We start from the raw sequence: 72,089 nt of genomic DNA, 5'->3' as shown, positions 1-72,089 counted from the left end.
GTAAATACTGAAATGTGAATATGAAAATGTGAATATTGCAATGAGACTACTGTAATGTGAACGTTGAAATGAGAATACTGGAAATGTGAAAAATTGCAATGTGAATACTATAATGTGAATGAGAAATGTGAATGATGATATGTAGAAATGAGAACCCTAATGGATGGTTATTGATATTGAGCATGGTACCAATGCTAGCAAATGAAAAGTACAACCACACGATCTCATGGAGAGTGTGGTGTGGCAGTCATATGAGCCAGTGAGAAGGGTAGTTTTGCCCCCTAGAGTCTGGACCAAGGTTAGGCGGGCGATATGTACTACAGACAGGTATATGGATTGTTTATTTTGATCTAACAGGGTAGGCCAACCACGATTTAGATCCAGCCTTTGGTCTGCACAACCTTGACCATGGAGGGAAGCATGACGTGGAGAATATCCTCAAGACAACCATGAATTACAGACACGGATGTATTGGTTACCGAGGACACTCATGTGCTGGATGAAGAAATGGTAATGAAAGAGAAAAGAAAGAGTTTGAGTTTAATAACATAAAAACATAAGGCAAAGTAAAACTCTCCACCTAAGAGCTTACTGAGTAAGTTGAGTGCCCTGATAAATAACAATTGTAGCCTCACCCGAGTTAATCAGGCAATATTACACACAATATCAGAGCAGAAGAAAGCTACATGTTTGGGTGTGTAATCTCCCCTATCCTCGTAAACTTTTGCTGATAAATATGGGTTGCATGTGAATGAGTTTAAAAATGGAATTAAAGCTTATAAAAGCTTGTGTTTTATATCTATATGATTATGAGTATAAATGGTATATTTTTCTCATATGGTATTATTACTGAAATGCGAATACTATGAAATAACGAAACTCTTATTTCCACACACTGTAAATAACTTATTTCATCTTACTGAGATGTGTCTCACCCAAATATTTAAATATTTCAGGGAATCGTGATAGGCGAGTAGATAGAGCTCTGAGATAGGAGGGAGCTGGTAGCCTGATAGACAAGGTGAGTGTTTTGATCTAGGGATGTGTGATTCCCCTAGTGTTTTCGATTGATTTTTGGGGATGTGTTAGATATGTATATATATGTTTATGGATGTTTAGTACTCTGGTTATTTGTATTCTAGATGGTATGTATATATGGTCTTCCGTTATTAGGTATGTATTTATATGATGGACTGATTACTTGGTACCCACTTCGGGTTGGGTTATGTGTAAATGGTATTAGAGTTTCTGATGTGGCCGATGTGATGTTTGAGTATCTATTTGTTTATTATTTATTGGAGATGAAAAAAAATGGTATGAAAATCGGGGCGTCACAGGTTGCAATGATCCTATTGGTGCTGGCATGTCAAACACTGCTCTACATACTCAGCTATTTCTTTCTTCATGTTGCTCCACCACAATGACTTCTGAAGATCCCTATACATTTTAGTGCTTCCCAGGTGCACTGTATAAAGGAACCGATACACTTCCTCCAAAATAATCCTCTTTATCTCAGGGTTGGTAGGTACGCATAGTCTAGTGCGGAATCTTAAGGCTCCATCATCTGAAATACCAAATTCTACCCCCTATCCATTCTGCACTTGATCTATAAGCTTTACTAACTCTGCATCACTCCTGTGAGTAGCTTTAATTCTTTCCTGTAGGGTCGGCTGAATCATCCCTGCTAACATTGTTGCTCCCACTGATTTTCAGCTCAGAGCATCAGCTATCACATTAGCTTTTCCCGGGTGGTAACTGATGGTGCATTCATAATCTTTTATCAGCTCTAGCCTTATTCTCTGCCTCATGTTTAATTATTTTTGTGTGAAGAAATATTTCAAACTCTTATTGCCAGTGAAAATCTCACACCTACCCCCATAAAGAAAGTGTCTCCAAATCTTTAGTGCATAGACCACCGCTACTAACTCCAAATCAGGATAATTATTCTCATATTCTTTCAGCTATCAAGAGGCATATGCTACAACTCTCCCCTGCTACATCAGAACACATCCGAGCCCTTTGTGTGACGCATCACTATAAATCATGAAATCCTTTTCTCCTAAAGGAATCGTCAAAACCAGTGCAGTGATGAGTCATTGCTTCAATTCTTGAAAACTCCATTCATATTCATCGGGTCACTCAAATTTCACACCTTTCCTGGTGAATCTCGTCAAAGGACCCGACAATCTAAAGAAGCGCTTAATAAATCTACAGTAGTACCCAGCCAATCCTAGGAAACTCCTAATCTCCTACAAATTTTCAGTTGTGCCCAATCCACTGCCGCCTCAATTTTGCTTGAATCAACTAAAATGCCACCCCTTGATACCACGTGTCCAAGAAAAGTAACTTGCTCCAACTAGAATTCGCATTTCCTAAGCTTTGCATACAAATTCTTTTCCCTTAGCACCTGAAGCACTATCCTCAAATGTTCCTCGTGCTCTTCAGGGCTTTTTGAATATACTAAGAGGTAATCTATAAAAACTACTACAAATCGATCTAGATACTGATGAAAGACTCTGGTCATCAGGTCCTTAAACACAACAGGAGCATTCGTCAAACCAAATGGCATAACTAGAAACTCATAGTGGCCATACCTGGTTTTGAATGTTGTCTTTGAAACATCCTCTGCTCTGACCTTTACCTAATGGTATCCAGACCGTAGATCTATCTTCGAGAAAATCTATGTCCTCTATAACTAGTCAAATAAACCATCAATGTGGGGAAGCAGGTACTTATTATTGATAGTCACTTTATTAATTTCTTTGTAGTCGATGCGCGTTCTCAACGATCCATCCTTATTCCTCAAAAACAACACCAGCACTCCCAAGGGTGACACGCTGGGTCGAATAAACCCCTTATCCAACAACTCCTGCAACTGTTCCTTCAACTCCTTTAGTTCTGCCGATGCCATTCTATACGACATTTTAGAAATCGGCGCTATTCTCGGAACCAGATTAATAACAAATTCTACCTCATGATTAGGAGGTAGTCTCGGTAAATTCTCAACGAATACATTAGGAAAATCCCTCACTACTGAGATATCCTCTAATCTCAACTCCCCTTCTAATACTCCCTTTACCTAAGCCAAATATCCCTAGAAACCCTCTAACAACAACCTTCTCGCCTAAATAGCGGATAACAACAGTGGTGGGGTGCACACACATGACCCCACAAATCTGTACTCCTGTCCTCCTAGAGGTTTGAATACTACCTCTCTCTGTTAATAGTCTATACTGGCGTAGTTAGCAGCTAGCCAGTCCATTACCAGAATTACCTCAAACCCATGCATATCTAAAATTACCAAGTCATCTAGTAAAAACTTCCCCTGAATACAAATTGGACAGTTCCTAAGTACCTTTCTACACAACACTACAGCCCTAGTCGGCGTAGAAACTAACAAACTAATATCTAATGATTGAGTTTCTATCCCATAAAATTTAACAAATTCTCGTTTGATAAAAGAATGTGTCATCCCTAAATCAAACAAGGCAATAACTTTATATGACAATATTAAAATAGTACCTGTCATAACATGTGATACCTCGTGGTAGAAAGACTTAAAAATGTTACTACCCATATCAACAAGGTGCACATTTCTTTTCGGGTCCTTCCCATAATAAATCTACGGTTAAGCATGCTTGACTTGGAGTAATCTTGTGATGAGTGACCTTTTGGGAGTTTTCTCAAGAAGTGTGTGAGTGAGGACAAAACATATTGAAAAGGACACATGTTGGTTTGTGGGGCCAGTCATTAGTCTGATAAGGTCTGTCCCCTTTTTTCTGGTCCAAGTGGATGATGAGAGACGCAGTTCTCCTTGGTAGACTCAGGTTGAGATGTTACAAAATGGTATTAGAGCAATTACCCAACCGAAAGTGTGATGAGATCCACATCGCTTGGGTTTGGAAATGTGGGTTTGCAACGAGGACATTGCATTTTATAAGGTGGGGAGAATGTGATACCCCATGGAAGAAAGATTTAAAAATATTAGATGTTACTACGCATATCAACAAGGTGCACCTTTCTTTTCAGGAGTCTTTCTTCTAGGAAGTTTTGTAAGGAAGTGCGTGAGTGAGGACAAAATACACTGAAAATGACACATGTTGGTCTGTGGGGTCAGTCATTAGTTCGATAAGACACGCCCCCCATTGTCTGGTCTAGGTGGAGGAGGAAAGACACAATGCTCCCTAGCAGACCCAGGTTGGGGCATTACACGACATCTCCTACTGCCTCAGCATCTCCTGGTGTCAAAGCGTAGAGCCGTACTGGGGCGGTATTCCTTTGTTGGCCACCTCGGGGTTCTTGGTGACCTCCTCTATACGGTCTAGGAGTAGGCGTAATCGTTGGTGGTGCTTAGCATTCTCTTGCTATATGGCCAGGTTGATAGCACCGATAGCATATCACCTTCCTGACCCAACACTCTCTTGGGTGTCTCCAATAGCATCTAAAACAAAGAGGGGGCATCGGTCTGCCCTGTACTACTCGGTCTCCCATCCCTTTTCTCCAACCACCTCTACTATCCTACCTCCTCCATGACCCCTAGCTGGAGCCTGCCTAAAAATTTGAAGGCACAAGTCTCTTCCTTTGACTCTGTGCCACAATGCCTCTCTGTAAGCCACCCTTAATCACTGTGGCTCTATCAACTATCTCTGAAAAATTCTGGGCTCAGAAGCCTACAACCTGCTCATATAGTCCCTAACTTAGACCCTCTTCAAACTTCCTCGCCTTCTTTTCCTCACTTGGCACTAAGTAGGGAGCAAAGCAAGACAAATCAATAAATCTTGCGGCATACTGTTGTACCATCATATATTCCTCTGTCAAATGCAAAAACTCTGCCGCTTTCGCATTTCTACTAGTAGCGAGGAAGTACATCTCAAAAAAGTCTCCCGGAAGCAGCTCCACGTCATCGCTATAAGATTAGGTCTCTGCTCCTCTAACAGTTTCGTCGACCTCCACCAACGTTTAGCTTCCCTAGTCAACTTAAACGTCGCAAATGGCACCTTCTACTCATCTGTACATGGGAGAACTGCTAGCTTCTCCTCGATCTTCTAGATCCAATCCTCGGTTATAACTGGATCTGCCCCTCTAAAGAAAGATGGGGGATTCATTTGCATGAACTGCTATATCGTGCAGCTCTGCTCCCCTGAACCTCTAGCCATCTCTGCTATCACTTGCTAGGTGACGCTACATCAAGGTCTACCCCGCCTATACTGGAAGACCTGCCTCATCACCTCTAGCATGTGCACTACTACTCCCAGGCTCCATCCTGAAAATGATACAAAACAGTCTTAGCATTCTAACATCATAACACTACTAATACACTCAACAAACTAAAACCCATAAAATAATCTTCTATAACTATTCATTTTAACATCCTCAATCCCAATTTAAGATTCAGTCCTACCACTCAGAAACAAGAACCGATGATAATTTACTATGGTTTTCCTAAAGTCGTCACCCCAAGAAAATCACAAAAATAGCCACGGAATTCATGCCTCCAGGTCGCAAGATAGAATCCTAAATTTCAATCTTATCCTCCACAATGATTGACTCATATCCCAGTCTACCCATCCTCTACACTCATCAAAATCTACTCCTATACTCTGGTATTGTATTTTGCTATTTACTAAAGTCTGCAGAACCTAACAACTTAGGCTCTGATACCAAACTGTGATGCCCCAATTTTCATATCATTTATTTTTAAACAATAATCAATAAGGCAATCATCTGCCACGTCACAAACTTTGATACCATATCAACATAACTTGACCCGAAATATGGTACCGGGTAATCAAACTATCTCATACAAACATACCTAACAACAGAAGTCAAAATTTACATACCATCTAGAATTCACATACCAGAGAACTATCCATCCATACATACACATATCTATACACATCTACAAAATCAACAACATACCCTAGGGAATTACACAAACACATCCCCAACACAAAACACTTACCCTAACTATCAGGGTACCAGCTCCCCTCTATCTCAGAATTCTATCTCCTAGTCTATCATGGTTTCTTGAAATATTTAAATATTTGGGTGAAACACCTCTCAATAAGACGGAATAAATTATTTACAGTATATGACACATGAGTTTAGTTATATCATAATACACTCATTTTAATAATTATATCTTTTAAGAAAATATACAAATATGCACACATAATCATATAGTTATAAAACATAATTTTATAAGTTTTGATACCATTTCTCATACTCATACATATACAACCAATATTTATCAGCAAAAGTACCCGAGGATAGGGGAGATTAAACGCCTATACATGTAACGCCCCTCTGCTATGATATTGTTTGTAACCTTACCCGATTAATTCGAGTGTGACTACAACTGATACTTATCAGGGCACTCACCTTACTCAGTAAGCCCTCGGGCGGAGAGTTTTACTTCGCCTTAATTATTTTTTCCAGTAAATTTACACTCTTTCATTTCTCATTTTCATTTCACAATCTACCTCATAAGTGTCCACCAATAACAAATACACATTCTATCTGTAACTCATGGGTGCCCTGAGGATATTCACATCGTCATGCTTCCCCTCATGATCGAGTTGTACGGCCTGAAGGCTGGACCTTACCGTGGTTGGCCTACCCGGTTAGATCAAAACAAGGAATCTATCTATCTGTAGTATGATTGGCCTGCCCACTCCTGATCCAGACGCCATGTGACAACACTACCCTTCTTACTGGCTCAATCAACTGTCACGCCACACTCTCCACGAGACCGTGTGGTTGCACTATCACCTCACTAGCAATGATACCGTACTCTCTATCCAACTCCAGTTCATTAGGGTCCTTATTTCACATTTCAGTATTCACATTTTAATATTCACATTTCAGTATTCTCCTTTCAGTATGTTGGTTCATCTCATCACATCAGTAATATTCTCATCATTTTCTGTTTCATTCTCATCATATTAGTACATATTCCATCTCATAATAGTACAAATCTACATTGGTATATCACAATTCATGCTTGCTAACAACCCTAAATCCACGCCCCATGGCGTTCGAAACTCAAAACCCTAAAATCATATTTTCCCAATTCAATTAACTCAACCTTAGAATTATAATTATTTTAACATTTTCTACCTCAGAATTACAATTATTTTAACATTTTCTAAGTCCACACACTCCCATATAATTCCATCATCCTTACCCTAACATTTGTGTGGTGCTTAAGAAATCCAAATTAAAAATCTGCTTCAATTAAACTGACGAGGATCGAAGCTAAGACCCTGTGGTAGTGTCCAATTGTCGATTTAGTTAAAGATTTAAGAAAAAATTGAGAAGAGAGTGAGAGTTTATCTTACCCTAAGAGTGGTGCCTACGACGCTCCTACGACAAATCCACTCTAGTTAAAATGTTGGTGGCCGAGATAGGAACCCAGTAATATTTTCAGTTTTTCGATCAGCCGAACATTCATTGAGGAAATAAGGAGAAAGAGAGGGAAGGCAAGGAGAGAGAGAGTAGAGATAAAGCGTTGGCGGAGAGAGCTTCTTTGCTCTTAGTTTTTCTTCTAGAAGGATCTTTGATCCTTCACGTAAAGAGAGAGAGAGAGAGAGAGAGAGAGAGAGATATATATATATATATAATATTATAATATAATTAATTAATAATTATTATCATTTAAAAATAATTTATTAATTAATTATTATTATTATTTTTTACATTTCTGTGCATATCATTTTCTGAGACGTACATATGTGATAGGATAACTCCTTGCAATAAAGAAGGGAACCATTAATTTATTAATGTGTATAAATTCTCTCATTAAACTCGTGGTATATTTCCATTGTTTGATATATATATAGGGGCCATTTTCTAATTTTCAAACTTTACTTTTACACTAGATTGTATGGGTGGATCTTATATTATATGTGTTATATGCCATTGGTACTTTGAATACATTAACTTTTTGACAAATAATACCATAGTACTAATATAAGTTAAAATACACTGGATCATTTTTTATGAGATCACTCATTTAATTTAATGTACAAGTCAAAATCTTAAGCATGCAAAATACATGTTCTATGTACAAAATTATACCTAGGAGTCGAATATCATAATGCTTGACTCTAAGATTTAGTTCAACCCTATGTGACTTTTGGAAAGAAATTTATGAAATGAACATATGAAGTTGAATGAGATTATTATAAATTTTAGTTTTTATTAGATAATTTGATTCTATAGATGTCCTTAATAATTTTTTAATATTACAAAATTGCCACTCACCTTTCTCCCCCTCTTGAACCAATATTTTTTTCTAACTCAAATCAAAAGCTCAGGGCCCAAATTTGTAATGATATTGTTTTAAAAGAATAATTTTTTAATAAATAATTTCATAACTATTTTAAATCATATTAATCATATTTATTAATTCATAAAATTTATTTAATAATATTAAATTTAATTTTTGATATCCCCACTCAAGAAGAAAAGAAAAACAATACCCCTAATTCATGAACGAAGCCAGTAGATTCATCATCTTCGCCGCCTTCTCACTCTCCGGCTTGAACAGATGGAACACATGGTCCTCCCCCTCCTCTTCCGCCACCTCCACCGTCCCTCTCCACCCGCTCCTCCCCACTACCTCCGCGTAATACCTCCCAACCTCTCTTAAAAAATCCTTCTCCGCCACGCACACCAACACCTTCTCTCCCCCCATCCTCCCAACATCCCCGTCCGTCGCCGGATTTATCCGCGGGTCGTCGCTCCCGCTCGTCCCCGGACACACGAACCGCCACAGCTCCCCCGCCTTAGCTCTCCTCCCGTCCTCATCCCCCGCCGCCTCCATCCCCAAAAAATACGGATGAACCAAAACAATCCCACGGATCCGAATTCCGTCGGGTCTCTCGCAGCCGACCTGAACCGCCATCCGGTGGGCGATGTTGCCCCCGGCGCTGTCTCCGGCGAGGAACACGCGCCCGAAGTCAGCGTAGTCGTTGAGCCAGGGCTCCGGCCCGGACCGATTGGCGTGCGAGGCGACCCACTGGAGGGATGCCCAGGAGTCGTCGTAGGCGCAGGGGAGCGGGTGTTCCGGGACCAGTCTGTAGTCGACGGAGACGACGACGGCTTTGGATTTGGCGGCGAGGGCGTTGAGGTAGTTGTGGTAGAGCGGGGAGGCGGCGGATTCGATGCAGAAGCCGCCGCCGTGGAAGTAGATCAGGAGAGGGAGTTTGTGAGGAATGGGGTTGTGGGGGAGGTAGAGCCTGGCGGACAAGGGGATCTGGGGAGAAACGACGACGTCTTTGGATTGGACGTTGGTTTTGAAGTCGAGAGGGGAGGGAGGGACCGTGTCGGTTCCCTGGAGGCGTTCGAGGCGGCCGTCTTTGTATACTCGGACAACGAGAGGGAATTCGAGGACAACGTCGGAGCTTGCTGGTGAAGCCATTTGCAGGGAAGATAGACGGCAGCAGGAGGACGAAGAAGGAGATGTGTTCTGCTCTGCTCTGCTATGGCGTTACAGCTTTACTTATGTGTGATTCAGGGGAGGGAATGGAGGTATATATAGAGAAATTGTATGCCTCCAATAGATTCATACGTTCATTAATATTGAACACGTCACAAAATATTTGAATATGTGCTACAATGTGGGCCCGGGGGGGGGGGTGGGTGGGGTGGCGTGGCGTTGGAGGGGGTGCTGGCGTGGAGTCGGTCCATTGCATCAGAAATAGAATTTAGAAAGCAGCTGTGAAGGAGGAAAGTAGTCTTCAATTCACAGATGTTCGTCGACACAGAGGAGCCATGATTGACTCTCTGCCTGTTCAAATGCAGTCTGAGAGAGGGAGAGTGAGAGGGAGAGGGAGAGGGAGAGAGATGCGTCATTCAATATCACTGTTCCCAATTAAAGAAGCATACATACGATAACATGGAGAGTTTTTTCCGGATTTATCTTCTTTTTTTTTTTAAATATATTAAATAATTTTTTTTTTGAAAAAATATTTTTCAAAATAATTCTAACATAATTTCGTTACTTGGTACATCAAGATTTAAACGAACTTTGAACGCGTGACAAATCTCGCTGGTTCATCTAACGAGATTTGTTTTAGAATGTTTAAATGATTAATTGATTTTGTATTATCTTTTCAAAAAATAATTATGAATCAATAAATGCATAGGAGTTTGCAAGTGAGACATTTTAGGAATGTCATTTAATTTTTTTTTTAATTGGAGTTTACAAATATAAATGTATATGCATATGTAATTTTTTTTGTTCACCTTATTTATTTATTTATAATAATAATTAATTAAATAATTTGAGTAAAGAATCATTTATTAATTTACATTTTCACATAGAATAAATTATATTTTTGTAAATTTTGTTTTTAAAAAAAATATTTTTTAACTTACTCAATAAAACTTAATTTAATTAAGAAAAAGATGTTTATGATGCTTGAAAATTTTAATTAACTTTCTACATTTATTTATTGTATGCGTAAAATAACAAATTTATCCGAAGGATTTGTTGGTAGCTAGAGTTCCTATGTCATAAAAAAAAAAAAAAAACAAGAATGATCTAACGTTTGGTTGTAAAAAACTAATTAAGGGTAAAATTTTTATTTAATATATAAAAAATAAAATGTGAATAGTCAATAATATTATTTTAGAGTGACAATAATATTTCTCTAAAAATTTTGAACCATTATAACTTTCACAACTTTTATTATATTTCTATATTGTTCCGCCTTTTTCCAAAAACTATACATTTGTTCCAATAATTAAGATTTGGTGACGAACACTCTTCTTCTACTCAGTCAATAAGTAAGAAAAAAATGATTCAATATTTTGAGATTTTGTCAAAATTTTGAGATTTCATTTGTATTTGAGAACACGATTGAGTTTGTGTGGATTTAAATTAAATTTAATATAATTTTGTATTGTATTGTATTTAAATTCATATATGATTATTTAAAGTGCCAAAAATATAAAATAATGGTGAGACAAAATTGTTCGAGGTCGTGAGTCGAGGAATTTCATACTCATTATTCACAGATGTAAATAATAAAATATAAATATATTTAATTATTCTTAAACTTTCACAATAATATTTAATTATTTTGACAACTTATTGTTAGAAATTTTTATATCTATAATAATTTTTTTTTGGATTAAATCATTCATCTTGTACACATTTTTTAATTAAAATCAAAATAAAATGATCATATGAATTTAAATATAATTAAAATAAAAATATGCATAATTTTTTTTAAATAAAAATAATAAAAGCCAATTTCAAAATATTTTTCACTATTTTTCAATTATCGTGTATAATAAGATTGTTATTCTAAAGGAAATTTTGAAAATATAACAATTAAGTAAAATTATTAAAATAGTATTAGTTTTCTTAGTTTGTATTTTACAATTTTATTATTTTCATCATATTATTTTATTTAAATATGAAAATGAACATTTTTAATTTGTTTTAACTTTACAAATATTAACATAATTTTGCAGAAATGTTGAACAATATAGAAATATAATAAAAATTGTGAAAGTTATAATGATTCAAAATTTTTAGAGAAATATTATTGTCACTCTAAAATAATATTATTGACCATTCACATTTAATTTTTTTATATATTAAATAATAATTTTACCCTTAATTAATTTTTTACAACCAAACGTTAGATCATTCTTTTCCTTTTTTATTTTTTTAAATTAAAATGATAAATTTGTTATTTTATGTAGGGGTGAGCAAACGGTTGGTTTGACCAAATTCGGGTAATTAACCGAATTAACCAAAAAATTCGGTTAAATAATACCATTAACTGAACCGACCGAATTGGAGGAGGAAACCGAACTGAACCCAATGGGTAATTCGGTTAAGTGAATGGGTAATTCGGTTAACTGATTTTAACCGAAATTATTTAAAATTGATTATTATAAAAAAATTAAAAAAACCAAATCCTTATTTATTAATTTTATTAATAAAAATAATATTTTACCATAGAACAAAGAACCCAAAACAAGAAAAATGACGACAACATATAATAATAATAATAATAATAATAATAATAATAATGACGAATATAAGCAAACTTAATTAAACTCCTTAATGCACTTACAAAACCAAATTTGTTGAATAATCTGAAGGTCGTAACTATTTACACTAAAACTAAATTACTCATCCTAAATGCAAAATCAACTTCAAAGACAAAACATATTTTCCATTCTTAACTTTCTAATAATTTCTACCAGAAATTAAAAATGAAGCAGCAAAAATGTCGATAAATGCGAACCCAAAAAATGCAGATAAATATAATAATAAAAGTGGAAGAAGAAGAAGAAGAAGAAGAAGAAGACGAGGAGGAGGAGGAGAAGAGGAAGAGTTATTGGGGTCCAGTTTTGCACGGTGAGGTGGTGGATGAGACGCTGAGGGTTAAGAGGCTGGACTCTAGAGAGCCGAGTTGCAGAAGACTCGAAGAGGCCAGAGGGGATTTGCCGACTCCGAGAGGTGGTCCGATGGAGAGCTGCGGGCCTGCGGCCTACGGGGCAGATCGGCAGAGCGTAGAGAAAGTGAGAAACCTAGCCCTAACTCTAATCCCCAATCCCCACTGTGAACGAAGCCTTTTTCCCCCCAGGCCCCAAGCCCGACTGCCATTCACTGCCCGACCCTATTATAAATTATATTAAAAATGTAATTAATTAGTAATTTGGTTAATCGGTTAACTAATATTTTTTTTACCATTAACCGAACCGAAACCGATTAATCGAAAGTTTGTAGAATTCTAACCGAACCGACCGGACCGGGTTTTTTACCATAATCGAACCGGCCAATTTCGGCCGGTTAATCCGGTTAATTCAGTTTTCCCCGAATTATGCTCACCCCTAATTTTATGCAAACAATAAATAAATGTAGAAAATTAATTAAAGTTTTCAAGCGTCATAAATGTCTTTTTCTTAATTAAATTAAGTTTTATTAAGTAAGTTAAAAATTATTTTTTTTAAAAGACAAAATTTACAAAATGTAATTTATTTTATGTGAAAATTTAAATTAATAAATGATTATTCCCTCCAATTATTTAATTAATTATTATTATAATAAATAAATAAATAAGGAGAACAAAAAAAATTCCATTTGCACATACGTTTACATTTGTAAACTCCAATTAAAAAAAAAATTTAAATGACATTCCTAAAATGTCTTATATGCAAACCCTTATGCATTTATTGATTCATAATCATTTTTTGAAAAGGTAATGTAAAATCATTTAATCATTTAATCATTTCAAAGCAAATCTCGCTGGATGAACCAACGAGATTTGTCACACGTCCAAAGTTGCCTTATTCATGCACAATAAATCTTGTTGGACCAAGTAGCCAAGTAACGAGATTACGTCAGGGTTATTCTGGGAAATATTTTTATAAAAAAAGTATTATTTAATATATTTCCCAAACAATATATTTTCCCAAATAGATAACTTTCTTTTATAATTTTTAAATGTGCACTTTTTTTTTTTGGTAAAATAGGACGGCATCTCTTTTTTTTTATTAGAAACAGGACTGGCTCAACATTTAGACAACTGAGGTGCTTGCATAGGGGGCCAAAAATTTTGGGGCCCCCAATTTTTTTTAATATAATAATGTTAATATTATTTAAGGAATTCTGTTTGGTGAAATTAATTTTAAATAAAAATAAAAATAAAATAAAATATTAAGGACTCCTAATAAATCATTGTATTTGGTCAAATTAATTTTAAATAAAAATAAAAATTAAACAAAATATTAAGGATCCCTAATTAAATTATTCGCCTAGGACCTCATATTGTGAAGAGCTACTCCTTATTAGAAAACTTCCCACTTATGATGAAAGAATTTTTTTTAATTACCAGCTTGAAATTTAAAATTTATAAATAACTTAAAGCCATATAAATAAAAATAAAATGTGTAAGTTTGTATGCAAAAATGCCTAGTGTCACGGGTATATGTTGATACGGGTCTACGTGACAAACTCTCACTTGGTACAAAGTGAGTCCCCCCACAATGCCATCTCTAGTGAACTCTTTTTTTTTTTTTTTTTTTGATATCGCTAGGTGTCCTCAGCCGGCATCTACCAGATTACCCTGGGATGCAACACAGCCAAGACTAATCCCGCGCCCCGTGATTCTGGCCCCACATCACCACGAGGGAGTAAATTCAGGAGCCCAAGGGAAGGCTCGAACCCGGGAGGCGCAAAGGCTGACCTCGTGAGAGGCACTCCCAGTGGACACCCTTGCCACCTGAACCATGCCCTGGGGGCATCTCTAGTGAACTCTTGCTAAGTCATCTTCATGTCATTGTGAGCTTGTGATACATAACATAATTCCTATGTGTGAAACTCAATTATGTGGGTACTATATTATTTTTGTCGACCTCATTTTAATTGTAAAGGTAATGAGATATGGAACATCAAAATATAATTTTTTTTTATTGAAAGATAATATTACATTAATTTCAGTAAGGCAAAGAGTTGGGCGCGATTTTTTTTTATTCTTTTGAGGAGTACAAAATTAATTATAAAATGTTATGTTAATATTATGATCCATTAAAATTAAGTGAATTTGCTCGGGCTAAATAATGTCTAATTTATGTGGGTTTTCTTTTTGTACAAAAAATATTTCGAAGAATGATCTCTTCGCGTAATGTGAAAAATGTGTCAGTACTACTCACGTCAAACGACTCAAACTATATCTCTTACTTGTATAAGTTTAAATAGTAACGTGACATTTTATATTCGGAAGTTTTATTTTTCCGTAAATAATGTGATATCCTCCAATTATTGGTTCCAAATTATATATGGAGAAACTGTATCTCATAAGTTCTTTTTTCTTTTTTTCCCACACATTATATAAAAGACTAGATTTCTAATTTCGCTTAAATTCAACAACTACGTATAACTAAAATATCACTTGAGATGTGTTCCTTGAGATATTAATTAATTTTTTAAGATAATAAATAACAATTATATTTTTATATTTTACTTTTAAAAATAATTATGCTTAATGGATACTTTGTGAAAATTAATTTTGATTATGAATAATTATGTATGGGCATGTATATTATATATTATCGTACTAATTAAATAAGGGAAATAACTACAAACATTTATAATAATTTTTTAAAATATTCTTCAATTTTATAGATTCTTTTTTAAAATAAAATTTTTATTTAACAATAGTATATCATGATTTTAAAATTTGGACTAAAATGGCTGGTCCAACCAAATTAGGCTAGAATAATGCGAGTGATCTCATAAAATATTAATAGCACAATTTGAAGCTAACCCGGCTAAACTTGGCTGACTTGGTTTAACTTGGTCAAATTCGGTAAGCTGAACTCGTTAACCTCTATGCTCAGTAAAAAATAAGTATGTTGGAATTAGTATGATTCCAAGAGGGGGGTGAATTGAGTTTTAAAAATATTTAGGTTAATTTAAACATTTACACTAATTCACCACAGTTCAAATCTCATTCAGTATAATAGCGTGTATAAAAAATGATGAAACTATATATTCAGACATACACGTGCGACATATCTCATTTAACTCAAATGTGTGCATGCAAATAATTATAACAAAAAATAAACAAGCATACACATATGAAAATTAAAGTGCAGAAAGTGAATGAGATAAAGAGAGAGAGAGAGACACGATAATTGTAATCGAGGTTCACCCAAACCAGCTTACGTTCTCGCTTTGGGCATACCCCCCAAGGATTACACTATCCCTGTTCACTTAAATGGGTGGAGCAGAAACCGTTTACATCATCCACATACGAGATGAGGAAAACCCTAGTTTAATTACAAGAATGAGTCCAACTTGTCCTACTAAGACTCCCCAGTTCAATTTTCATACTGAACACAATCAGTCTCACTTACGAGGCCAAGACTCCCTAGTTCAATTCCGAGCTGAACCCAATCAATACAATAAAAACATTTTCGTACATATTAATATGCTTCTAAATACAAGCATGGATATACACGTTTAAGTTCTAACAAATGCATTCTCTAATGATATGAAATATGCTCAATAGAGAAAGAGTATTTTTCAAAATAATATTTCAACCTTTGAAAATAATTTGTACGATGAACACTCAAAAGTTTTGACCCTAACAAAAATATTCTCCCTTAAACGTTTTTCTAGAAATCATATGGAGAGAACCAAGATTTACTCTCAAGAATGATTTTAAAACAATGAAAGAACTAATGAGAGTAAAATACTTTTGATAAAGTAAATGCCTTGAATAAAAACTCTCTTTAAAAAATGATTTTTCAAGTGAATGAATGAATGAAAGAGATTCTGAGAGAGTATAAAAAATTTGCCCCAAAGAAAGAATTTTGCAATAAAAAATAAGTTTGGGGGAACTTTGATAAAAATTAGCCCAAAAGATTATAGAGAAAATTTGACTAATTAAAGTTGCTAATTAAAGCAAATGAGGGAGTATATATAGAGTTGGATGAAAATATGACCATTGGGGACACAGAGGTCATTTTAGAAAAAGATTAATGATGTTTAGTATAAAAATAACCTCGTTTACTACGGTAACAAATTTGCCAACCCGAGAGGTTCGGTCGACTATATTAAAGGTTTAGTTGACCATATTACTAAGTTTGGTCGATGAAGGATAATTTGAATTGCAAGTTTGGTCGACCATATCAGGGTGATTCTAAACCCCTTCGTGGGTTCGGTCGACCAAGACAAGGTCGGTTAATCGTTTTTATAGATTCGGTCGACCAAGGCAAGGTTCGGTTGACCATTCATGAGGTTCGGTCGACCAAGGCTATTTTGAAATATGAGTTCGGTCGACCAAGTAGTTGGGGGTCAGACACGTATCAATTTGGACGACACGTTCATTTCAGAACGGTCAATCGAGTGAAGTCAATATGTTGACTTCTTGACCGATCGGTCGACCATGGCATTTATATTGCCACAAGTTCGATCAACTGTGGCTTAGTTAACATTAGATTATAGCCAACAGAGGGTTCGGTTGACTAAGCCGAATATTACTAGGATGGTTTGGTCGATCGGGGCTATTCAAAAACCTAATTTTTGACTCTAAGTTTTATCCCTTTTTGTATAAGTGTGACATTTTAGTTTTAAGGGATATTTCATTAAGTGGAAGGGGTCCTAAGGTCGATCTATGGTCATCTGATCATATTATCCACATCATTCAAATGCATGCACTATTACAGACAAAATGTAGTGACCCGAAGAATAATGACATTTTAATAATAAGAGGGAGAGAAAATAGATATAGAAAAATTGCCAAGCTTCGTCGACGAACACAGGGTCTCGTCGATGAAGGTTTTCAGAATTTCGTCAATGAACACAGGGTTTCGTCGACGAGAAAATACTGAGAGGGGTTTTAAGGCAGCCTGAATTTCGTCGACGAGGCGTCGACGAATACAGGGCCTCGTCGACGAAATTTGTGAAGGACTCGTCGACGAAGAATGGGCTCGTCGACAAAATCTCCTGTTTTATATATATACGAAATCCAGGAATTATTTCATTTTAAGAAGTCTCTCTCTCTCTCTCTCTCTCTCTCTCTCTCTCTCTCTTTTTCTCTCTCTCTCTCTCCCTTCTCTTTTCATTTCCGGCCCCACCAGTCGCCGGATCGACAATCCGAAACTACCATGACGCTCCTGGTGGAATTCTCTACAAGTTTGCTGGAGCGGATCGTCGAGAAAATGAAATTGGATTTCATCCCAAATTCAAGGTAAGGTCTTTTATTGAGTTTTTGACAGTTATAGGAAATGATGTAGACTAAGAAATACTAATGTTTTGTTCTGGAACATGGTGTTTTCAGAATATTGAGTTAGGAATCCTGCGGGTATAGAGCCATATTTTTTATAGGGGCTTTTCAAAGTTGAGGTAAGAAAAATATGCTATGCTAAGAGTTTTTGTAATAATATTAGAGATTTTATAAATGCATAACTACACCATTTTACTATACAGAATTTTCAGAATATGACTTTGAAATAGTATTTGTTTTAGAATATGAGTTTAAATGCTTGTGACCTAAGTAGATTTTTATGAGATGAAGAAATTCATATAGTTATTATAATATATCATACTATACTGAATTGAGGGACGGCGGTACGTAACGCCTCAATCTCAGTGAGAGATTATACAGATTATACAGATAAGGACATACATGTACAGAGAAATTTACATGCATATACTATTTTTATACGAGTAGTTTCATGATCAGATATTTCTATATATACATATACATGTATGCATATTTATTCAGATCAGTATGTGTATCACATTTTTATACAGAATGTTGTATATACAGAGATTACAGCATTTACAGTACAGAAAGAAAGAGTTACGGAAACATGATGAAAACAGTAAAAAAGTATATACGTATATATATATATAGTATCATATCCCTGAGGAAAGATACACAGACAGATACAGTTTACAGAGCACGGTACCGTTGCTAGATACAGACAGAGTGCAACCACATATCTCAGATAGTATGTGGGTACCGTCAGCCGTGCTCGGAGAGTATGTAGCTCCCCAGTACCCTGGGTTAAGGGGGCCGGTTTGACGAGGTAGTAGCCAGTCCCGATCTTAGGAGAGGATGCAGCTTGGCCGGGTTGAGGTAGTGTAGAGTATGATGACTTATCTGGAAGGCCGACCAGATAGAGTCCCGCCTACAGGCCGCACAACCCTGTCATTAGGGGTCAAATCATGACGTACAGAGTCCTATGGATAAAAGCACAGTTATATATATATATATATATTTACAGTTTTACAGTATATGATGAGTATAGTATGATATTACCAGTATGAAAAGTAGAAAAACAGACGATACAATATGTTTTAAATTGTGAAAGAAAGATATGTTTTACAGATGATTTATTTCATTTCAGTTCAGTTATTATTTTTAAAAGTATTCTTAACTTAGTTACCACACACTAGTGATAGCATATTTCCACTTACTGAGCGTCGACTCACCCCATTACTCTAACATTTTTCAGGTAAGCCAGTGAGGCGAGCATATCAAGCTCGTGAATAAGGTGTAGCTCAGGTCACCCTAGTTATAGGGTGAGTTTTTGTCAGAATGGTGTATGTTTTTGGATAGATAACACTGGATGGATATTTTTGTATGGTCTGTATATTTTGGATTCTGGTATTGTACAGTTTATGTATAAATGGTTTTATGATTTGTGTTTCCACTGCGTAGGAATGTTATTGTATAAAAAAAAAAATAAGGATTTTGAGGTCGTTACACAAAATGATAAAAGTAAATGCATATACAATTAAAAAATATATATCTTCTTTTCCTCTATGCTTTTCTGTATTCATGGAATGCACCAGTAGTTTGTGCTCTTTAAGTGCTTCTATCTTCAATTTCCCTTTATCTTATGTGCGTGTCAAAATAAAAACTTGTACAAGCACTCAACGCACAGATAAGACACTGGTGCTTTTTTAGCATCAAAATAGGAACCAGATTCAAAAAGTCAACAATCTCCCCCTTTTTTATGATAACAAATACGTAAAAGTAAAATAGGTACAGCCTAAGAAGGCTCCCCCTAAGAATATGCATAATGTAAAAATAAACATAATAGCTTAAACATATTTATAAAAGAAGACATAACAAATGTTCATGCATTTAATTTTAGCATTAAAGCACAGACTTAGATATTTGTCCCTATAAAAAAAAAAAACTTCCTCGTTTTTGGTCATTAACATTTTTCTCATAAAATTCTCCCCCTTTTGGAATCAGCAAAAATGGTAAAGTTAAGTAGAAAATATTTTAAGTATTTAAAACAGACTTAGCAAAGAGAACTCCCACTTTTTGAAAAATAATTTTTATTTTTATTAGAAAAACTCTCTCACTTTTTGGTATAGGATTTGGGCATAAAAAATTTTGAATTGTTTTAAAAATTAGCAATTAAGCACACAAAACAATTTAACTGGTCATTTAAAATATTAAAATGACATGTTAACAAGATTAGACCAGAATTATATACAAATCATTTCAATTTAATCACTATGCAAGTCCCCGCAAAGATTTGAATTTAAAAACATGCGGCACATGAAAAAGTAGGTTTGAGTATAAAAACTATTTAACTAGTTCATATGCATTTCATGAAAAATTTATGAACCAGTTATGCAACACCCTTTCAAAAATTTATAAACAATAAATCTTCACGACATAAGATTTTAATGCAAGAAAAGTATAGTCATGAAGGCATTTAAGCGCACTAGCAAGAAATAAGGTATGTATCATTTAAAATCATTTCTTACCATAAGAATATAAATATATATTCCCTTTATGATTGTCAATAAATGTTGGGGGCTTATGCTTGCTAAAAAATAAACTTTAATTCAAAACTCAAGCAAATATTATTTTTCTGATTTATCATTTAAGCACAAATCACAAAGTACCAGGAAAATGCAACCATATAGATCTAAAGATATTAAATAAATTTAAAAACGAGATCATATGGCCAAACTTAAGACACTGTGGTTAAGTAATATATTTTAAATCAAAATTTTCAACAAGCTCATATCGATTAAGCACATGCCACAAAAAATTCAAAAACAAATCTAAACTTGAAAATGTTGATAAGCAACACAAGATAGATACTATGTTTTGATGCTCCCCCTATCAATTTGAATATGTACTTAGATACTATGGATAATACATGTGTGCGTACCATGAACAATTCATATCAATGATGATTCAATAAAAATAGGATATGATGTTCAGGGTACCTGAAAAGGCTTCAAACTCAAAAAGTAAAAACAATAAGAATGTGAGTCCATGGAGCAGGTGACTAAAATTCATTTCTCAAGGATGGAGCTTAAACTCCCCGGTATAGTTTAAGGCACGCATAAGTGCATTTACGTTCAAGGATGAATTTCATTTAAGCACATTCATCACATGTTCATCATTCTTAATATTACTTAGCATACAAAAGATTTTAGGCATTAAGCACAAATTTTCTTAAGAGTGGGGCTTAAGCTCCCTTGTATATTTACATACATGCTTACTTGAATTAAGCTTAATGATGATGTTCATTTAAGTGAATTCCTCATATAATCATCATTTCAAAGAATTTCAGCATTCAGCAAATAATTGTTGGTCCCATCCCGCTCCACTAAATTTTTGTAACTTTTTTTTTATTCTCCTCTCCCCTTCTTATATATAGCCCCATTAAAATATTATTATTATTTTTTAAACTTATTTCTCTCTTTTATTAGCCACAATTTAAAATTTAATAATAAATACTTTTTTAAATGATTCCAACTCAACAACTTTTTATCACTTTCTTTCTCAATACTTTTATATTACAAAATTTGATTTATATTACTAAAATTAGAGCAAGTAATTAGAATTATGTTTAAAATATTTTATACAATATATACAATATAATATAATTTTTATTTAGTAAAATTATAAAAATAATTTTAATTTATATTTTTCAAATATATATATATATATATATATATATATATATATCATGTTACATTTCTCTTTGTGTACATTATATACGGTAAAATTAGAATTAGTGATTATAATTATTTTTAAAATATTCAATACAATATAGATAATAAAATACAATTTTTTCACCTACTTTCTATGAAAGGTTTCTAATAACAAAATATTACAATTATATATAAATATATATATTTATAAATATGTAAATACGTAAACACATGTATATTCAGTAAGTGTTCAACTTTACATATGTTACAAAATAAAGTATTTAAATTTTAGTCAAATGATATTTTAAATTATCGTTCAATATTAGTATGGTCTATATTTGTATTTTATTTTTTTACATTAATTTTACATTTAAATTAGTCTACTGCAAATAAATTTATATTATATGTACATATCCATGATATTCTTAAAATTTTATGTACTATATATAATTTTTATAAATATTATAGTATTCATATAAATTTATAAATATTTGACAATTTCATTGAACAAATGGTATAAAATAATATATTATATTTTAATATTATTGTTAAAATTAATTATCGAAATAAATATACACGTCACTAGTTTATATAATTTTTCAAAAGACATTGTTGTTGCAAAAAACCGAATAGCTTTTATTGAATCGTCTTTCTACTGTGACCACATCAAAGGAATCAAATAATAACGGCTTAGAAGACCCGAGATGTAGGGATCACTCTGATGCCCAAGTTAGAGAATGGGAGGTTCAAATTGCAACAGTGAATGAAGAGTGAGTAAAATGAGATTTTACCTCCTTCTAGAATCCATTTTTATAGTGGTGGAGGCAAACTCTCCTTCAACCTGACATTTATAAGTATGTCATTATATTTAGGGAGTTATAGGTAACTTAGGGAGATTAAGTAAGACATCAATAGTAACTCTTTTATAAATGTTGGCCTTATAATTATCTAATCTTATGTTCCTATTAATTTTGGGTGTTTCAGATATTATTAGAATTTATTATTTAAAAAAAAAAGTCATTTGCAGTTTCCTATTTACCATTGCACTGAAATAACAAATTTTTCATTATTCAAATTTTTTTTGTAAATTGAAAATTAAAATATTTAAAAGAGTAAAAATTTTCTAGTTTCATTCCCGAAATTCCCACTCTCCAATCACAATTTAAAAAAAAAAAAAAAAATCTTCACCCACTGTAATACTCTTGCTCCATGAAGGAAACAAAGCGTTGGATGAGAGCCAGGGCATTCTAGGAATACAGATTTTCCATGTGGAAGCAATGGTCCTCTTCCTCGTTCTCCACAATCTCCACCGTCCCTTTCCACCCACTCTTCTTCAACTCCTCGCAGTAATTAATCCCGACCGTCCTTAAATGATCTCTCCCAGCCACGAACACCAACACCCGCCCGCACCCAATCCTCGCAAGATCCTCTGCGGCCGGTCTCAGCCTACGATCCTCCAACCCACCGTTGGTCGGACACATGTACAGCCACATTTCGTCGTCCTCCGTCCCCCCAAAATACGGATGCACCAGAACAACCCCCACAATCTTCACGCCCGGTAACCCAATCGACCCGACCCGAACCGCCATCGCGTGCGAGATGTTGCCACCGGCGCTATCCCCGGCGATAAACACCCGGTCGAAGTCGGCGAAGTCGTTCAACCAGGGCTCCGGACCACGGCCGCCGGCGTGGGACGCCACCCACTGGAGCGCCGCCCAGGAGTCTTCGTAACAGGTGGGGATCGGGTGCTCCGGCGCCAGCCTGTACTCGACGGAGACCGCGACGGCATTGGCTCTGGCGGCCAGCGCGCCGACGTAGGAGTGGTAGGTGGGAGAGAAGGCGGACTCGAAGGAGAAGCCTCCGCCGTGGATGTGGAACAGGAGGGGGAGCTTTCGATCTGGGCCGTCGGTTTTGGGGAGGAAGATCCGGACCGACAGGCCGGTTTCCGGCGAGACGAGGGCGTCCTTGGATCTGATGGCGGCGTGGGGGTCGTCGGACGGCGGAACTTTCTGGGTGTGCCGGAATTTTCAACGCGGCCGTTTTTGTAAACTCGGAAGAAGCGAAATTCGTGGAGTATTTCGGCGTCTGCGGACTCCATCGGAGTGACCGGCGAAGAGCGTCTGTAAGATCGAAGTTGTTTGGCAAAATGCAGAGAGAGAGGAGGAAGAGGAAAATCCGGAAAGTCGGTGAAAATGGGTTGTGGGGTGGAAGTATTTTGGGGTTTTTTATTGCTATTCGGGAATCCATGGGAAGAGGAAGAGATAGAAAATTTGAAAAAAGGAAGAAGATGAGTCATTGTTTGGATTCACTCTCTGCAGCTACGATAACATTATTGAGATTATTCTATTTGGAATAGCAATAAAAATATGAAAGGAGGAGCCCAGCAAGCCGCTGCAACAGGGAAGAAAGTAAGAATTCGAGAATACGGATTTGGGAGCAATAGACTTGAAAAATGGATTTTTAAAGAGAACGAGAAATATAATATGATTCCTGAGTCCAAATGATTTCTATATCGACATAATATGATTCCTGAGTACAAATTATCATAATCAAGTTCTTTAATTTTATTAGTCTTATATATATAACATTAAAGGACTCGATTTCATTGTGAATTTTGCATTTCAATGGAAAAGCTTTATTTGAAAGAGAAAAGCTTCCTTAAGGATATACGTCTTACTTGAAAAAAATTATAGAGCAACGAGCTTATGTGATGCTATTTTTATTGAAAAAGAATATAAATTTCGATATAAATTTGTATGACCCAATCATGTATATAAGTGTTTATCATTAACTCATTTTTCAATGTGAGATAAATTGACAAAAAAATATTGACTTTGCAAATTATTGGATGATATTCTACTATTATTCTCACTACCTAATAAATAAGTCAATTTTAGCCTATTGGAGTTAGAAGTTGATAATTAAAGTAGCCCAAAGATACATTAAAAAAAGAAAAAAGGCTTTTTATAAAACCAAAAGTAGTGTCTGATGTCTCTCCATAATTTTCTTGAATTAGATAATATCTTTAGCATGGATCATAAGGAGCCTAATCTATTTGAGAATTATTGGAACTCATCTTGATCTTTAAGTACAAGTCAAGTTTGAATTATTCAAGTAGTTTAATGAGTCAAGTTCGACATAATATGATTCCTGAATCCAAATGATCATAATCGAGTTCTTCAATATTATGTATATATATTATATATAATTACATGCATTCAATATTAATTTATGATGACGTCAACTTTAATTTAATCAAACTTGAATTTTAAGAACTTATAGTCAAATCGAATTAAAGTTCAATAATTTTAAGATTAATCGAGTTTGAGTCGGACCTAATTCTATTGTATTCTATTGTATGAATTCAGTTTAATTCGAATATATCCTGATATTGCACACATCATGCTTTTATGTATTAATATACATCGATATAATATTGTTATCATCTGTTTAATTGGATTTTACAAAATAATGTGGTGGAGAAATTATTATATAAGAAATTGAAGAGGGAGAGAGCTGAAGCTTTTCAATTATTGAAAGCTATGGGGGAAGCTTATCTCATGGAGAGGTGGGCCTTTAATTGTAGAGACAAGCAAAAGCAGGTTATGCCCATTAAATTTAAATTTAAATTTAAATTTAAGAGAGATGCTCTCAAGGTGACATATAGTAATGGTGCAATTGGTCAACCAATTAGATTAATTAATTAAATTAATTAAAAAAAATTAGCTAACTATTCATCATAATCGATTGAAGTACCCTTCTTACCCGAATCTTATCCAAACGAAGTGAATTAACTGAATCAAATTGTAATTAACTCTGGGATAAAATATGATTGTACGCTTTTAATATTTAATTATTAATTATATAATACTTATAGAACCCTAGTTATAAAATATATAATTTATATTTAATTATTAATTAATTATATAATTCGGTTAAATCGGTTATCCAAAATGTAATTTGTCCATAACCAAACTGAAAACCGAATAGCCAATTTTACTGAAATATAAAATCGAATAGAACCGAACTAAAAATTAACTGAACCATATTGAGCGAATTTGGTCATTTATTTCGATTAATTTGTTTTTCACCAAATTATGCACATCTCTAGTCACAAGTATGTGATTTTCAATATTTTATAAAATTAAATATAAAAACTTAAATTATAATTTCAAACGAATCCAATGTTGTGCTTTTAGAAGTTACTTTTTCTCAATCTCTTACTTCAATTTTATGTTCGGAAATGTTTTTTATTTAGATTTATATTGAATTAAAATATAATATAAAATTACACTAAATTTTTTTAATTTATTTAAATTTAAATTTGAAGGTTAAAAATCTTTAATATGAAGTACAACATAAGTTATAATTATAAGGGCTTGAATTTTGTGTAATTTGTGCATTAAATAAATCATTTTAGAAATTGAATTTTACCGATGGTCTCTATGGAAATAACACTAAAACCTAATTTTGATGTTTGAAAACAAGGTTTCTATTAAAATAACACTAAAACCTAATTTTCAAAATCAAGTTTTTATTATGATTGTCCCTCCATGCATAAATTGAAATTTCATAACTCGGCTTTACAACCGAGTTTTAATGACTTGGTTTTCATCTTAATATTAAAAAAAAATTATTGATATTTTTAAATATTTCTAATTAATAGGTTAACTAATATTTATGTCAATTAATATTTTAAATTGTCATTTTAATATTCTCTAATAAAAACATAATTATTTTCTAATTTAAAGTTAATTAAAATTTTAATTAATTTTTAGACATTTTAAATTTAATTTTTTTGGAAATATTTGTAATAAAATTTTATATTTTTTCTAACTAAGATAATTAATATTTATGCTAATTTAATTTTATAACAAAGACGATAAGTCTATGAATTCATGAAAATAATTTTTTAAACTCACTAAATAACTATTAATAAATTTAAAAATTATTTCACTGACTCCAGGAAAGCATAACAAATGATATCACTAGAAATTAATTATTATCATAAATTTTTTAAATCACACTTAAATGATTTTCCACTAATTTGAAATAATCTTGATTTAAAAAATTTATAATATCAACAAAAATAATAATATTTTCACTAAGTCAAAAGTTTATGTAAATAATATTTGTGCTCTCTAACTAATTTTTAGTAAATTAAATATTTTTTTTAACTAAACTCAATAACTTAAAAGATTGATGTTACTAATGTATTAACTGAAGTAAATAATGTTCACAATTATTAAATGACCTTGGTAACTTCTAATTTCTCAAATAACACTAATTAAAAAAATGATTTCACTAATAATTTATATTTTAAAAAATTATTCCACAAACTAAACTCTCTTATTTTTAAAAAATTATTCCACAAATAAATAAAATAAATTTTTTTTGTTGAAAAATAATTTAGCCTAATATTTTCCAAAAATCAAAGAAGTGAACTAAATTGAAAATCAAAACAAATAACACAAAATATCATAATTTTTTTTAAACAATAACGTCTAAGGCCCTTTTGAACATTCGAATAATCAACTGGGATAATGAATTTGTTCATCTACCATTCTCTATGCAAACACTGAGTTATTATCTCAAATGAAAAGTCGTAACTCTCTAGACTCGAATTTTAGTCATTTAATCAGGAGAGTCTTGAGTTTACCGACGAAGCCACCATTGAAGGGCATGAAATATCATAAATTTTAGAAAACCTTTATTTATAGTTAAATAATTTTTAACATGAATGAAAATTAAGCTTAATATAGCATGCAATGATAAAATTATAAAATAAATAATCAAACTGAACTCACGGAATAATTTGAAACAAATATCCTAATATTACTAAACATAAATCTTCAAAATACCTTTAAAATCAAATACAAACTAGCAATATCACCCTCAAATACCTTTGAATACAAATCTTCAACTCACAATTTTGAATAGCAAATAATTTCTTCACAAAATTAGAGCTTGAATATTGAGTTTGAACAACAAAATATGGAGACGAAAGTAATTTTGAAAGACCTCAATCTTCCTTAAATAAATGATTTCTCTAAAATAACTTCCACCGTTAACTAATACTTTGATGGGATCGAGTCATCGGTGGAGAAAAAAGGAGAGAAGAGAGAAGACCCCAAAGAAGGTTAAAGAAGATAAGGACAGAGAGGAATAGGGGAAGTTCCGAATTTATCGAAGGAGTAAAGAGAAGCTTCTTTTTCCAAACTAGATTTTAGGGTGACAAGACCAGAGAACTAACGAAACGTAAAATCAAACTTTGGACGTATAAGATTAAAGTAAATCCTAATTATGAAAACTTGATATCACTTTTAACACATTTTTTTTTTAAAATATTGAACCACTTGCCATATATATAGATATTTTTTAATAAAAAATATTTATAAAATATAGAATTTTTGATTTGGTTAAGTATTTTATGACCAGTAATTAGCCTAATCAAAATATGAGATTGGATAGGTTAAATGAATGAATCTTCAGCCCAAGGTAAAGAATTGAGCCAATTAATCCCCTTCTTTGCATTAGTTAGATAAGGTTAAGGAGTATTGCAGATATAAACATTAAAAATAAAATAAAAAGATTTTAGGCTTCTTTTAACATGTTCATTATTAATAATTAATTAAACACATAATGAGATCATTATAAATTATAATGAGTAGACCTGACAAAGCGGATTAGTTTAGATAATCCATGATGGATATACTAGATTATTGAGTAAGGAAATTGCAATCCATATCCGACTCAATTAAATTGCATACTTATAGTGGTTTGGATTGATAATTTGTTGCAGATGACAGATAATCCATCATTCCCAACTCATGTATAATTTTTTTTTAACCATCCGACAAATAAATTTTTTTATTTTGTAGTTATTTTTAAAATTATAATTTAGTAAAATATAAAACAATTCAATAACCAATCATAAAATATTATATATATATATATATATATATATATATATATATATATATAATGTTTTAAGATTCTAAGTTTAAGACTTTTGTTTTGATCACAACAATTAAGTGTTGGACTTGAATTTGAGTAGGGACGTGGGAAAGACTTAGAGATGCATACAGTAGTGTAAGAGTTGGGAGTATGAGGCACATTCTTGATCAATTGGGCTTATATTAACTAAGTCAATGTCTAATAAGTAAGGGAATATGAAATTATCTACGGATTTGGGTATTGGTTGTTGATGGATTGATGGATAACCATCCAATAAAACCTTAAATTTGTCAATTGACTTGTTTAGCGACAGATAAAATTTTTTATACCATATCCAAATCATTTAATGTGTGGATTGATTATGTGTCAGTTTAAGCGGATCATATTCGATTCGGATAAACGAATTTTTTGTTGATCCACCCATCTAGGTGCATTTATTGTTGCTTGGGTAGGCATGCTCGTGGAGCATGCGCAGCCTCAAGCATGCATTTCGTTTTCAATCTTGCTGCATTTCAATGCTCCTCTCTTATATATTTATACGTGACCTGCTTTGTAAAGCTAAGTGTATATGTAGAAAAAAAAAATATACAGAGAGAAGAATAGAGATCGTTGTGTTCTGTGTGCGTGAGGCACAGTGGTTTGAGTTAGAGTAGAGTGAGAGTGTGTTCTCCTCCTCCACTGTATCTGTTCTTTATTGATCATATAGTGTGACTCCCTCTCTCTAGTGGATGTAGGCTGAGTTTGGCCGAACCACGTAATTTCCTTTGTGTTCTGTGTGTTTTGAGTGTTGGTGTCTTTGTGTTTGCTGGATTCATCCCCTTACCCCTTAAGAATTGGTATCAGATCTTGGAAAGGGTAAGGATCATTATTAAAAAAAAAAAAATTTGAGCTTACCTTCGGGTTTGGTGATGTCGAGATGAAGCTCCGACAACAGTGGCAGAGGTTTCACGCGACGCCATACTAGCTCCTCGAGTTGCTTCCTCACAAAGATTGCGCGCAACTACTGATCAAGTTAGATCTCTCAGCCATAAGTGATTGCAGCATCTGGTTGTCTGGTGTGTGAAGATCACAAACTTTTTTTTTTTTTTCTGCACAGAGGTAAAGTACAGTCAAGGATATCTTGATTCAGCGTGACCTGATCAAGCCGCTAATCAGGAAAAATCCAAACAATATCAAAGATGATGATTGGACAGAGATGGAAATGAAAACGGTTAGTACTATTCGTTTATGCCTATCAAATGAAGTTAAATATTCTGTTTTAGATGAATCATCACCTGTTGAGCTATGGAATAAATTAGAACAGAGATACATGTCAAAATCTCTAACAAACAAGCTACTTTTGAAGAAGAAACTCTATCAGCTAAAAATGGAAGAAGGGGTAAATGTTTTTGACCATATAAATGATTACAACAAGATCATGACCCAGTTAATGAATCTTGGTGTAAAAGTTGAAGAAGAAGATAAAGCGCTTCTTCTCTTGGCATCTTTACCACCTTCTTAGGATAGTCTCGTCACAACATTGCTTGTTGGTAAGGAAACCTTAAATTTGGAAGAAGTGATGGCTTCACTAGAGGATACTAACACCCTAAGAAAGCCAATTGTTAAACTCCAAGGGCGTGCCTTGGTCATACAAGGTGAGAAACAGACCAGGGGCAGAAATCAAAATAGAAATCAAAACCATGGAAGATCGAGAAGTAGACGGTTCAAATCAAAACCTCTAGGAAATTCCAACAACACTCAGAACAAAAGGCAGATTGAGTGTTGGATTGTGGCAAGATTGGCCACTACAAAAATCAATGTCGATCCCAGAAAAAGGAGCCAGAAAATAAGACCGAAGCAAATATCGCCTCTTCTTTATAAGAAGGAGATGCACTGTTATGCTCTTTGGAAAGGAAGGGAGAGTCTTGGGTATTAGATTTTGGAGCCTCGTTTCACACAATAGGCAACAAAGAAATACTTTATAGGTATCTACCCGGTAATCTTGGCAATGTTTATCTTGGTGATGACAAACCTTGTGAAATTGTAGGAAAAGGAGAAGCAAAAATAAATTTGATAGGTACCACCTGGAGTTTGACTGATGTCAGATATATCCCTGATCTCAAGAAAAAATTAATATATGTTGGACATCTTGCAAGTGAAGGCTACGCTACAACCTTTTGTGGCGATAGTTGGAGAATTTCCAAAGGTGCAATGACGTGCTTGCACGGTAAGAAAACTGGTACTTTTTATATGACCTCAGATGCTTGCATGTTAATTTCAGTTGCTGTAAGGAATGAAGATTCAAACCTATGGCACTAGAGACTCGATCACATGAGTGAGAAAATTTTGAAAATCATGAACTCAAAGGGAAAGATACTAGGTTTCCAGTCAGCTAATATTGACCAATGTGAGAGTTGTATTCTCGGCAAACAGGAAAGAGTCAGCTTTCAGACATTCGGAAGAACTCCAAAGAAAGAAAAATTATAGCTGGTGCACACCGATGTTTGGGGACTGAGCCCTATTTCATCCATTGGTAGAAAATCTTATTTCGTCACCTTTATTAACGATCATTCTAGGAAGGCATGTAACACCCCAAACCCTTAAACCCGGGTTCGACGCGTTATACCTGATAAAATCCTTAATATTCCATAATTAAACCATACATACGCAGCGGAAAACACAACTATAAACCTCAATCATACAAATAATACCAGAGTTTCCTAGTTCTATCCATAGACCATAATATCCTTCAACACCTGCATTTCCATAATTACATATATCTCCAAAACATTTCAGTATGTTCTCAAACATTCTTTACTCAACAACCTTAAAACATAAAGATATAAAATATAAATATTTACATTCCCAAAAATTAACATAGAAATGTACCCTTTTCTTTTTCTATTTCCCAATAATGCTATAAAAACCTTCGAGCTCTCTAAGCTCAATTTCGAGGAGGTTTTGAAAAAAAAGATACATTTATATTTGGGTGAGACACATCTTAGTAAGGGAAGGAGAAAAGCAACAATATATTACAACTCAAGTGTTGGCAATCATGACAAATGTACATATCATTTTATCCTATTTCAATCATGAACATAACTACTGAAAGTCATTTGTGAACCTAACAATCCGGCCAAGGTTTACCCACGGAGTTACCCAGGATAAGGGTGATGACCTTGCCCATACAAGAGCACCACTTGCTCTAATTACTTAGGTAACTGAAGGTCACTTCTGAAGCATACTAGAAGCATTCAACCTTACCAGTTAAGCCTTTAAGGAAGATTGATCTCGTCTCCCGCATTCAACAACAGTTTTACGAAAAGGCCCTAAAGATGAGAATTCTAACCACCATACAAGTAGGTTCCCTCTGACCCTAGTGCGTTATGGAGCTCTGCCACATCTAAGCTGGGGTGGATACTGGTGCACTTGCTTACTCAGAAAGCACTCAGAAGAAAGAGGGCGCCCCGCCCAAACGGAAAATGTTTTACTAATAGATAACTGCTAATAGCATAATACATCATCTTTCTATCGTATTTAATCATTCACTTCTCATGTCAGAACTTAACCATTTCCTTGGGTTTCACTTTAAGTAACTATTTTCCACTTTTGTATATTCACCATTTAACATTTCATTTCATTGCATTGTCATTCCTATCATCAATTTCAAACATTTTAATTTCATAATTGTACTACAGTTGTCTTTAGCCGTTCATCAGTAGTCCACCTAGAATATGGTTAGAAGAATCTGTTACAAGTAGTTACAAGAATGCGTGTTAGAATATGTTAAGTTAGCCACATAAAAATGCGCTAAAATCTACTAACCCGGCTTTTAGCTGTCGTACCTTTACATGGTTGCATTTAACATACACAGACAACATTGTCCATATTATATTTTATTCTTATTGCTTTACTTATTTAGCCTACATCTCATACATTTAACATATATTTGTACAGAATCTCACGCCACACAATTTAACAATAAAATTCATACATTGTCTGTAAAATAAGCCAACCAACATTCATCATTTATATGCTGAAAATACCTTTCATTTCTTATATAATTATCCTGAAAATATTTTCTCACTTTCATCAGTTCATTTTCGCATATGCGTACCTAATAAATAGCCCTAAACTCAAAAAAATATAATTTAAATGGTCGACATTTTAAACCCATATCGAAACATATACACGTACATATAACACAATTTATTTTTTCATTAAATTCTTAAAAATTCTAGTTTAATATATATTTTCCCCTACATGATTCTTGAAACTTTGATAACAGAGGACTTCGAAAAAATACTTGCGGGCGTCACTTGATCAGGAATTAAATTGAATGTTAATAAATTATTCCTGAAATAAAATATTATAAATATTTCCTATGACCATAATTCTTAAATATAGTAATACCCGCAAATATATCAAATTGTCAAATTTTCTAAAACTCACTTCGCTTTGGAGTAGGGTCTAGAAGAGCAAACCCCAATTGGAAGTTTATCTACACCAAATGCGATACCTTGATTAGGACACGTGGGTAATACCTGATCGTCGATGTTAACCGCATATTAACAGTGTTTGAAATTAGGAGAAAAAACGGAAGAAAACAGAAGAAAATTAAACCCTTTCTTTTTTTCCCCCAAGAGAGTGCCTAAATTATTCGCATGAAAAATCTACGACAGTGAAAGCTTTTCGGACATGGGAATCGGCATTCAAACGACAACATTTCCATTTCACGATCGCCGCAAAACCGTGAGAAATTGAGGAGAAGGAGAGAGACGGAGACGGAGGTGGCTGGCGCAGGAAAATATTTTAAGGGGGGGGGGGGAGGCGGTTTGTTCTTCTTCCTTTATCTTCTTCTTCTTCATGCTTTATTAGAGAGATACTTTAAACTTATGCTTATATATGATTTGTATTGTAATATATATTATATAAATATTATATATATTTCTCTTTTTAAATTATTTTTTTTTTTTAATCCAAATGTAAAAAGGTTTAATTTAATAAACTAAGTATGTAATTATTTAATTTATCTTAATTTAATTTAAATTTCTTAAATTTTAAATTTTTGTTTTTCCTTTTCACCCACGCCTGCTTTATTTACTTTATTTTTTATTTATCTATTTTTTACTATTTCAATCATTTAATTTTTCGGGTCTTACAAGCGTATAAGTTTATTTCTTCAAAAAAATCCGAAGTGTGTATGTAATTTGCAAGAGACATATGTTTTAAGGCCATGGTGAAATGAAACAGACTTGACCATGACCTTAAAAATCAAAATTAAGGATCAGACATCCCGCGTCTGGTGAATATGAAGATAGAAAATTCAAAAGGTTGCAGAGCATGAGAGCAGGACTTGATACGACACAATGCTAGGAACACACCCATACAATGGCCGTTAGCAGAACGATATGAACAGAACCGGACCCAAGGAGAGCCCAAAGTAGGCAATACAAGCAGGTTTCCAAAGCCGTTTGGGCAGCGAAGCAATTCAACACAGTACTTATCTTATCAACCAAATCCATCAGATCATTGCAAGTTCAGTTACCAGAAAAGGTAGGAGCAAAAGGAGGTAAATTTTCACACTTCAAAGTTTTTAGCTAGTATGCCGCTTACGTCATGTATACATTGTGATAAGGCTAGGGGGAAGTTTGATCCAAAATCCAAAATGCCCACCTTCTGTATGTGGTTGCCGGTTGCGTTTGCGTTCCTATCCATCTGGATGATCCAAACCCAAGACCAATACTCCGCCGTCGAGACTATTATTTCTCAAGGAAAAGGTATGTCGTCAGACAGTCGAGATATTCTTTTCATGAAAGGTCTGTACAACAGACGCCATTCATCACAGTAATTCCCCCACTACTAACTCCCTATGATAGCGGTAGAATTGGCACTCGATTACCCCCTAACAAAAACGCTGGCACCAAGAAACCTTATGACTAATCTCCGCCGAGGAACTCCTCTCCCCAGAGGGGGTGTCTGAAGACACCCACAGATCCCCTCACAAACCTCAACTCCCTACTACGACTGCTGGAGGAGGTCTAGCCCCGACCCCCGCCTGTACACCACATAAGAGCCCCGCATTTGGAGATTTGTTATTAATGAGGAGGTAACAGCGCGCTATGATGCCGCCTGTCACGGTGATGCGGCTTTGCGCAAGTGGACTTGTCACCCCCCTAAAAATATGAAGATGAAATCCCTCATCTCAACCAACAGGCCTTGGGGAGACGTGCTCGATTGCCTTAAGGGACAAAGAAGCTCTTCAAAAACAAATGGGTTACGCCATCAAAGGACAAGAGACTTGATGGTGCGAGGAAGAGATACAAAAGCAAAGTCGTGGCAAAGGTTCCAACAAATAGAAGGCATTGACTACTCAGAATTCTTCCCACTAGTTGTGAAACACACAACCATTTGGATAGTTTTGAGCATTGTTGTAGTAGAGAATTTACACCTAGAGCAGTTAGATGTAAAAACTGCTTTCCTCCATGGTGATCTAGAGGAGGAGATATACATGCACCAACCTGAAGGTTTTGTAGAGAAAGGTAAAGAAAAAATTGTTTGTAGGTTGAATAAGAGTCTGTATGGTTTAAAACAGGCTCCAAGGCAATGGTATAATAAATTTGATGACTTCATGCAAAAGAATGACTACCGAAAATGCAATACTAATCATTATTTCTATTTCAAGAGGTATAAATCAGGTTACATAATTCTTTTGCTTTATGTTGATGATATACTTGTTGCAGGATCATACATAGACGAGATCAGAAAATTAAAAAGGCAGTTGTCCACTAAATTTGAAATGAAAGACTTGGGTCTAGCAAAGCAGATGCTTGGGATGAGAAGGTTCAACATGAGTGATGCTAAGGCAGTTAGCACACCATTAGCCGGTCATTTCAAGTTATTAAAGACTCAGTCTCCAAAGTCAGAGGAAGAGAAGAAAGAAATGGACAAAATGACATATGCTTCAGCTATAGGAAGCTTAATGTACGCCATGGTTTGCACGAGACCAGATCTCAGTCATGCAGTGGGAACCGTTAGCAGATTCATGTCGAGTCCAAGAAAAACCACTGGAAAGCGGTAAAATGGATATTTTGATATCTCTGAGGTACGATTAACAAATGTTTATGCTTTGGCATAAGTGATCTGACATTGCAGGGATACGTAGATGCAAACTTTGCTTGCGAGATAGATCACAAAAGAAACACTACTGGATATGTATTCACAGTAGGTGCTACTGTCGTTAGTTGGGTATCACAGATACAAAAAATCGTTGCTCTATCCATTACAGAGGCAGAGTTTGTGGCAATGACAGAAGCGAGCAAAGAGATGATCTGGTTACAAAGTTTGTTGACAGAGTTGGGTTTCAAGCAGGTGAAAAGTGTTTTGTATAGTGACAGTCAGAGTGTTATACACTTGGCGAAGAATTCAGCATTTCACTCAAAGACCAAGCACATTGGACTCCACTATCACTTCATCAGATCTCTTTTTAATGAAGGGATATTAGCCGTTGAGAAGATCCTTGACAGTTAAAACCCAGCAGATATGTTGACAAAGACAGTAACTAGAGAGAAATTGGAGTTATGCTCAAATTCAGTGGGTCTTCTAGATCTACTGAAACCATCCAGAAGATGATCACTGCATAAGCACCTCTACAAAGGAGTGCGGGCACTCTTGCGAGGGGGTGCGGTTACCTAGAGACAAGGGTGAGGTCTTAGTGTTGCAACATCATAGTAATGGACACTTGGTTGCCCCCACATATTTGGAGGGGGTGATTTGTTGACTCACCCATGTGGGTGCATTTATTGTTGCTTGGGTAGGTACGCTCGTGGTGCATGCGCAGCCTTGAGCATGCATTCCATTTTCAATGCTGTTCCATCTCAATGCTCCTCTCTCATATATTTATATGTGGCCTGCTTTGTAAAACTGAGTGTGTGTGTGTGTGTAAAATATATATATATAGAAGAATAGAGATCGCTGTGTGCTGTGTGCGTGAGGCAAAGTGGTTTGAATTAGAGTAGAGCGAGAGTGTGTTCTCCTCCTCCACTGTATCTTTTTTTTATTGATCATATAGTGTGACTCCCTCTCTCCTGTGGATGTAGGCCGAGTATGGCCAAACCACGTAATTTCCTTTGTGTTCTGTGTGTTTTGAGTGTTGGTGTTTTTGTGTTTGTTGGATTCATCACCTTACCCCCTAACATTTTTATTCGATTTTCCAGACTTAATAATGAGTTTACTCAAATACCATTTTTGAAATATTAACTCAGAAAATAAATGCACTTTTACAATATATGTAATAGACTAATGGGTAAATATAAAATAAAATCAGACTTATTATTTTTTAGAATATATATACACACACATTACTCAAATTTGCATTTCATTCCATCCATGACTTACCCTATTCATAAGACAAACTTGAAATAAACATGGGTCAAAAGAAACAACACACAATTATTTATGACCCAGAAAAGATCACATGCTGCGGAACCTAGCTGGTACCGCCTACTCCCGGTTGATGAACGATACGATCCGTTTGATCAGATCCGCAGCCTTTTCAGAAGTGGGGTCAAACATATGGAAGCAATGGTCCTCACCTTCATTCTCCACGATCTCCACCGTCCCTTTCCACCCACTCTTCTTCAACTCCTCGTGATAATAAATCCCCACCTTCCGCAGATGATCTTTCTCCGCCACGAACACCAACACCCTGTCGCACCCGATCCTAGCCAGATCCTCTGCGGCCGGTTTCAGCCTAGGATCCTCCAACCCACCGTTCGACGGACACATATACAGCCACATCTGATCGTCGTCCGTTCCCCCAAAATACGGATGCACCAGAACCACCCCCACAACCCTCAGCCCCGGGAACCGGGTCGACCCGACCCGAACCGAAACGGTGTGGGAAATGTTCCCGCCGGCGCTGTCCCCGGCGATGAAGACTCGCCGGAAGTCGGCGAAATCGTTGAGCCAGGGCTCCGGGCCGTCGCCGCAGGCGTGGGAGGCGACCCACTGGAAGGCGGCCCAGGAGTCGTCGTAGCAGGCGGGAATGGGTCGGTCCGGGAAGAGACCGTACTCGACGGAGACGGCGACGGAGTTAGCCTCGGCGACCACGGTGGTTAGGAAGTCGTGATACCCGGGGGAGAAGGCAGACTGCATGCAGAAACCGCCGCCGTGGATGTAGAAGAGGAGGGGGAGTTTGCGGGTCGGGTCGGGGTTCGGGGGGAGGAAGATACGGGCGGAGACGGGCGGGTCGGAGGATATGACGACGTCTTTGGACCGGACGCCGTTTTTGGGGTTGTCGGAAGGGGGAATTTTTTCGGTGGGGGGCATGAAGAAGTGGACGCTACCGTCTTTAAGGACTTTGAAGAAGCGGAACACCCGAGCTACGTCGTTGCTGGAGGAGTCCATTGTGAAAAGCAGAGACGGGTGGAGTAACGAGTGAGCTTGGGGAAGTTCACTTGTTAGTTTATTTAAAAGGAAATAATGAATTGAGGAATTGCAGTGGTCCCTGCAAAAATGGGAGGGGGAATGGTTGGAATTGAAGTTTAGGTGAAGAATGGTTGAATGGGGACGCACGGAAATGATCAAATGTTGGTTGTGACCTATTGAGCAGAAATAATGTAGTCATGCATGGAATGGATTGGGACCTCTAGTTTTATACTATTAGTTTGTGCCTTTCCATTTATGATTTTTTTGAGGATGAATTTTGTTTTTCATTATTACCAAATCATATTAGATCTGCCCGGTGTACTTAATAATTTTTCAATCATTATAATAATTAGAGTTTCTTAGATGTTAGAGGTTTCAAATTCGAGCTTTAAGAACGATCATGGTGAAACATATGAGATATGAGATATGAGATATGAGGCGAACTACTTCCCATTATCTATCCTACCATAGACCCAATAATCCTTCAAGGGATTTTATAAAAGAATTAAATTGATTCTATGCTTTGCCTGCGTCATCAAATTTACTCATTTCTAAACCAAATCACTTTTCAAATCCAATAAAAAAGGATGAGCGGGACAATATTTTGTAAATACGCAATTATCTCGAATATACTAGCTATTTCTTTTGTTTTTCGGCATGAGAAACCCGAACAGAATACGATCACAAGCACCTTTCCATGGAGATCAACCGGAGAAAAAAACAGGGGAGATGGAAAACATGGGATGCAGACTTATTATAAAAAAGAAGAGGAAGAAAGAGGCTCTTCACTCTCAGTCCCTAGTGCCTCCTAGCTCTATCCTTACCGCCAAACCAAATATGAAGATGGTGTGTGTATAAAAAATTACCCTAAATCCTGATTGAGCGTCATATCTATTAATGTTTATTACCATGTTAAGTAGTGCTGCAACGAGTTTTTGCTTTGCTGTGCTGCTTTAGGGATTTGAATTATTGCCTCAAGCTTCTTTTGCATGGCCTAAAAGCTAATGGACCGGCCCTATTTCTTTAAAAAACACATTGTGAGCTTTGGGTTGAGTTTGAACTTAGCACAACTCTTTTTTTTTTTTTGGGCTGAGTTTGGGCTTGCATTTTTAACAAAACCCAACTCCGCCCATTGGTGATCCTAATTTAGTCTCACTTGGAAGTAGATCTCATAAAATTGATCAAGTCTGATAATTTATGGTGAATTAGATCAATTATCGAGTAGAATATTACAATTCGTTGGACTTTTATGAAGTCTAGTTGCGTTCAATCTGGATGATGACTCGACTTTTTTTTAATGAGAGATTTCTATCCTAAAATTTAGTTCATGGAGCGAAGAATTGGGCCGTAAGGCTCAAGCCGCAGCGCTCATGAACTAAGCGGCCCAAGCCGTACTCGTGGGGGTCCAGGGGCAATGCCTCTGGGAAAATTTTTTTGGGCCCCGTTTTGTAGCCCATTCGGAAGTCTGTACGCAGCATATAAAATGATTGTTTTTAAGTGATTAGGATAAGCGGTCACACTTCGCAAGAGAGCGAAAGAGAGAACATTGTACCACCGCACTCTCTGTATTTTTTTTCCTGATAATAGTGAAGTTACTGCAACTCCGTGGACGTAGGCAAAATTTCCGAACCACGTAAATACTGTCTTGTGCATGTGCTTGATTTTTTTTTAACGTATATTCTTTCTTTATTTTGTTTCTTATAGGTTTCAAGAATTTATCGTTAATTCCCAACACAATTTATATTTAACTCAATTAAGTGACGGACTTTTGGCATTTTAGATCGGATAATCCGTGGCGATGGTCGATAAGCAACTGTCAACTACTTATAATGTTCCTACCTAAAAATTTGTGAGGACAAAGAACTTTAAGGACAACCTTAGAAATTTGTGGCATTTAAGGATTCAAATTGATAAAAAAAAGTTAGAGGAACATCATTGCTTTACAGAGGCTTGATTGCTTGATTTATGGTCAGTTTCTAAAGTTACCCCATAAATTTTGGTAAATTCAAAGTAAAAAAAATTGAGCCCTAGATATAGGCTCTTTGTTTTGTAGTTTTAAGGTTATTTAAATTGAAATTTTTTGTATTCTACATTGAATTTTGGGCATTTATTTTGTTTTTTGTAATAAAATGTGTGTGCAATTCATACAAAAGTGTTTTATTAAGTCGGATTGAATAGTTCAATAGTCTATCTCTCGGTCTTCTGCAAAAACACCTCATTTAATTTATAGAATGAAATTAAAGTAAGAAAAAATTAAGAGAGGAATAGAAAAAAAAGGTATAAACGGAATCATTTTTCAGAAATCCGAAAGGAATTTAACATTAAATGGTCGCATGAATTGCAATTTCCATTTTTTTTTATCCAATGTTTGGCATTCTTTGAATTTGGTTATAGCGGAATGGATAAAAAAAAAAGTCACTTTTTTAAAATACCACTAATGTAGAAGTATTTAATTTTTTTCTCAAAAATATGGTTTCAATTGAACATTATTTTTTAATTAAAAAATTTATATTATTTAGATCATAATATTTCAATTCAAGTCTACGAGGGTGTACTCTATTCTTATCAGTTCGGTTTTGACCAGAACCAATAATCAAACTGAAAAAATTGATTTAAAACTCTAAAATCGAAACCAAACCGTACACCGACGATTTAGTGTAACCATAAACTGAAATTTTACGATTCGGTTCGATTTCACTCAATTTTTAATATAAGATTTATATTAAAAATATGAAAAAGATTTGCAACCTCAAAAAGAGCCCAAAACTAAATCAAGCCGATTTGAATGTAGACAAGGCCCAAGAGTTGTCCACCCACACAACTATAATGAAGGCCTTATTCAATGCAATGAAACAAAGGCTAGATGGGCTTTTATATGGGAAGGGAGCGAGCTTCTATTCTTCCTTCAACCAATGTGGGGCAAAGGTTCCTCGGGCAAGTCCCCAACCGAATGTCCACTCTACTACACTTGTCTCACATCGCTAAAATGAGAATTTTGAGAGTCATGCATCTTGTATAAATCCCTTTCCCACTCCTTCCATTTTTATTTTTTGGATTACGCACCGGATTTCTATGTGTCCATTTTACGGTCCACATGACTAATCCCGCGCTCCTTGAAGCCAACCCCACAACTCCAAAGGAAGATAAATTTCAGGAATCTAGGGACGGAAACGAATCAGGAAGGGTTTGAACACCTGATCTCGTGAGAGGCACTCCCGCAGCCCGCACTACCACCTGAACCACACCCTGGGGGTTTTCCCACTCATTCCTTATCCTTGAGCAAGGTCAACAACTCAGATATAATTAGTTAAAAAAAATTAATTAATTAAACAAAGTATTGAAGTCATTTAATATTAAAAATAATCATTTTAAAATTTTGTACACCCCTACCTAATAATAATAATAATAATAATAAAAGAAGAATTAGAGTTAGAATTATGAATATATTATGACCCAATTTCACAATCCAAAAAAAATAATAATTATCTATAAACAAGAATTTCGCAAAGAAGATGGAAGATTAAATTGTAGGTTATCCTTTTGAGTATATTTTTTCTTCTAGAGCAAATATGTTCAACATTAAGAGTTTTTTTTTTTTTAATTTGACCATTATATTCCGGAGTTGTATCGTAACATGGGTTTCAAAATTTTTATTAGTTTTATTTTGAAAAGTTTAACCTTTTTTCCTTAATTTATATATATAATTTTTCTAGAGCTGCAAAATGTCCCGCATTATGAATTTCTTTTATGCCATTATAATCTAGAGTCGTATCATAACACGGATTTGATATATATAAATTTTTAGTTTCAATACTTCTCTAATTTAACTCATTATTGTAATGACACTAAATTATTTTTATAATATAGTGATAGCCGAAACTCATGAGCATAGTATATCTCTCATTTAATACTCTTGCAAAGATTCATATTCAAGACACCCCTAGGGTGTGGTTCAGGTGATAGTGCGGGCTGCGGGAGTGCCTCTGACGAGGTTAGGTATTCAAATCTTATCGGGTTCGTTTTCGCCCCTAGATTCCTGAAATTTACCTCCCTTTAGAGTTGTGAGGTCGGTTTCAAGGGGCGTGAGATTAGTCATGTGAACCGTAAAACGGACACGTGGATACCCGATGCGTAATCCAAAAAAAAAAATTCATATTCAAGACCTCTAATAAATATATATGATATTCTTTATGTTCTATATGACTTGAAGGTTATTGATTGAGCAGTTCATTAGTTTTTTGGAGGACAAAAGACACTCATTTTCTCTGAAATTTGACAAACAATAGAAACCTTCCCTGAGATTTCAAAAATTTGAGGAATCTTTTATAAGATTTGTCAAAAATAACACAAACCTCCCCTAAAGTTTCAAAAATATCATAAATCTCTCCTAAAAGATAAAAAATATACAAAAAAATAGTAAATTTCGTGACATTTAAGGATGCTAATATTTTGAAAACATCGCTAGCGTAAATAGACTTAATTGCCTGAACTTTGGTCAATTATTTCTAAAATTGCGCCATATACTTTGGCATAAATTTAGAGTGGAAAATTGAGCCCTTGATTATAGCCTCTTTGTTTTACAGCATTGTAATTGAAAACTTTTGTCTCTTGTGTTGATCTGTTAGGCATTTATTTTGTTTTATCTAAAAAAGTGTTTATTTAATTTACACAGAAGAATTTAGAGGGAGATTAGGGTTTGAATCCTTCTTTTATTATTATTAATATTTCTCTTTTGTGGGCATTTGTCGGTTGTGGTCACTTTAATTAAAGATCTATAGAGAGAGAGAGAGAGAGAGAGAGAGAGAGAGAGAGAGAGAGAGAGAGAGAGAGAGTGTGGACATTGGACCCACCATATGTGGGTGCACCCACCTGAGATCAAGAAGTTTTATCCTTAAGTCACTTTTATATTTTTGTTAATTATAAAAAAGGTAAAACTTTTATAATATTATTTTTTGAATGATTAACAATTTTATGTTCAACTCATTTATCCAATTAAAGTACTATTTTATTTTTTTAGTAACATATATGAGATTTACAAATCTAATCTGTAATGTAAAAGAATTTATATAAGAAAATGATATATACATGATTTTTCACATTTAAAAAAAAAAAAAACTTTCTCATTTAAAGTTGATGAAAATTATATATTTAATATAATATAAAATCTAGATATAATTATCTATAATTCTTATTTATATATAATATTTAGTAATTAGATATAGTTACGAATAAATTAAATAATTTCGAGTATCTAATGATTTTAAAAAAAAATTAAGGATAAGTTAATAGAGTAATTTACAATGTGAAAAAAATTAATAAAAAAATTAAAAAATTTTTATTGAATGAAGTATAGGTTTGTGAAGTGTTATATTGTTGTAGAAAATTAAGTACCTTAATTTTTGTAACTATTATTGGCAAAATTTGACTATAGAGAATAGCCTTATGTAGCTGTAATTACAGCTTGGTAGATGAATGTTGCCAAAACATAATAGTAGTAATAAAAAAAAAAAAGTATAGGTTATTAGGTCAAAAAAATTGAGCTACATAGTCTCTATATATATATATATATAGAAATCTCCTAAGCTATAGATCCAAATATTTCAGCTATCTTTCCAATCAAAGCTTCAAATTAAATTAAGCATTACACCACCAACTTCATCCATAACATCTAGATCACCACAAGTTTTTTTTTTTTTTTTGGTTTATCTATAGATGAAAAGATACCCAAACCCGATTTATATAAAAAAAAAAACCCGAACCCGGATCCTAATCCTGATTTATAAAAGCAGACAACCTTTTAAACAGGGCCAGAGCCTCCTTGGAAGTTGGGTTGAACAAATGGAAGCAATGCCCGACCCCTTTGACCTCATCCATCTCCACCGACCCGACCCACTCGCTCTCCTTCAGCGTCTCGTAGTAGGACTGGGCCCAGTCTCTCAGCCTATCCTTCTCCGCCACGCACACCAGGACCCGTCCGCAACCCATGGTCTTCATATCCGGATCCACAGCCGGGTTCAGTTTCGGGTCCTCTTCCCACCCCTTGCTCGAGGGGCACAAGAACCGGTACAGCTTGTCCCTCTCGGGTCCCCCAAATAGTGGTTGTATCAAAATCATTCCGCGAGGCTTGAGCCCACCCGATCCGGACACGCCAGCTCGGACTGCCACGTAATGGGCGATGTTGGCTCCGGCGCTGTCGCCCGCCAAGAAGACCCGCCCGAAATCAACGTGTTGGTTCAGGAACGGTTCGGGTCCGTGCCCGTCAAGGTGGGCGGCTACCCAGTGCAGCGCGGCCCAGGAGTCCTCGTAGGCGATGGGGAGACGGTGCTCGGGGGCGAGCCTGTAGTCAACGGAGACGATGATTGCGTTGACTTGGGGGATGAGAGAGTGGAGGTAATTCTGGCAGACGGCGTCGAAGGGAGATCCAACGCAGAAGCCGCCGCCATGGAAGTGGAGGAGGAGCGGGAGCTTGTGGGGGGCTGCGGCGACGGGGGGGAGCTTGGGGAAGAAGAGGCGGCCGCGGAGGCCTAGTTCTGGGGAGAAAACGACGTCAAGGGATTGAACGGCGGCGTGGGGATCGACAGTGGGGGGGAGGTGAGGATAGATGATGCATCTCTCAATGCGACCATCTTTGTATACCTTGAAGAAAGGTGAGAAGTCATGGGTTATTTCGTTTGTGCTGGTAATATCCATGAGAGAGAGAGAGAGAGAGAGAGAGAGAGAGAGAGAGAGAGAGAGAGAGAGTGGCTTAGATTTGGAGGAGTTGGGGTAGGGGTGTGGTAGTATATGTATTATATATAGGAATTGACGATGAACAGGGGAAATGGTTTTGCAGGGTGGATTTGTGGAGATATATTAAGTGCTCCTATATACATATATATATATACGGAGTTTTTTCTTTTTTGCCATGCACCTAAAGGTGTGAAAATATTAGGTGTGTCGTTAACGTCTGGGAGGAGCGTCTTGAATGGAAGGAATAATAATACTTAATGCCGGTCCCTTCGCAAGGATGACCCCTTTCTTGGAACAATTGAGGCAAAGAGCGGAATCAGTTCCTACTTTTTCCATTTTATATATATTTCAGAAGGAAATTCCACCTCTAAAGTACTAGATTTGATAAAGATAAGGTCCAAATATGGAGTCGATTCTACTTTGTTATTTTTCTAACTACGGTTAATTTACATTATTATTATTTATATTAGTCTTTAAATTAATCTTACGTTAAGGAACTAATAGTCTCGGTTTGTATTTAACAAAGTTGGGATCGAAAGTTGAGTTATTTGATGGAAATATACTAGCATCCCCTACACATTTATTTCATAAACGATACCTACTTAATCATGAATTATCTCTAAATTAAATTTAGTGATTTTAATTTGCTCCTTAAAAAATAAATAAATAATAAAATTTTAAAGAAAATATAGTGATCTAAAAATAATAATAATTATTAATTATTATTATTATATATGTTCAAGGTTATTATATATATATAATACAAGCCATTTCCTGCAGAGAGGCCGCCCCCCCCCCCCCCCAATGTCTTCTCTAGCTCTCGTGTCGTCTCCTCCATTTTCCTTCTCTCTCTCCTCATTTTTTCGACAAATATTCAATCGATTGGAAAACGAAAGATACCGTTGGGTTCCTATCTCTGCTACCGACATTTCTACCAGAGCGGATTTGTCGTAAGAGTGACGTAGGCACAACTCCTGGAGAAAGGTATACTCCCTCTATTTTCTTAATTTCTCCTTAAATCTTCAATTAAATCGACGATCGGGCACCACCACAGGATCCTAGTCTCGATTGTCGTCATTTTGGCCGAAGCAAATTTTTAATTTGGGGATCCTAAGCACCACTCCAAAGCGAGAGTGAGATTTAGGGAATTAAGAAAATTGGTTATTTTCGGGAGTTTAATTATTATTTGAAATTTATGACCCTAGGAAATGTTAAAATAATATTTTATTTAGTGTTAATTTGATTAAATTAGGGTTATTGAATTAAGGTTTGGGTGAGCGCCGTAGGCATCATTTTAGGGTCCCTGTTGGCGTAGTTCAGGAAACCTTTCACGTGAGTTCTGAAAAACCGATCGTTTGAATTGTAAATTTTTTAGCTTAGGGTTGCACTACTAGATATTATTTGCGAAAATAAAAGTTAAAATGACATATTTTTTTGGATAATTGTGTAAGAAATTAAATGTATATTTTCAGTATATGAATGATGAATGTGGGTTGGCTTATTTACAGTAAACGTATGAAATATGTTGTTAAATTGTGTGGCATGAGTAAAATGAAGTTTCTCTATTGAACTAGGATATATGTATGAGATGCAAGAAATATTGAAAAAGTATTGAGAATTAAAATGTGATGTGAGTTATTCTGCATGTGTTTGAGAATGTTAAATTACAATATATGATTTAAGAACTCTGGTAGACCATAATAGGCATAGTACTGTTGCGGGTATTTTTTGTAGCACCAGTGCACCCACACGTCTTAGAGAGAGAGTGTGGAGACGGGATGGTCGATTGTGTTGGGAAGGGTAGGGTCCCCCTGGAGTCTAGACCAGTATAGGAACAGCCAATCAGACCTACAGACTGTAGAATGTGGTTGATTTATCTCTAGTAGTCCGACCAGGTTTAAGTGGAGCCTACGGGCCGCACAACTCGTCATGGGGTGGAAGCATGATAGTGATTTCTCCATCGGTATAGAGAGTTCTAAGCGCATAATTGTTAATTTAACCAATGATAATATGAGAACAGTAGATATGAGAATAGCATATATAAGAACAACATTTATAAGAATAGAAGATGAGAATGATATAAAAACAGAGAAATGTGAAAGCTGAGAACATGAAAAGATGAATAGTACAGAGATAACAGCATACAAAGTAATGTAGTAAAGTATTATCAGTATTAAATATAGTAGTATAATATATATTAGGGGCAAGATATACTTTCCGTCCAAAGGCTTGCTAAGAAAGGCAAGTGTCCTGATAGGTATCAGATGTAGCTGTGGGCTACATAATGTATTAGGGCAGAGAGAAGCTACTTGTATAGGAGGGTAAACTTCCTTATTCTCAGGAGCCTTTGCTGTTAAACATTTGTGTGAATGTTGTGAATACGAGATAAACCATTCACATGAGTGCTTACTAAGTAAGGTAAGTGTCTTGATTTGTTTCAGTTATGACTGTAGGTTGCATAAGGTCTCAGAGCGGAGGGGTGCTACTTGTATGGGTGGGTAATCATCCAAATCCTTGAGAACTCTAGTTGGTAAAATACCTTACATCTGTTTGAGTAGGAACAAAGAATAATTTCATAATTGTGGTTTTATTTGAAAATGATGAATACATATATGTTGTACACAAACCTCATAATAGCCACACATTGATTTAATGTATTCCATCCTTACTAAGACGTGTCTCACCCGATAGTCGAATTCTATCTTTTTCAGGACCTCCGCATGATCGAGTTTAGAGAGCCCAGGGTTGTTGTAGCATTTTTTAGAGTGGGTACGGACTTTTGGATGAGTATATTTTTGGGTTTGTTTATGTTTTCTGAGATGTATGATTCTGAATACTGGTTATTGGAAGATGATTTTGAGATGTATATATATGTAGATACTCTGGTATATTATTTTGTAATTATTATTACTTTCTCTACATTATTGAGATAATAGGGTATCAGATACAGGTAAATGTTTAACGTGGCATTCGGGCCCCACTAGGCGGGTTTGGGGCGTCATAGACCATGATTTTATTTACAATAACACTTCGGACCTCATTTTAGGGTTCGAAACGTTACAGTTTAAGTATCAGAGCATTAGGTTTTGGGATTCTACAGACTCAAGGATGATCAATACCATAGTATAGGAATAGGTGATAATGAGGATAGGAAATGAGTAGGTTAGGTGTTGAGAAATATAAGATTTTGTCTTGTAGCTTGGAGGAGGAAATATGTTGACGATTTCCTGTGATTTTTCTAAAGCAGTCGACGACCTCAGAAAAGCCACGGTAAACCTTAAATGATTTCGTTTTTCAGTAGTGAGATTGGTCCTAAATTGAAAAGTTGGGTGTATAATGGGATTTAGATTAATGATTGTGTTGATAGGATTATGATAATGAAATTCTTTACTCTTTTTTGTCTTATTTTTAGGATGGATCTTAGAGGTAAGAATGTGGCTGCTGAGGGAGAGTATGATTTGGAGGCTTCTAGTAAGGAGGATTTTGATACCTCTATGATGCTGCAGGGTATAGCCTGACAGGTCAGGGCAGAGATAAGGCAGGATACTAGAGAATAAAATTGTCCACTTGTAGGTCAGGACTGCAGCATCAAGGATTTTATGAGACTGAACCCTTCGAATTTTGTGGGAGGACCGGATCTAGTGGTTGCAGAGAACTGGGTACAGGAGATTGAGGAGATCATGACTGTACTCGGCTGCAGGGACAAGCAAAAATTCCTATATGCCACATTCAAGATGACAGGGGATGCGAGACAATGGTGGCTTTCTGTGAAGCTTCTAAAGGAATGGAGGTTAGTAAAGATAGCTCTGACATGGGATCGATTCAAGGAGTTATTCTTTGATAGGTACTTCCCCTTGTCCACTAGAGAGAAAAAGATTCAGGAATTCACTAACCTGACACAGGGGAGTATGACTGTCGGGGAATATGTGGCTAAATTGGTTGAACTATCGCGTTTTGCTCTGTTCTTGATCCCAAACGAGGCGAAAAGGGCTAGAAAGTTTGAAAAGGGTTTGAGACGAAGGGTTTATAAGTTTGTAGTAGGGTTCAAGGTCCAAAACCTCTCTCACTTGGTGGATAAGGCTTCGGTGCTGGAGAAGAGCATTCAGGGCGGTACAGAGCTGACAGAGCAGATGAAGAGACCTGCACCTTCCAGCTTTCAAATTGAGGGTAGTAAGAGATTGTGGAAGAGAGGGAAGGATACTGTGGGCCCAAGGCAGGATATAGGAGATTAGGATTATTCTAGTTATTAGGATAATCTGTCTTACTCTTTAAGTCAGAGATGTACTAAGAGGCATAGGGGTGAATGTCGGATCGGGACTCCTAACTGCTATAGGTGCGGTAAACCGGGGCACTTTAGGAGGAAATGTCATGAACTGTTGCCTATTGCACCCATACCAAACCAGATCAGGTGAAATCAGTAAGTACCTCGAGGTGGAGGCGGTCCAGCACGAGTGTACTCGATGATCCCGATCGAGGCAGATATTGCCAAGGGTGTAGGTATGAGTTTATATTTCAAATTAGTAATGATTTTATTTAATTGTAGATAACGTAGAAGCTTATATGGTGATATATACTGGATTGTGTGAAATATAGTTAGTTAATAAATTTTAGAAATGTGAAAATGATTGGTAGTGAATTTTGAGGACAAAATTCTTTTTAGGAGGGGAGAATGTAGTGATAAAAAAAATTAAATAATTAAATAATTAATTAAAAATTGTAATTATTAATTAAATTATATAACATAATATAGTAATATATTAATATAATATAATAAATTATTATTATATACGTTAAAGGTTATTATATGTATATATTTACAATATAAGCCTGAAGGATCAAAAGATCCTTCAGGAAATTACATTTCCTACACAGAGGCCCCCCCAAGACGTCTTCTCTAGATCTCTCATTATCTCTTCCATCTTCCTCCTTTCTCTCCTCATTTTCTTGACAAATATTCGGTCAATCGAAAAACGGAAAATACCGTTAGGTTCCTATTTTCGCCACTTACATTCTTATCGGAGCGGATTTGTTATAGGAGTAGGCACCACTCCTGGGGAAATGTATACTCCGTTTCTTTCCTTAATTTCTCTTTAAATCTTCAGCTAAATCAATGATCGGATACCACCGCGGGATCTTAGTCTTGATCATTATCATTTTGGTCAGAGTAAATTTTCAATTTGGGGGTCCTAGGCACTACTCCAAAGTGAGAGTAAAATTTAGGGAATTAAGAAAATTAGTTATTTTTGGGAGTTTAATTGTTATTTGAAATTTATGGGCCTAGGAAATGTTGATTTGATTAAATTAGTGTTATTGAATCAAGGTTCGGGTGAGCGTCGCAGACATCGTTTTAGGGTCCCTATTCGCGTAGTTTAGGAAACCAGATAAGGAGAATATATTAAACCATGATTTTTGAGGAAATAACCGGTGAAAAATAAAAATTTTATGTGTACATGTATATGATTTTCACGTGAATTCTGAAAATCCGATCATTTGAATTGTAAATTTATGAGCCTAGGGCTGTGCTACTAGATATTATTTGCGAAAATGAAAAGTTAAAATGACAGATTTTATGGATAATTGTGTAAGAAATTAAATGTATATTTTCAATATATGAATGATGAATGTGGGTTGGATTATTTTACAATAAATGTATGAAATATGCTATTAAATTGTTTGGCATGAGTAAAATGAAGTTTCTGTGTTGAACTATGATATATGTATGAGATGTAGGAAATATTGGAAATGTATTGAGAATTAAAATGTGATATGATTTATTCTACATGTGTTTGAGAATGTTAAATTACAATGTATGATTTGAGAACTCTGGTGGACCAAAATAGGTACAATACCGTAGAATGTGGTTGATTTAGCTCTAGTAGGCTAACCAGAGTTAAGTCCAGCCTACAGGCCGCACAACCCGTCATGGGGTGGAAGCACAATAATGATTTCTCCATCGGTATAGAGAGTTTTAAATGCATAATTGTTAATTTAACCAATGATAATATAAGAACAGTAGATGTGAGAATAGCATATATGAGAACAACATATATAAGAATAGCATACGAGAATGATATAAAAAAAGAGAAATGTGAAAGCCGAGAACATGAAAAGATGAATAGTACAGAGATAATAGCATACAGAGTAATATAGTAAAGTATTATCATTATTAAATATAGTAGTATTATATATATTAGGGGAAAGATATACTCTCCGCCCGAGGGCTTGTTGAGAAAGGCGAGTGCCTTGATAGGTATCAGATGTAGTTGTGGGCTACATAACGTATTAGGGCAGAGGGAAGCTACTTGTATGGGCGGGTAAACTTCCTTATTCTCGGGAGCCATAGCTGTTAAATATTTGTGTGAATATTGTGAATACAAGAAAAACCATCCACCTGAGGGCTAACTGAGTAAGGTAAGTGCCCTGATATGTTTCAGTTGTGACTGTAGGTTGCATAAGGTATCAGAGTGGAGGGGTGCTACTTGTATGAGCGGGTAATCACCCCAATCATTGGGAACTCTTGTTAGTAAAATACCTTACATGTGTTTGAATAGGAACAGAAAATGATTTCATAATTGTGTTTTTATTTGAAAATGATGAATACATATATGTTGTACACAAACCTTATGATAGCCACACACTGATTTAATGTATTCCATCCTTATTGATATGTGTCTCACCCGATAGTTGAATTTTATCTTTTTCAGGACCTCCGCGTGATCGAGCTTAGAGAGCCCAAGGCTGTTGTAGCGTTTTGAGAGAGAGGGTATAGACTTTTGGATGAGTACGTTTTTGGGTTTGTTTGTGTTTTCTAAGATGTATGATTCTGAATACTAGTTGTTGGAAGATGATTTTGAGATGTATATATATATGTAGATACTTTGGTATATTATTGTGGAATTATTATTACTTTCACTGCGTTATTGAGATAATAGGGTATCAGATACAGGTAAATGGTTAATGTGGCATCCAGGCCCCACCAGGCGGGTTTGGGGCGTCATAGAGCATGATTTTATTTACAATAACACTTCGGACCCCATTTTAGGGTTTGGGGCATTACAGAAAATATGAAACAAGATGCGATTTAGAAATTTCTAATAAGACCTCCAAAGAAAGGGATTTTATTAAATAAACCTTGTCAGAACTAATATAGATGAACTCTAAAACACCCCTTTACCCTTTGTTTAATCATTATAACACACACGCGCACAAAATAAAATATTTACAAATAATAAATGCATGAAATGATTTTAAAATTCATTAAACTAAATTAAAAAATCCTTAAAATATTTCCATTCTTTTCTGAATTTTTAAGAATTTTTTTTTGAAATTTTTCAATATGTTGCTGCAATTTTTTTGGAATTATTTAAAGAAAATTTCCTCTGAGTTCCAAAATGTTCCAGGTTTTGTGAAAATTCCGAGTCTGGATAATATCATAGGGGATATATCGTAGCGGGCCGGATTAAAATGCGGTAGGCTAAGATATTGAACCAAGTCGGGCTTAGGCTGAAGAGTTTGATAACACTAGATTGTATTGCTTTGTATCGTATGTATACTGGAACTGTATTTGTGAAAATACTAGTATTGTGAAATGTATGTTTGTTGTTGAAATAACACTCATGTATCCACATACTGATATAACCTATTTCTCCCTTACTGAGAGGTGTCTCCCCCCTATCATACAAATATTTTTCAGGTCCTTCAAGTAGTCGACACTAGCGTATCATGTTTTGTATAGACTCTCATATGGTTTTATGGATGTATTAGGTTGCATTTTACACTGCGTATATACTAGGTATGTGTTGATGGATAGGGTATACATGAACCCTACGAGGTCGGACCCTTATATTATATAGTATCATGGACTATTGTATGATACATGGACAAGTTAGGTTATTAAATCACACCCTGAGGCCCATTTTCGGGTTCGAGGCGTGACAATAAACTTGGATTTAATTAGTATTTTAAAAGTCAACCTAAACTCTCCAATTTAATTGGTCAAATCAAGTTAATTGGTCAAATCAAGAACTAGACCACTTTCTAAATTGGATTGAATGTCATATTTGATAACTTAACAATCTAGATGAAATGAAAAAAAAAGTAGTGATTGGCTTGAATCAAAGTCAACCAATTAATATAAATTTGATTTGTTTTTGTTTTTATCTGTTTAGCATTCGCCATAGAAGGATTAACATTTCCATGTCATAGTTTTTTTTTATTTTTATAATGTATGAATTTTAAATTTTTAACTTACATTTTTTAACATTATGTTTGATATATTATTTAAATTTAAAACTATTAAAATATATTTTATATTTATTTTATGGTATTTTTAATCATTTAATTAATTCGTACCAAAATTGCATATAATAAACATTTTATAGCAGTATTTAAATTTAAATTTTTAAAAAAAATCAGCATTATAATTATCCAAGTTTTCTCTTGATCTATTAATAATTTTAAAGTTTTACATATATATTTAAAAAGTTTTGAAAATAATAATAAAAGTATTGTTATGTTATTGACCTGAACTAGTTAAATCAAACTAAATGATCCAATTGGACTAATCAACTTGAGCAATGGTTGAATATTCATGTAACAACCTGAAATTTCATACCATTTTTTTCAAATATAGACTGTAAATTACCTTACTCCGATGCCCCTGTATTGACTATTGGAAAATACCTATGCCGCAGAAAACACAAAACTATACAACCATATACACAATACCAGATTTTAGTATCTCCCCAAAATATACATACATAATTACACATCATCTCAGCATCTTCTACCCAAAAACTCCTGAGTGCTACTCAAAAATACAACCCCTTGGTAACACCTACCCTACAGACAGGGTAATGTAGACGACCACTCTACCTGCAAGTTTGATCTGCTCTTCTAGTTGGATCACCTGAAAAATGTTAAATCACTGGGATGAGACAACTCTCAGTAAGAAGAAATGAAATATGCTATTACTAGTGTGTAACAATTGAGTTTACATAAATAATTTACTGATAAATAACTTAACTGAGATATCATATAAAATATAATATTGTGTAACTCACACCTATATGGCTTAAAATACAACTGTGATATCTAAGTTTTCTATTTAATCATACAACTCATATTATAATATATCTGTTATAATCTTGTAAATCTGTATATATATATATATATATAACTGTGAAAACTACCCTGAAAATCTGTATGTCATGATTTAACCCCTCATGACAGGGTTGTGCGGTCCATAGGCGGGACTTAACTCTGGTTGACCCACTAGGATAAGTTAGTTGATACTCTTTCAATCCTCAGTCCGGCCTTACTACAATCTCTTCAAAGGCTCGGTACTAGCATCTACCTCGTCAAACCAGCCACCTCTACCCAGAATACTGGGGAGCCTGCAATCCCTCAAAGGCACGGTTGATGAAAATTTACACACTATTTGAGATATGTGGTTGCACTCTGATCTGAAATAGCTACGGTACCATGCTCTACTGACTAAATCTGACTAAAATAATTCATCAGGGTCTAATACTATATAATACTAAAATATAATTATCTTACTGTTCCATCATGATTCCAAAATAATCATAACACTGTAAATCTGATCTGTAAATACTGTAATATCTGATTGAAGTAACTGTATATCTTATTTGTATTATCTGACTAAATAAACTGTAATATCTAAGTGTTATGATTTTGTAATTCTGGAAATCATGGTATTCTGTAAATACTGTAAAATATCTGTCTATATAATATTTGTCTGTATATACACTGTAATTTATAATTCTATAAAATCTAATAAAACATATTTCTATGCCAAAAATACTGTAAATCATGGTATTATGAAAAACTGTATAAACCCACTATTGAACAAATATCTACTCAGGCCACACAATTAATAAAACTCATGTTCTGAAATCTATAAAACTATATAACTCATACACTGTATATTAATAAACAAATACTATAATTTACTAATAAAATTTCTAAATTTACTAGCATAACATATTTCCCTTACCTAGTTAACTGAACTTACCTACTAATTTTAACTTATGCTCATGGCGTTCATAATTTCATAATCCTGAAATCACACACATATATTTCCCTGTCAATCAACTGAATTTCCTAGATTAGTTTCATACTCACATTTCCTGAATTATAAACTATTTATCATTTACCTAGGTCCTTGAGGAAAAACACCTACTGGAAACCTAGCCTGCCCGCTATGTATACACCAACCCTAAATTATACAAAATCCCAATTTCTCAATTTAATCTCAAGAATAGATTCAGATTTAAGCTTATACCTTCAATAATTAAATCAACCCAAAAAATACTCAAATAACACTCTTACCTCAGTTTTAGGATGGTGCCCCAAGACCCCAAATTGAAATTCTACTCCGCCTACGTCGTAGATAATCTTTCCAGCAACTCCATGGTGGTTCTTGATCATCGAAATGAGGCTTATTGGAGTAAAAATTGTAAAGAGAAGGGAGAGGGCCGTGGGTTTCTAGAGAGAGAGAGAGAGAGATTTAATTTGTTTAACAAAAATGAAGCTCTCTCAGTTCTTTATAACTTTTAGCATTGGCGAGAAAATCGTCGCCGGTTTTTTGTGCTTCTCAGAAAACTGTCGCTGGTTTTCTGATTCTTTCATAAAACTGTCGCCATTTTCTCTTGCCTTAGCCAAAAATCCATTTTTCTATTTTCTTTCATTATTAAGATTTCTGGGTCACTACATTCTCCCCTCTTTATAAAATTTCGTCCTCTAAATTTACTATATGTGCTATACACCATCCCCTGAGGAAAAATTGGCTACTTATTTTATTACTTACCCTCACTTATGGCAGAGGGATACCGTGGTTACATATACGGTTCTGGGAGATTACAAATATATACATGAAAGAAAATTCTCCAAAACCCAAAAACACTACATATTTTATAGTTTAACATACAATTTGTACATACATCATTCTGCTTTGCATAAAATAAAAACAAACTACATAAACTGAATTTACCTTACCTAAATTGTTATTATTCTTTATGTCTAATATTGTTCCCACTGAATAGATGTGGGTATTTCTGTCGTATTTCTTCCTCTTAACTCCCGTGAGACCTTCTCCACCGCATGGTTTCTCCACAATACTTTTACTAGTGGAATGTTCTTGGTACGCAACTCCTGCTCTTTTCCATCTAAGATCTGCACTGGCGTCTCTTCATATTCTAGTGTATCCCCGAGCTCTATTTCCTCATAGTTGATTACATGGGAGGGATCTGGGACGTATTTCCTTAGAATGGAAACATGGAACATGTCTTGTATTCTAGATAACACTGGTGGTAAAGTTAGCCTGTAAGCAACTGGATCCACTCTTTCTAGTATCTCGAATGGACCAATAAACCTAGGGCTCAGCTTACCCTTCTTCCCAAATCTCATATCCCCTCTTAGTGGTACTACTTTCAAAAACACTTGATCTTCCACATCCAATTCTAGTTTTTTGTGGCGAGTATCTGCGTAACTTTTCTACCGACTCTGAGTTGCACTGATTTTGTCTTTAATTTGTCGGACTTTATTGTACGCCTGCTGCACTAATTCTGATCCCAAAACTCGCATCTTACCCATTTCATCCCAATATAGTGGGGAACGACACCTCCTACCATACAATGCCTCGTAAGGTTCCATTTCGATGCTGGACTAATAGCTATTATTATACGCGAACTCAACCAGCGGCATATACTGGGTCCAACTACCCCCAAAATCCAGCGCACACATGCTCATAGCATATCCTCAAGTATCTGAATCGTCCTCTCTGTTTGCCCATCAATTTGAAGATGAAAAGTTGTGTTGAATGATAACTGAGACCCTAAAGCCTCCTATAAGCTCCTCCAAAACAGTGATGTGAAACGTGGGTCACAATCTGAAACTATGGATACTGATGCTCCATGGGGTCGTACTATCTCCTAAATGTATATCTCTGCCAGTCTGTTCATAGGGTAGCTAACTTTAATAGGGAGAAAGTGGGTTGTCTTCGTCAACCAATATACAATCACCTAGATAGTGTTCTGGATATGCAGTGTTGGTAGCAAACCTATGACAAAATCCATAGATATATGGTCCCACTTCCACTTGGGGATGTGGAGTGGCTGCAATTGTCCTGCCGGCCTCTAGTGCTCAGCCTTTACCTGCTGGTATGTCAAACACTGCTCTACAAACTCCGCTATCTCTCTCTTCATTTCGCTCCGCCAGAAAGATTCCCGAAGATTCCGATACATCTTAGTACTGCTAGGATGAACTATATACAGGGATCTCTGAGCTTCCTCCAAGATAGCTCTCCTAATATCAGCATCTATAAGAACGCATAGTATGGCACAAACTGAACTCCTCCCCTTATCCGTCCTGCACCTTTTCTATCAACTTTACTAACTCTACGTCATTTCTTTGAGCAGCTTTAATTCTTTCTTGTAAGGTAGGTTGTATCACAAGGTTGGCAATAATTTCCTGGTGATCACCTTCTAGTAACTCTACATCGAGCCTCTCTAGGTCCATCCAAATCGGATGTTGAATCTCCACTACTGACAATGTTGTACTCACTGACTTTCGACTCAGCATATCAGCCACCACGTTTGTTTTCCCTGGACGATAGCTGATCGTACAATCATAATCTTTAATGAACTCTAGCCACCTTCTCTGCCTCATATTCAATTTTTCTGGGTGAAAAAATACTTCAAACTTTTATGATTAGTGAAAATCTCGCATTTCCCACCATGATGATAGTCCCTCTAGATTTTTAGAGCATACACTACGCCAGCTAATTCTAAATCATGTACTGGGTAGTTCTTTTCATATTCTTTAAGTTGTCGAGATGCATAGGCAATAACTCTTCTATGTTGCATTAACACATATCTGAATCCCTTTAAAGAGGCATCACTATATATAACAAATCCATCCTCCCCTGATGGAATAGACATTACCGGTGCGGTAACCAACCACCACTTTAACTCCTGGAAACTCTATTCACAATCATCTGTCCATTCAAACCTCACATTTTTCCTCATGAGTTGTGTCAATGAACCAGATAATCAGGAGAAGTCATCCACAAAACGCCGATAATACCCTGCAAGACCCAAAAAACTCCTGACCTCCTGAACATTCGCTAGTCTCACCCAATTCACTACTGCTTCTATTTTACTTGAATCAACTGCTATGCCATCCCTAGAGATCACATGCCCGAGGTAAGTGACCTGTCTCAGCCAAAATTCACATTTCTTGAATTTTGCATATAGTTTCTTTTCCCTTAACACCTACAATACCTGATTCATTAGATTTATAAACACTGTCGGTGCATTAGTTAATCCAAACTGCATTACCAAGAACTCGTAGTGCCTGTACCTGGTTTGGAAAGCTATTTTTAAGACATCCTCTACTTTAACTTTCACCTGGTGGTAACCCGATCGTATGTCAATCCTAGAATAGACCTGGGTCCCCTGGAGTTGATAAAATAGATCGTCAATTATGGAAAGAGGATATTTATTCTTGACTGTCAGTTTGTTTATCTCTCTATAATCTATGCACATCCTCATAGTCCCATCTTTCTTCTTCACAAACAGGACTGGTGCTCCCCAGGGCGACACCCTAGGCCTAATGAACCCTTTATCCATCAATTCCTGCAACTGGTCTTTTAATTCTTTCAGTTCGGCTAGAGCCATTCTATATGGTGCTTTAGATGTTGGTGCCGACCTTGGTAGTAGATCCACAGTAAATTTAATCTCTCGATCTAGTGGTAAACCAGTCAATTCCTCTAGAAATACATCTAAAAATTCTTTGACTACTGGAATATCAAATTGTTTCAGTTCTTCCCTTGACAACTCCTTTATGTAAGCAATATACCCCTAGTAACCACCCTGAAGCAGCTTCCTCATCTGAATTGCCAATACTAACTATGGCGAGGCGTGCACCCGTGAACTATAAATCTGAATTCTTGCTCACCTGGGAGTTTGAAAATCACTTCTTTTCGATGACAATCTATGTTGGCGTGATTAACTACTAGCCAATCCATACCCAATTTCACATCGAACTCCTGCATATGATCGGTTGGCAGTACTTTCTCCTGAATGCCCACTGAAAATTTTTTAAATACCCTCCTACATCTCATAACTAATCTAGTCAGAAATTCAACATTCATCAACTGTGCCTCAATCCCAGAAAACTTAGCATTTTCCGACGACATGAAGGAATGAGTAGAACTAGTGTCAAACAAAACAACAACTTTATATGGTAAAACAGGAATAATACTTGTCACAACGTCTCCAATAGCCTCAGCATCTCCCTGTGTCAATGTATAGACTCTCGCCAGTGCTGTGTTCCTTTACTGGCCTCAACGGGGCACCTGGTAACCACCCCGAAACAGTCTATGAATAGGTGCATGAGCCGGCAGTCCCTGACATGAGCAAGACCTATAACCAGGTCTCCCACAATGATAACAGACATTCTCTCCCATTCTATACTCACCTGGATGTTTCCGTCCACATTTGGGACAAAATGAGGTAAGCCTGCTCTCCCTGAAACCCTCGGTGTCCTGTCATTTGTCACTAGCCTCCTCTGTAGCGATCTCCTCTCCATGGGCCCCAACTAGAACCCGCCTGAAAGCCTGAAGGCGTAGGCCTCTTCCTCTGGCTCAGGACTCCCATATATATCTGCTCGCTCTCCTCTACTACTATGGCTCTATCAACTTATTCATTGAAGTCTTGTATCTTTAGGACCGCCACCTACTTAAATATATCTCTCCCCAAGCCCCTCTCAAACTTCCTAGCCTTCTTAGCTTCATATGGCACTATGTATGGAGTAAATCATGACTGCTCGATGAATTTTACTGCATACTGTTGGACTATCAACGGCTCTTGAGTCAAACTCAAAAACTCCTGTACTTTAGCCACTCTGACTGTGGCAGGAAAGTATCTGTTAAAGAATATGTCTCTGAATTGAGCCCAGGTCATAGGCACTGGTATGGGCCTTTACTCCTCCAATAATCTGTTAGCCATCCACCATCTCTCGGTCTCTCCTGTCAACTTATCCGTGGCATAAAGGACCCTCTGCTTGTTGGTGCAGTGAAGCACCATCATTACTTTCTTCATCTCCTACATCCAGTTCTCAGCAACTGCAGGATCTGCTGCTCCTGAAAATGTTGGAGGGTTCATCTTTGTGAACTTCTCTATTGTACACCCTTGCACTACAAATGGACCTCCCTGCTCCCTGGAGCTCTGTGCAATCTCAGCCATGACTTGCTGAGCTATGCTGCGCAAGACAACACCTGAGTCCCCGCTTCCCATGCCAGACGGCCCTGCTCCATTATCGCCGCTAGCATAACTACTAGTACCTTCTGGGTCCATCCTGCAATAATAACAAATTATTCTGAGAATCCAACCTCATAATTCTATTCTAGCTAAAATATCCCCCATACCTCCTATCCCTAATTTAAGGTATAGTCCTACCATATAGGCATAGAAACCGACGATAGTTTACTATGATTTTCCTGAAATCGTCACCCCAGGAAAAACACAAAAACCACCCCGAAGTTCCTGCTTCCAGATTGTAGAACAGAAACCTAAATTCTCATCCTAGGTTCCCAACATTAACTCACTGATGTTCTGTTCTATCCTTCTCAAAATTCATTTCTTATATTCTGGTATTGTTTTCCGCTTTACTCTAGAGTCTACAGAACCTAGCAACCTAAGCTCTGATACCAAAATGTAATGACCTAAAATTTCATACAATTTTTTTTTTATAAATATAGACTTTAAATTACCTTACTCTGATACCCCCGTAATGACTATTGGAAAATACCTATGCAGCGGAAAACACAAAACTGTACAACCATATACACAATACCATATTTTAATATCGCCCCAAAATATACATACATAATTACACATCATCCCAACATCCTCCACCCAAAAACTCCTGAAATGCTACTCAAAATACAACCCTCTGGTAACACTTACCCTACAGATAGAGTAGTGTAGACGACCTCTCTACCTGCAAGCCTGATCTGCTCGTCTAATTGGATTACCTAAAAAATGTTAAATCACTGGGATAAGACAATTCTCAGTAAGAAGAAATATGCTATTATTAGTGTGTGGCAATTAAGTTTACATAAATAATTTACTGATAAATAACTGAATTGAGATATCATATAAAATATAATATTGTGTAACTTACACCTATGTGGTTTAAAATACAACTGTAATATCAGAGTTTTCTATTTAATCATACCGCTAGTATTATAATATATCTGTTGTGATCCTATAAATCTGTATATATATAAATAACTGTAAAAACAACCTTGAAAATCTGTATGTCATGATTTAACCCCTTATGACAGGGTTGTGCAGCCCATAGGTGAGACTTAACTCTGCTTGACCCACCAAGATAAGTTAGCTGATACTCTATCAATCCTCAGTCCGACCTTACTGCAATCCCTCCAAAGGCTCGGTAGTGGCATCTACCTCGTCAAACCGGTCACCTCTACCCAGAATATTGGAGAGCCTACAATCCCTCCAAGGCACGGTTGATGGAAATCCACACACTATCTGAGATATGTAGTTGCACTCTAATATGAAATAACTACGATACCGTGCTCTACTGACTGAAATAATTAATCTGACTGAAATAATTCATTAGGGTCTGATACTATATAATACTAATATATAATTATCTTGCTGTTTCATCATGATTCCAAAATAACCATAACACTATAAATCTGATTTGGAAATACTGTAATATCTGACTAAAATAACTGTATATCTGATCTGTATTATCTAACTGAATAAACTATAATATCTGAGTATTATGGTTTTGTAATTCTAGAAATCATGGTATTCTGTAAATACTGTAAAATATATGCCTGTAAAAAATCTATCTGTATAATATTTGTCTGTATATACACTGTAATTTATAATTCCATAAAATCTAATAAAACATATTTCTGTGTCGAAAATACTGTAAATCTTGGTATTCTGAAAAACCGTATAAACCCAGTACTGAACAAATATCTACTCAGACCACACAATTAATAAAACTTATGTTCCAAAATCTATAAAACTGTATAATTGATACCCTGTATCTTAATAAACAAATACTATAACCTACTGATAAAATTTTAGAATTTACTAGTATAGCATATTTCCCTTACCTGGCTAACTGAACTCGCCTACTGATTTTAACTCTCGCCCATGACGTTCATAATTTCATAATCCTGAAATAACACATATATTTCCCTGCCAATCAACTGAATTTCCCAAAATAGTTTCATACTCACATTTATTGAATTATAAACTATTTATCATTTACTTGAGTCCCTGAGGAAAAACACCCACTGAAAACTTAGTCTGCCTGCACACATACACCAACCTTGAATTATACAAAATCTCAATTTCTTAATTTAATCTCAAGAATACATTCACATTTAAACTTATACCTTCAATAATTAAATAATCAATCCAAAAGATACTCAAATAATCACCCTTACCTCAGTTTTGGGATGGTGTCCCAAAACCCCAAATTGAAATTCTACTCCACCTACGTCATAGAGAATCTTCCTAGGAACCCCGTGGTGGTTCCTGATCGTCGAAATGAGGCTTATTGGAGTAGAAATTGTAGATAGAATGGAGAGGGCCATGGATTTCTAGAGAGAGAGAGAGAGAGAGAGAGAGAGAGTGATTTAATTTGTTTAACAAAATGAAGCTCTTTCGGTTCTTTATAAATTTTTACACTGGCCAGAAAACCGTCGTCGATTTTCTGTGCTTCTTAGAAAACTGTCACCGATTTTCTCCCGCCTCAGTCAAAAATTCATTTTTCTATTTTCTTTCATTATTATGATTTACGGGTCACTACAATTCAATTTCTTACTAGTCTAATTTTCAAAACATTTTCCTAACTTAATTTATTAAATTGAAGTCAATTTTTTATTCACCTAATCGTAATTGAATGAAAATGATAAAAATATGTCATTTTGTTAAGGCTTGGTTCATTTTTTAGTGTAGACTTAATGGTTGATTAATATAAGATTATTTTTGTCAATAAAATTAAAATTTTAGGAAGACTTTTATTAAGTAGTTTTTAGAAATTCGGGGATGTAATGTCATATTCTTAGAAATTAGAGGTGTTGTTGGATTTTACCCTTTCTTTTTATTAAGATAATTTATATTTGGGAGCATGGTTTTCAGAGCTTGTTCGAATTTGGATTTTTTTTTGTTGATTTTGAGAAAACTAATCAATACAACATAAATTGTAATATGGTTTGTCCAAATTCACTCAAATCCTAATCCACATTACTCCCAAAAATAAGGTAACCTTATATTTGGGAGCATGGAGTTTAGACCTCATATATGTATTCATGTGGATTTAAATCAAATATAGTACAAAATTAATTGTATTGATTTTCTTTCAAATCCAAATTCAAACTTTGAAATTCAGGTTCCCGAACACTATCTACCATGCATTTAGAGCCTAAATTTCAAACTTTAGATTTTGATTTGTGTGGATTTGGATAAAATACAATGCAAATTATTTTAAATTTTATTTAAATTTATATAAAAAAAAATCAAAATCATGCGAAAACACTATCTTAGATTATTTTGATCTTTTGAATGATTGGCTTGTCTTTTATAGATGACAATTTAAATCAGTACTAAACTTATCACTCGACCCTTTTACTTACCTAGTGTTTTATATATTTATAGCATGCAAATATTTAAAAGATAACTATGATATATTTGTAAGATTAAGAATAGTGCACTAATAAGATTGGTCAATTCTACAATTTGATTGATAGAAAATTACTAACACAATACAAAATACAAACCCTCTCTCTCTCTCTCTCTTTTTTTGGGTAGTGTAATGTTCCAAAGTCAATATGCATGAAGTAGGTTAGGGAGGGTTTTGTTTTATTGGATTAATTATATATATCATAAGGGGACATCGACAAAAGCATGTATATAGCAATCAACATGGTTAGTGTATATATCATAAGGGGACATTGACAAAAGCATGTATACAGCAATCAACATGGTTAGTGCTTCAGCTAGGGTTCCAGAGAGCATGCCCATGTGCCCTGTCTCTTTAGGCTTGTTTGCAACTTTAATTCCAACGACTAGTAGATCGAACGGCTACCAAAGTTCACACGTGCGAAGCCTCCATTGGGATATCGATGGAATGTGAAAACCAGAACAATGCATTGCTGCAGTAGTAGCAATTAGTAAATACGAAAAATAGAGTGTGGTGCCCGAAGATTTAGATCCTCAAAAAGTAAAGACATGCAGCCGGAAGACGCGCTCCCTTTGGACCAAAATTGAAAATTCCACAAATCACTGTTCGTTGTTTTGGCACCTGGCGGATACCGTCAATCCAACAGCACCATATAAATTTGACTCCCTATGTTGATAGTTGTTGTGTTTTATGAATTGGAAAATTTAAAGATTGATTTTTGATTCGAGTATCATCAAGTGAAAGTCAAATTAGAGAATGTTTTAAAAACAACTTTTTGAACTAGGTATGATCACTATGAGTTCTGTTGTAGCTGGAACCAGGAGACATAGCTGGAGTCAGGAGCTGGAGATGCTGAGCTGGAAACGCGATTTGCAAGTTGTGCAAGCTGTGTCATTTATTTCCATGATTGTAACCTCTCAATTTCTGATTTATTGTATTAAATTGTAATTAATTATCAGCCTTGTAAATAGAGAGTTGTGGAGAGTTGTAAGATACACACAGAGAGAAGAAACAAAAAAGAAAGCAGAGGAAGAAGAGAGTGTGAGGAGAGAGTTGTATTTTTCCAGCGAATTTTTAATGAATTTGTGGTGTGCTCCATGGACGTAGGTCGATCTTGACCGAACCACGTAAATTTTTGGTATTATAATTTCCTGGTTGCTCACAGGGTCCTAACAAGTGGTATCAGAGACCGGTTGGAGCCAAAAGACCAGATTGGAGTTGTGCACTGAAATCAAAGCTCTGTCTAGTGGCTCGAAATTAAATTTTGAGGCCACCATCACCTTCACCTCGCCGAGATGAAGCCAACGATGCAAATTGAAGCTCGAAAGGAGCTCAAACGGAGGTACACACGCCAACACGCGCCTCGTCGGAGCAGGACGCCTCATCATGCGCCGGTCATGCGCTGGTGACCCGTCGCTCACGCGCCCCACGCGTCTTCCTCGGTAGGACCTCCTCAGCCCGACCCAAAAACCCGCCTCCGACCTGACGACCTGACCTAGAGGCTCACTCAGACCAGATCAACCCGAGACCTAGTCTGCACCCTACCCAAGATCTGTATCCGACCCAACTCGCTCCAGACCCGGCCACGTCAGTGCTACTCCGTCAGCGCCACGTCAGTTCCATTTCATCTCCCACGTCATCTGGGCCCAATAGTGCCACGTAAGCAAGTGGGTCCCATAATACCACGTCAGCAGTGGGCCCATAGTGCCACGTCAGCATTGACCATGTTTGACTTGATCTTTGACCAAGCTTTTTGGAATCGTTTTGGGTCCGTTTTTCGAACGACTTAAACCATTTCTAAGGTTTTCGACCATTACGGATCCAACCGTGCTGTTCATTTGAGCTAATTCCATCTCTAGATCAGTGAATCGAGATGTCGAATAAAAAGAGCTCAAAAATCGAAATGTTCAATGGCAACAATTTTGGTTTTTGGAAGATGCAGATAGAAGATTATTTGTTTGGGAAGGAATTGCACTTACCATTGAAGGGTAAGCCAGCATATATAAACGAGGATGAGTGGGAGTTGCTTGATTGAAAAGCTTTCAGAACCATCAAAATGATGTTGTCAAAGTCTGTGGCATTCAATATTAAGCATATATCATCCACCAAGTCTCTGATGGATGCGCTTTCAAATATGTACGAGCAGCCCACTAACAAGGTACATCTCATGAAAAGATTATTTACTATGAGCATGTCTGCAGGTAAAATTTTTAGCAGACATTTAAATAATTTCAAAAGTTGTCGAATCAACTTGCCTCAGTCGGGATAACATTTGATAATGATATTCGTGCCCTACTGATTCTCAGTCAGTTGCCCGAAAGTTGGAATAGTGTTGTTACCGCAATTAGTAGCTTCGCAAGAGAATCAAAGTTTGTATACGATGAGGTCGTCAGCATGATTTTGACGGAGGAAATCAGAATGCAGTCAAACCATGGCTCCACTTCGAGTTCAACCTTGAACATGGAAAGTCGAGGTAGAGAAAACAGGCATGGATGATCAAACAACCGCAGCAGATCTAACCCCAGGCGGTCTAAATCAAGAAGTCCCAGAGGTTCTCAGGACACAGGTTCCCAGAGTACAAAAGTTATTGAGTGCTGGAACTGTGGAAAAATTGGTTATTACAAGAATCAATGTAGATGTAACGACCTGCTTAATTTCCATATTTTTTTTCCTTTTATAATAAAACCAATATAATAAATCCAGTAGATCATAATTCACCTGGACCCGTGGGTACTAGGGATACATCAAAAAATAGCACGAAAGCCTAAGCAATATAAAACATAAAATCATAAATAATTCATAATACCATATACAATACCATCCATCACAATACCAGAATTACTATATCCATTGTAATTACATATGTAAAACACCCAAAAGAGTCCTATGGTCACTGCCCACAAAAATTCATCTGATCCTATCACAAAATACATACCCTTCAAAGAGGCCAGATCAGTCATAACTATCACAGCGAAGCTTTATCCGCTTTCCTATCCGAGGCCCCTGAAATGTTTATGAAATTTAGGGGTAAAACACCTCTCAGTAAGGGAAATAAATTAATACTAGTGTGTGACAACATGAGTTTTCCGTGTTATACATAAACCATACATAAACATATTTTGTAACGACCTCAAATTCCTTAATATAAAATGAAACATAATAAATAGAAAAGTCAACTCAAACTCATGGGTAACGGGGACACCTGTCAATCACAGCGGAAACCTAAGCAGTAGTAAATATAAAATCTCAATCATCCAACCCGAAAACATAATGTTAGAGTTATCTACATTCCCAAAATACTGTATTTATTTACATTCTTCCAAAATATTTCTAAATACATCTAGGATCCCATAACCAAAACAATTCTAATCCTAATACAATGTTTACCCTCCTAACGGTGTAATATCACTGACTCAATGGCGGTGTCAACTCAGCGGTCTCTTTAGGTCTCCTGAAAAATTAATTAACGTTGGGGGTGAGACACTTCTCAATAAGGGAAAATAAACTAAATATAGTTGCGTGGCAACATGAATATTTAATGCAATTATACATATACAGTATATTTCATATATCTGTAAACATTCATCATATTATACTGAATCCTCATATACTTTCATATTTATTAATAAAACATAACATTCATAAAACATCTGCTATAACTGATAATACTGAAAACATACCCAGGATGAATAGCTAGCTAATGTCATGTATTACCCCCCATGACGGGTTGTGCAGCCCGAAGGCGGGACCCGACAATGGTTGGCTGATCACTACCGAGTCAAAAAATGTCTGTAAGTATAATGGGCCTGCCGTACCCTGGTCCGGACTTCTAGGTGGACGTCCACACTCTACTGAAAGCTACATCGACTATCCATCTCCCACCCCCTCGTGAGGTGGTTAGCACAAGTCTGAACATAGATATCTGATCTATATAGCTACGGTACCGAGCTACTGAAACTGAACTAAACTAACATCCAGATTCTGATAACATATAATACGTGATAATATAACATCTTTCATAATTACGGTCTCATGCTGAACATTTCATAATTACGGGCTCATCCCAAACATTTCATAAATACGGCCTCGTGCAGAACATTTCATACATACGGCCTTGCACCAAAATCATACGTAAATATGGCCTTGTGCCGAAATCATACATAAATACGGCCTTGCGCCAAAATCATACATAAATACGGTCATGCCCCGAAATCATTCATATATTTATATCATTCTAAAAATAATCAATTTATCATGTATTTCCAACATCATAATGTACTGTATTCTTTCATAATTTCTCAAAACATATTTCATTCATATCATTGTCATATCATGATATTTTTCCACATAAAATAATATTCATGCCACACATTTGCTGTATAAAAAACATACATTGTGTTTTAAAATCATAGTTTCTGGCATCTCATACATATATATACATTTCAACATAGTAGCAGTATTTTTTCTCAAACGTGCATTTCCTTCTTAATCTACAAATATAATACATGCTTTCTAGAAAATAACTTTTCTCATAAATAATAATAATTTGCATGAAAATAATTGCTTTAGTTTATTCCCTTACTTGGCTACTGAGAAAGCCCTTAAAATATCCTAGTCTAACACCCGCAAGGTTTCCTGATCAATATCCTGAAAATGAAAACTCCTAGTACTAAACTTCAGTATTTCTACGTGTATATCATTTCCTATAACTACTGTAAGATCAAATTTGGCTAAAAAATCATTACCTCAACTTAGGGATGATTTCCAACTTGCTTTCACCAACGATCCACTTCAATAGATTTGCAGAGAACTTTCCCAAGAGCGTTGTGGTGGCTTCGGATTGTTGAACTGGCGTAAATCTAGCCCAAAATCGAAGTGAGAGAGAAAGAGAGAACCGAAGGGAGGAGAGAGAGGATGAGTGTTTGCTTAGTTGTGAAGTTAAAATCTGGATTTTTAGTATTTATAGGACTAGATTCGTTGACGAGCCACGTCATCTCGTTGACGAATCCTCCAATAATTTCATCGACGAAATCCACTCCTCCACTCGTCGTCGATGAAATTCAGTCGGTTCAAAAACCTCTCTCGATATCTTCTCGTTGACAAATCCTTTCTTTGTCGAGGAATTTTCTTATACCCTCGTCAATGAATCTCCTGTATTCGTTGATGAAGCCCTCATGATTCCCTCGGTTATTCATTTCAAAGCGCAATGTCGTCGATGAACGCTACCTCCTCCTTCTGTTACTGCTTTCCATTTTTATTCGGATTGTCACAAGAGAGCTGATCCATCTGGTATGACTTGGAGCCATTTCAATGACGTATTTTTTTGAAAGATACTGTAGTGTCCCGAAGAATAATATTATTTTAATAATAAAGGGGGAGGAAAATGGGAACAGGAACAGAAGGAGGTCATAAACTTCGTTGACGACATTGCATTTTGGAGATGATGTAGGCGAAGAAATACTGATATTCTGTTCTGAAAAATGTTGTTTTCAGGGTGTTATGTAGGAGGCCCTGCGAGTGTTAGGCTAGTATTCCATAAGGGCTTTCCAGTAGTCATGTAAGGGAAATATGCTATGCTAGGTATTTTTAAAATATTATACAGTTTATTAGTTTATCAAAATTATGTACTAAAGTGTGGTGTGGCTTGTGAATATGAATATAGTACGGAGATATGTTTTACGATATTTCAGTATCCTGATTTTATGATATTTCAGTACCACGATTTTATGAATCTCAATACCATGATTATACGAATATAAGTATTATGATTATGCAGTTTCAGTGTTATGATTATACAGTTCTCAGTATTATGACATATGAATTACAGTACAGTTTATGCAGCATCATGGTTATTACGATTATTTTAGTATCATGGAAAATCAGATAGTGTATATAGAAATATATTATATAGTATCAGACCCTGTTGGACTATGCAGTTACAGAGCACGGTACCGTTGCTACAGATATTATGTTATGTTATGAGTGCAACCACCTATTTAGATAATACGTGGTAGTAGGTCGATCACCTAGGCCCTTGACGTGGACAGACTCCCCATTAGATATGGGTTGAGGTGGGCAGATCAGATCGATGGAGTATAGTGATTTATTCCTGGTTGGCCAGCCAGGGTAAATCCTGCCTACGGGCCGCACAACCCTGTCATGAGGGGTTAAATCATGACACACAGTATAATAGAAGTATTTTGAATAGTAACCTACGATACTATTATGTTAAGCAACATGAAAAGGGGGTGAATTTTATTACTTATACTGTATTTACATATTCAGTTATACATGTTTATATGAAAACAGATTTTCTTTATATTGTAGGTCATTTGTCATACACTAGTAATAGCATATTTCGTCTTATTGAGCATTGGCTCATCCCAGTATTGAATCATTTTTTTTAGGTGATCCAGGTAGGCGAGCGGACCAAGCTCGCAAATAGAAGGGCTTCAGTAGCGCCCTGTCAGTGAAGTGAGTATTGTGGAGGATTTTTGTATATACCAGTATAGTTAAGGAAATTTTGGGGAAAGAGATATATGTGTATATTTGAGAAACATGTAGCACTCTAGTATTGGTATTGTATCGTATTGCATATATTTACATATGATTATGTTTATTTGATTTCTGCTTCTCGCTACTTAGGTTTATGATTGGGTTTACCCCCAGTACGGTATCAGAGCATGTAAATTATCATAGTATAAAAAAAAATTCAATTAATTAAGCAGGTCGTTACAGTTTGTTATCAGAGCTTAGGTTGCTAGGTTCTGTAGACTTTAGAGTGCAGCAGAAGCAATACCAGAGTATAAGAAAAGGATTTGGGGTTTGTTCTGTGTCTGGGTACTGGATTTTCGTAGTGGTTTCTGTGCTTTTCCTGGGGTGACGATTTTATTAAAATCATAGTAAACTATTGTTGGGTCGTGTGTCTAGGTGACAAAACTGGATATTAGGTAAGGTCAGGGAAGGTAATTAATTTTGAATTGGTATAAGATAGGTTTGTATAGGGGATAAGTTACTTAAGTGTGTTTTCTTGTTTTCAAGATGGACCCAGGAAGTAGTGGCACGAATGCTGGGGAGGACAGGCGAGGACCTTCCAGCATAGGTGGAGGAGACATTGATGCTGTACTATGTAGCGTCACTCAGCAGGTGATGGCTGAGATGGCCAGGAGCTCTGGGGAGCGTGGCTGTTCGATTAAGTAGTTTACGCGTATGAAGCCCCCATCCTTTGTTGGAGGGGATGACCCGATTGTAGCTGATAATTGGGTCCAGGATATCGAAAAGACGTTGGCAGTGCTTCCATGTACAGATGAGCAGAAGGTAGCATTTGCCACATTTAAGTTGACAGGGGAGGCAAAGCGCTGGTGGAGAGCAGCGCGTCTGATAGAGGAGTAGAGGCCGGTTCCAGTGCTAGTGATGTGGGATCGATTCAAGGATCTATTCTTCGAGCAGTATTTCCCTGCTATTGTTCAGAGTGCGAAGGCAGCAGAGTTTCTGCATTTGGTACAGGGGCAGATGACTGTATCCCAGTACGCGGCTCGGTTTGTCAAGTTGTCACGTTTTGTTCCACATCTAGCACCCGATGAAGAGAAAAAAGCAAGGAAGTTAGAAGAGGGACTGAGGTAGAATCTGTTTGAGCAGGTGATTGGTTTTAGGGCTCAGACATTCACGAAGGTTGTAGACAGAGCTGCGATTATCTAGAGTGGCATTCAGAGGGGTGTAGCAGCTCAGAGTCAGAGGAAGAGGCCTGCGCCTCAGCGTTTTCATGCTAGCTCCAGTAAGGGCCCATGGAGAGGAGGTCGTGATAGGGGAGATAAAAGGCAGATGGCAGGACCTCATGGGAACCTAGGTGCACCGACTTACCCAGTGTGTTAGACGTGTGGTAGACATCATTTGGGGGAGTGTCGGGTAGGCATAGGTGTATGTTATCATTGTGAGAGACTCGGTCAGGTGATGCGTGAGTGCCTAGGTCAACAGGACCAGGTCCCAGCTCCCAGACCCTATCAGGGAGGACATCAGGCAGCTCAAGGAGGATACCAAGTGCCTCGTGGTGGCCAGTAGAGGAATGTGGCCCTAGTGCGAGTATATGCTTTGACGCCAGGTGGTGCAGAGGCCGTTACAAATGTGATAACAAGTACATTTACTATTCTATCAAACCCAGTTATTATTATTTTTGACTCGGGTGCTACTTATTCTTTCATTTCCGCATCTTATGTTAAACTATCTGAGAGTGAGACCTTGACATTAGATATATCATTGTTAGTAGCTACACCATCAGGGTCCGTGATCAGATGTCACAAGGTACTTAGGGGCTATCCGATAGAAATTCAAGGGAAAGTACTATCAGCAGATCTTATTGTGCTTGATATGTGTGGGTTCGATATAATGCTGGGTATAGATTGGTTGGCTGTCAATCATGCCAGCATCGATTGTTTCCAGAAAGAAGTAATTTTCAGACCTCCTGGAGACCAGAAATTCAGATTCGTTGGTTCACGGGTACGTGCTCCAACGCAGTTAGTATCCGTCGTGCAGGTAAGCAGATTACTCTTGGATGGAGGTCAGGGGTTCATAGCACTTGTGAAAGAAGCATCTGAAAATGAGTTGAAGATTGACAGCACTCCAGTAATACGAAAATTTTTAGATGTTTTTCCGGAGGAGCTACCAGGGTTACCTCCTGTGCGCGAGGTAGATTTTCCCATAGATTTACCTCCAGGGATCACTTCGATTTCTAAGGTCCCGTATCGTATGACTCCAGCTGAATTGGAAGAATTAAATGAGTAGTTGC

At 35.9% G+C, this 72,089-nt stretch overlaps 4 protein-coding genes and 1 pseudogene across 4 annotated transcripts; 1 reads left to right on the top strand and 4 right to left on the bottom strand.

Moving 5' to 3' along the window:
- Window positions 1-8,381: 8,381 nt before the first annotated feature.
- Window positions 8,382-9,544, bottom strand: LOC131156145 (probable carboxylesterase 5). The gene has a single exon (XM_058109596.1). It carries the CDS (start codon window positions 9,422-9,424, stop codon window positions 8,486-8,488), a length of 939 nt encoding a protein of 312 aa, XP_057965579.1. The 5' UTR covers window positions 9,425-9,544; the 3' UTR covers window positions 8,382-8,485.
- Window positions 9,545-22,560: 13,016 nt separating this feature from the next.
- On the bottom strand, window positions 22,561-23,870 carry LOC131156695 (probable carboxylesterase 1; annotated as a pseudogene).
- Window positions 23,871-36,752: 12,882 nt separating this feature from the next.
- On the bottom strand, window positions 36,753-38,015 carry LOC131156694 (probable carboxylesterase 4, mitochondrial). The gene has a single exon (XM_058110562.1). The coding sequence runs from the start codon at window positions 37,799-37,801 to the stop codon at window positions 36,896-36,898; it is 906 nt and encodes a 301-aa protein (XP_057966545.1). The 5' UTR covers window positions 37,802-38,015; the 3' UTR covers window positions 36,753-36,895.
- Window positions 38,016-43,411: 5,396 nt separating this feature from the next.
- On the bottom strand, window positions 43,412-44,773 carry LOC131155432 (probable carboxylesterase 5). The gene has a single exon (XM_058108563.1). The coding sequence runs from the start codon at window positions 44,510-44,512 to the stop codon at window positions 43,589-43,591; it is 924 nt and encodes a 307-aa protein (XP_057964546.1). The 5' UTR covers window positions 44,513-44,773; the 3' UTR covers window positions 43,412-43,588.
- Window positions 44,774-47,370: 2,597 nt separating this feature from the next.
- LOC131155858 (uncharacterized) lies at window positions 47,371-48,783 on the top strand. The gene is made up of 3 exons (XM_058109306.1): window positions 47,371-47,414; window positions 47,964-48,058; window positions 48,125-48,783. Exons 1-3 carry the CDS (start codon window positions 47,371-47,373, stop codon window positions 48,781-48,783), a joined length of 798 nt encoding a protein of 265 aa, XP_057965289.1.
- Window positions 48,784-72,089: the final 23,306 nt, after the last annotated feature.

Source organism: Malania oleifera, chromosome 5, assembly GCF_029873635.1.
Source record: "Malania oleifera isolate guangnan ecotype guangnan chromosome 5, ASM2987363v1, whole genome shotgun sequence".
Classification (NCBI taxonomy): Eukaryota; Viridiplantae; Streptophyta; class Magnoliopsida; order Santalales; family Ximeniaceae; genus Malania; species Malania oleifera.
This window is presented reverse-complemented; position numbering and strand designations above follow the sequence as displayed.

Coding starts and splice junctions, on each gene's coding strand:
- LOC131155858 (XM_058109306.1), top strand. CDS start 47,371: ATGTATGATTCTGAATACTGGTTATTGGAAGATGATTTTGAGAT. Junction 47,415..47,963: donor TTGGAAGATGATTTTGAGAT/GTATATATATGT, acceptor TCTTATTTTTAG/GATGGATCTTAGAGGTAAGA. Junction 48,059..48,124: donor TACCTCTATGATGCTGCAGG/GTATAGCCTGAC, acceptor GTCCACTTGTAG/GTCAGGACTGCAGCATCAAG.
- LOC131156694 (XM_058110562.1), bottom strand. CDS start 37,801: ATGGACTCCTCCAGCAACGACGTAGCTCGGGTGTTCCGCTTCTTCAAA.
- LOC131155432 (XM_058108563.1), bottom strand. CDS start 44,512: ATGGATATTACCAGCACAAACGAAATAACCCATGACTTCTCACCTTTC.
- LOC131156145 (XM_058109596.1), bottom strand. CDS start 9,424: ATGGCTTCACCAGCAAGCTCCGACGTTGTCCTCGAATTCCCTCTCGTT.